We start from the raw sequence: 63,015 nt of genomic DNA, 5'->3' as shown, positions 1-63,015 counted from the left end.
TGGTGGTATGAATTGGGCGATTGGGGTTGACATGTATACAGTGATGTGTATAAAATTGATGACTAATAAGAATCTGCAGTATAAAACAAATAAACAAACAAAACAACTAATACTAAATTTTCTTTGGGTTATTTGTATGGAAATATGTTAATATAAATGTTTCAGACATTACATGAAATTTCTAAAAATCTTATATGTTCTGGTATAATGTTATAAGTCATAATTCTAGTTATTACTTTCAAATGTATATCTCAGAAATAACAACAAAAGAATAAAATGCAGCATTTTAAGAGACTGTGTGATGAAATAGTCATTCCAATTCTTACATTTTTATTCAGTTGGATAAGTATTAAAAATTGAAACCCAAATATAGAACAGTTCCCATTTGGAGCTAGGAAAGTCAAAAGCTGACATAATCCAATCTTGATTATTCATGAGGCAGATAATTCTTTCATCTCTTTTGTTCCTTACTTTGTTCCTGTTTTTCTGATTTTTGTTTCCTAACATTTGAGAAAATAAGGCAATGATTTTAATAAGTCAGCAGATGGAGATGTTGAGCTGTCCTTGTTAATGTGACAAATCAAATTAGTGGTTCCATACTTTAGTTGGTATGGGAATAACCTGGAGAATGAATTTAAAATGCAGATTCCCAGTCTCCGCCCACAGTTAATTTGGTAGGCCCTGGATTGGGCCAGGGAATCTGAATTTTAACACTCGTTTCTCCCACTCCGCCACATGCCCCACTTCACCCTCTGCAAGCGATCCTGGTACAGGCTGGCCCATGAACCACACTTTGCAAAACTGATATTTGAAGCCATAGGTACATATGAAAACATTTAGAGAAAGAGCGCAAACCGAGAAAAGAAAAAAACAAGTAAAATCAATTCCTGGGGAACTCCAGCATCTAAAGGTCCATTAGAGGAGGAAGAGCTGGCAAAGTACTGAGAAGCTGCCACGGTAAGAGGAAGAGAATATGTAGCTGTGGAAGAAGCCCAAGGAAGACAGAATGAGGGAAGAAAGAGTGGGCGATAGTTTTGACTGTTGCTGAGAGTCAAGTGAGGTGAGGACCAGAGGACGTCCATTCAATTCAGCAACACGGAGATAACTGGTCACTTCAGAGCGATCACCATTTTGAATTAGTGGGAGGGGCCAAAGTTGTTTTAAAGTGGCTTAAAGCACACATGGGAGGAGAAGAAATTGAGGCAACAAACTTAGATAATTCTTTCTAGAACTTTGGCTGCTAAGAGGAAGAGATAGGACAGTAGCAGTTTGTTTGGAAATAAGGCTCAGGAATTAAGCTGAGAGAGTATTTGTTAATGTTAATGGGAGGGATTGAGCAGAGAAAGAGAGAAATAATGGATAATATAAGAATCTTGGAAGACAAGAGGCCATAGAAGTTAGATCACAGGAGGAGGGACATCTTCCTTAGTCTAAGAGGAAGAGAGGATGGACACAGATGCAGGTAGGTTGTAGGTTGGATGGCAGGAGTTTTGGGGGTTTCAGTCTCAACATTTCCTCAGAAAAAAATAGGAAGAGGAACAAATACTAAGCATGAAGGGAGGTGGTAGGGTTAAAGGTTGAATAGAGTAGAAAAGGCTTACTGGAGAGAATGAATTGGCTAGAGGGAAATGGGAAATTGGGGCAATGTTGAGGGCCCAAATGAAGCCAGAACTCATAAATTTAAATGTTACACATTTGCCCCATTGGGTAATTTTCTTCAGAGGCACCAGAGCTGGGGTAGGCATAAGAAAGACAGTTGGATTTTTGCAGGAGTAACACTTTGCCAGACAAATGCAGTGGAAGCACAGGTTGTTATTTGCAAGAGACTGAGTGAAATGATGGAATCTGAGTCTAAGACAACAAGAGTGGGGCTCATGGAGAGAGGAAAACTATATAAAAAGGTAAAGAATTGGAAGTTCTTATGAGCCTGGCAAATGGTTATAGTGGGAACAGATGAGACTGAGCTAGAAAGGTAGGAAGAATTGGTTTGAGGGTAGGATTTCTGAAAGAGGAATTCTGAAGGTGGAACAGCTCCAGGTATGGCCACAGGAGTTGGAGGACATTGCATGGAGTGCAGGGGCAGGTCACTTAGACAAGAATCTTAAGGAACGGAGAGGCCAAAGGACGAGGGCAGCAGGAGTCAACATGAGAAGATTGTGGCAGATGCCATAGTGCTCAGTGAGTGAACAGGAGTGACCAAGAGGTTCATATCAAGGCTGCTTGGGACGTCTGCCTAGAAGATTAACTTTCCAAATTAAGCTTTCTTTTTAACTATGATTGCAAAAATATCAATACTTACATATAATCTTGTCCTTTTCAGACCTTCTTAGGAGGCTCCTTTGTTTTGGTGAATGGAGTAATAGAGGGGATGCAACAAAAGCATGAGAAAGTTATCTTGTTTACAAAAGAAAATGATAGAAGAACACAAAAGGGAAGATCCAGGGTAACAGGAAAAAGGAAAAATAAAGGTGTAGTGGGGAGGCGAGCAAGTAGGAGACAGTGGGAGGGAACTGGCAGCTGCCATGAAGCTTTCCTACAGGGTCTTGGAGGGAAAGGGCTCCCTGGTTAAAGGGATGTCTAGGAAGTTGTTCTCTTTGATGTGCAAAGTGTCAGTTCACTAAACTTAATAAAAATCAATATAATTTGCCAATTATAGGCAGAATTGGATGGGGTAAGGAATGAGACTGGCCTTAAGATTGTGAAAGCACTGACTACCATAGGGTCCTTCTAAACCAGTCTATGCAAACAGTTTTCCTTTTGATTAAATAGCTGTCAACTTCTTAGATGCTTTTTTTTTTTTTGGCTGCACTGCACAGCATGCCGGACCTCGGTTCCCTGCCCAGGGATTGAACCTGTGCCCCCTGCAGTGGAAGTGTGAAGTCTTAACCACTGGACCACCAGGGAAGTCCCCTTAGATCTTCTCTTGAAAATACTTCCTTAAAGACTCAGATGCTTTCTACATAACCTAAGTAACTATTCTATTTGAAAGAACTGTTGGGCTTCCCTGGCGGCGCAGTGGTTGAGAGTCTGCCTGCCAATGCAGGGGACACGAGTTTGTGCCCCGGTCCGGGAAGATCCCACAGCCGCGGAGCGGCTGGGCCCGTGAGCCATGGCCGCTGAGCCTGCGCGTCCGGAGCGTGTGCTCCACAACGGGAGAGGCCACGACAGTGAGAGGCCCGTGTACCGCAAAAAAAAAAAAAAAAAAAAAAAAGGAACTGTTATTTTCCATCTAAAAATCTACACTTGTTGATAAAATATTACTTCTAATTTTTAATATAAAATTTTTATTTTTTATGTTAAATATGTCTGGTGTTGGTAGGCATTCATATGTTTGATATTCAGGAAATACTACACCAGTGACTCAACAAGTACCCATTATAATATTATCAATGTCGATAGCTTATATCTACTGAGTCCTTGGCTATATGCTGTTGAGTACCTAACTAAGAGTTTTTACGCATTTATTTCACTTTTCTAAAAGAAAAAATTCTGAGGTAAATGCTATTATTATGGCCATTATGTTAGTGAAGAAAGTGGAGGCTTAGAGAACTCAAGTCATTTGACCAAGTTCTCACAGTTAATAAGTGGCAGAGCCCAATTTAATTTTGTCCTAGATTTTCATGTCACGTTTTTTTTTTTTTTTTCCCGTATGCGGGCCTCTCACTGTTGTGGCCTCTCCCGTTGCGGAGCACAGGCTCCGGACGCGCAGGCTCAGCGGCCATGGCTCACGGGCCCAGCCGCTCCGCTGCATGTGGGATCTTCCCGGACCGGGGCACGAACCCGTGTCCCCTGCATCGGCAGGTGAACACTCGACCACTGTGCCACCAGGGAAGCCCCCATGTCACATTTTAAACCATTTGAATGAGTTTCTCCTTGGGTAATATTATACTTAACTTCTAAGATTCTTTTTGGAATTCTTCTTGGTCGGAAGCAGTGATTGCTAGCTACTCACCTAGCTCCTCGTTCTTCTCTTCCTGGGCCCTCAGCTTGGCAACATTTGCCAGTCTTCCTGACTGTTAGGTGTGACCAGGTGACTAAGTTCTAACCAATAAAATGTGAGCAGAAATGATGTGTCAACTGCTTACATCTTCCAAGCCTAGCCCATAAAAACCTCCATCCCCACCAGCTAGAAGGGGAAAAGAGTACGGAGACCACCTCTAGGGCAAACTTGGAAGTCACATGTTGAAGACAGCAGTTTCTATCAGCTTGGGTCCCTGACTGACCACATGGATGAAAACTGGCCCAAGGACCTATTCACTTGCCCAGCACTGTTACAGAAGTAATAAAAATTTTGAGTCATTATATATGCTTGGATTTCTCCCAGTAAGAGTCCATTTTAGCTAATGCAAACTAGGTAAAATAATGAATTTCAGTTATTACCTCTATATTGTTCAGAATTGCATTTGGCTGCATTTCACATAGTGACTAACCAAAAATACACACATCTCAGCAGAGATACAGGGAGGTGCAAAATATGAAAGAGATTTGTTTTGGCTTTCTTTTTTTTTTTGGCTGCACTGTGTGGCTTGTAGGGTCTTAGTTCTCCAACCAGGGACTGAACCCGGACCCTCAGCAGTGAAAGCACGGAGTCCTAACCACTGGACCACCAGGGAATTCCCATGAAAGAGATTTGTAATAGCTTATTTGTAAAGATGGCCACAATAATCCCTCCTGTCCCTGTATGCACAGACTTTTGCACTGTGACTAAGCTGTTCCTCCCACCAATTTACTGGAATTTATTTCTCCACTCTTTAAAGCTGGCTTTGCTATTTGAATAGCTTTGGCACATGGAACACATCACATGCAGAGGCTTAAAAACTGTTTGTACTTTGGGCTTGCCCTCTTTGGGCTTCAGTTGGAAACTTGAAACCTTAATGTGAATGGGCCTGAGCCAGCCTCTTGGAGAGCCCACTTAGAGGAGAACTGAAGCACCGTAGCCAACAGCCTGCATATCCCCAAACGTGTAAGCAAAGACATATTAGATCATCCAGTCCCCATAGACCTGCCAGATGACTGCTGTCACATGAGTTACAGGTGAGATCAGCCCAAAGCGATGACCCATAAAATTGCAAACAAATAAAATGGTGTTTGCTTTTAGCAACTAAGCTTTAGGGTGGTTTACTATGTGGTAACAGCTAATTGACAGAGGTTTACAGATATCATGGATGTAATAAGATCTAATATAATTTAATTAGAGTCCGAGATAGAATGAAGAGAGAATAGCTAAGAATTTTCCATAAAATTTGTTTCTATGAAACAATTGAATCTACAGACATATGAAGAACCAAAGGGGACAAATAGAAAGAATCCACACCTAGACTCATTGTAATGAAACTACAGAACCCTAAAAAACATAGTAGCAAGACAGAATATTCAGATCATATAAAAATGAACTACAAGTTAATAAACTGCCTATGAAGCAACAATAAGCAGGCTTCCTAACAGCATCAGTGGAGGCATATATTTGAACTGCTGAGAAAAAATATCAAAACAGAAAATGATATTTTAAGATAAAAGGCAAATAAGGACAATTTCTGATAAGTGAAATAGAGTTTACTACCAAAAGAACTTTTAAGGGCTGTTATTTCAGGAAGAAGGAAAAGGATGCCAGAAGGATGGTCTGAGATCCAAAAAGGAGTATTTTCTGAGTGCAGAAATTGGCAAATACATAAGTAAATTATCAACTGTCTGTATATATTATTACAATAATAATAGTGTCTAACTTCAGGGATTAAAGCCAGAAATAATGGATAACAATAGCATATATATGTATACACTGGAATGTATATATATCATGACTGGAAAGGGATGACTGGAATCAAAGTGTTCAAAGGAAAGCTGTACAAAATGAAACTGAGGACTTCCCTGGTGGCACAGTGGTTAAGAATCCGCCTGTCAATGCAGGGGACATGGGTTCGATCCCCAGTCTGGGAAGATCCCACATGCCATGGAACAACTAAGCCCGTGTGCCACAACTGCTCAGCCTGTGCTCTAGAGTCTGCGAGCCACAACTACTGAGCCTGCATGCCACAACTACTGAAGCCCATGCTCTGCAACAAGAGAATCCACCACAATGAAAAGCCCGTGTGCTGCAACGAAGAGTAGCCCCCACTCACTGCAACTAGAGAAAGCCTGCACGCGGCAATGAAGACCCAATGCAGCCAAAAATAAATTAATTTTAAAAAATTCTATAAAGAAAATGAAATTGAATAATTATAGATTTTAAGTGTGAATGGTAAACTACAAGAGTTAGAAATTGAAAATATAATTTCTGAATGAGTAGAGGTGGGTAAAATGTGAGATTAAAACAGAAACAAAAACACTCCATTCAACACAAAGCACACAAGAGAAAAAGAAAAGGTAAGGAAAAAAAAATACTACATGGTAGGAAGAAGCTCAGAAGTGTGAGTTAGTCACAGAAACTGTTAATGGACAGAACTTACCAGTTAAAAGATAGACTATTACATTGTATCATAAAACAAAACCACTATTATATTGTATCATAAAACAAAACCACATATGCACTATGGGATACACATGAATGTAAAAGGATATGGAAAGTTTGAGAGTAAATGGATGGGAAAAGATGTCCTAGGTAAATATTAAACAAAACAAAAAAACATAGAGAAGTTTTATTAATATCACACAAAATAGAATTTTAATACAAAAAGCATTATTAGGATCACTACGTAATGATTAAAGGTTCAACTGGCAGGGCCCGGCCCATGCAGCTAAGGTGTCAGCGCAGCCATTTCTCACTAGGCACTCTGATCTGAAGTGCCGGGTGCGAGGCCTCTACATGAAGCATCCTGTGAACAAGGGAAACTAGACGAAGCACAAAGGAAAAGAAAAAAAAAAGCAAGGTGCAAACCCTCTGAAAAAAATGCCTCTACACCTCTAGTTCTTGCAGAGGTTGGTGTCTTCAGTGGAGTCTCCTATTGCAGGGGAACCTTCAAGATGGTGGAGGAGTAAGATGTAAAGATCACCTTCCTCCCCACAAATACATCAAAAATACATCTACATGTGGAACAACTCCTACAGAACACCTACTGAACGATGGCAGAAGAACTCAGTCTTCCAAAAGGCAAGAACTCCCCACATACCTGGCCATGTGGCTGACAGAGTCTTGGTGCTCCAGTTGGGTGTCAGGCCTGAGCCTCTGAGGTGGGAGAGCCGAGTTCAGGACATTGGTCCACCAGAGACCTCCTGGCCCCATGTAATATCAATCAGCAAGAGCTCTCCCAGAGATTGCTGTCTCGACACTAAGACCCATCTCCACCCAACGGCCAGCAAGCTCCAGTGCTGGACGCCCCATGCCCAATAACTAACAAGACAGGAACATCACCCCACCCATTAGCAGAGAGGCTGCCTAAAATCATACTAAGTTCACAGACACCCCAAAACACACTGCTGGATGCAGCCCTGCCCATCATAAGGACAAGACCCAGCCCCACCCACCAGAACACAGGCACCAGTCCCCTCCACCAGGGAACCTACACAAGCCACTGAACCAACCTCACCCACTGGGGGCAGACACCAAAACCAACAGGAACTATGAACGTGCAGCCTGCAAAAAGGAGACCCCAAACACAGTAAGATAAGCAAAATGAGAAGACAGAGAAATATGCAGCAAATAAAGGAGCAAGGTAAAAAAACACCACCAGACCAAACAAATGAAGAGGAAATAGGCAGTCTACCTGAAAAACAATTCAGAGTAATGACAGTAAAGATGATCCAAAATCTTGGAAATAGAATGGAGAAAATACAAGAAACATTTAACAAGGGCTTAGAAGAATGAAAGAGCAAAGAAACAATGATGAACAACACAATAAATGAAATTTAAAATTCTCTAGAAGGAACCAATAGCAGAATAACTATGGCAGAAAAACAGATAAGTGACCTGGAAGATAAAATAGTGGAAATAACTACTGCAGAGCAGAATAAAGAAAAAACAATGAAAAGAATTGAGGACAGCCTCAGAGACCTCTGGGACAACATTAAATGCACCAACATTCGAATCATAGGGGTCCCAAAAGAAGAAGAGAAAAAGAAAGGGCCGAAGAAAATATTTGAAGATATTGTAGTTGAAAACTTCCCTAAAATGGGAAAGGAAATAGTCAATGAAGTTCAGGAAGTGTAGAGAGTACCATACAGGATAAATCCAAGGAGAAACATGCCAAGACACATATTAATCAAACTATCAAAAATTAAATACGAAGAAAAAAATATTAAAAGCATCAAGGGAAAGGCAACAAATAACATACAAGGGAATTCTCATAAGGTTAACCGCTGATCTTTCAGCAGAAACTCTGCAAGCCAGAAGGGAGTGGCAGGACAAACTTAAAGTGATGAAAGGAAAAACCTATAACCAAGATTACTCTACCCAGCAAGGATCTCATTCAGATTCGACAGAGAAATTAAAACCTTTACAGACAAGCAAAAGTTAAGAGAGTTCAGCAACACCAAACCAGCTTTACAACAAGTGCTAAAGGAACTTTTCTAGGCAGGAAACACAAGAGAAGGAAAAGACCTACAATAACAAACCCAAAACAATTAAGAAAATGGTAAAGGGACATACATATTGATAATTACCTTAAATGTAAATGGATTAAATGCTCCAACCAAAAGACACAGACTGGCTGAATGGATACAAAAACAAGACCCGTATATATGCTGTCTACAAGAAACCCACTTCAGACCTAGGGACACATACAGACTGCAAGTGAGGGGATGGAAAAAGATATTCCATGCAAATGGAAATCAAAAGAAAGCTGGAGTAGCAGTACTCATATCAGATAAAATAGATTTTAAAATAAAGAATGTTAAAAGAGACAAGGAAGGACACTACATAATGATCAAGGGATCAATCCAAGAAGAAGATATAACAATTGGAAATATATATGCACCCAACATAGGAGCACCTCAATACATAAGGCAAATGCTAACAGCCATAAAAGGGGAAATCGACAGTAACGCAATCATAGTAGGGGACTGTAACCCCCCACTTTCACCAATGGACAGAGCATCCAAAATGAAAATAAATAAGGAAACACAAGCTTTAAATGACACAACAGACCAGATAGATTTAATTGATATTTATAGGACATTCCATCCCAAAACAGCAGAATACACTTCCTTCTCAAGTGCTCACGGAACATTCCCCAGGATAGATCATATCTTGGGTCACAAATCAAGCCTTGGTAAATTTAAGAAAACTGAAATCATCTCAAGCATCTTTTCCAACCACAATGCTATGAGACTAGCTATCAATTACAGGAAAAAAACTGTAAAAAATACAAACACAGGGAGGCTAAACAATATGCTACTAAATAACCAAGAGATCACTGAAGAAATCAAAGAGGAAATCAAAAAATGCCTAGAAACAAATTACAATGAAAACACGACGACCCAAAACCTATGGGATGCAGCAAAAGAAGTTCAAAGAGGGACGTTTACAGCAATACAATCCTACCTCAGGAAACAAGAAAAATCTCAAATAAACAACCTAACATTAAACCTAAAGCAATTAGAGAAAGAAGAACAATAAAAAAAAAACCCCAAAGTTAGCAGAAGGAAAGAAATAATAAAGATCAGATCAGAAATAGACGAAAAAGAAATGAATGAAACAATAGCAAAGATCAATAAAACTAAAAGCTGTTTCTTTGAGAAGATAAGCAAAATTGATAAGCCATTACACAGACTCATCAAGAAAAAAAGGGAGAAGACTCAAATCAACAGAATTAGAAATGAAAAAGAAGTAACAACTGACACTGCAGAAATACAAAGGATCATGAGAGATTACTACAAGCAATTATGTGCCAATAAAATGGACAACCTGGAAGAAATGGACAAATACTAGAAAAGCACAACCTTCCAAAGACTGAACCAGGAAGAAATAGAAAATATAAACAGACCAATCACAAGCACTGAAATTGAAACTGTGATTAAAAATCTTCCAACAAACTAAAGTCCAGCACCACATGGCTTCACAGGAGAATTCTATCAAACATTTAGAGAAGAGCTAACACCTATCCTTTTCAAACTCTTCCAAAATATAACAGAGGGAGGAACACTCCCAAATTAATTCTATGAGGCCACCATCACCTTGATTCCCAAACCAGACAAGGTTGTCACAAAGAAAGAAAACTACAGGCCAATATCACTGATGAACATAGATGCAAAAATCCTCAACAAAATACTAGCAAACAGAATCCAACAGCACATTAAAAGGATTATACACCATGATCAAGTGGGGTTTACCCCAGGAATGCAAGGATTCTTCAATATATGCAAATCAATCAATGTGATAAACCATATTAACAAATTGAAGGATAAAAACCATATGATCATCTCAATAGATGCAGAAAAAGCTTTTGACAAAATTCAACACCCATTTATGATAAAAAACCCTCCAGAAAATAGGCATAGAGGGAACTTATCTCAACATAATAAAGGCCATATATGACAAACCAACAGCCAACATTGTCCTCAATGGTGAAAAACTGAAACCATTTCCACAAAGATCAGGAACAAGACAATGTTGCCCACTCTTACCACTATAATTCAACATAGTTTTAGAAGTTTTAGCCACAATAATCAGAGAAGAAAAAGAAATAAAAGGAATCCAAATTGGAAAAGAAGAAGTAAAGCTGCCACTGTTTGCAGATGACATGATACTATACATAGAGAATCCTAAAAATGCCACCAGAAAACTACTAGAGCTAATCAATGAATTTGGTAAAGTAGCAGGATACAAAATTAATGCACAGAAATCTCTTGCATTCCTATACACTAAGGATGAAAAATCTGAAAGAGAAATTAAGGAAACACTCCCATTTACCAGTGCAACAAAAAGAATAAAATACCTAGGAATAAACCTACCTAAGGAGACAAAAGACCTGTATGCAGAAAACTATAAGACACTGATGAAAGAAATTAAAGATGATACAAATAGATGGAGAGATATACCATGTTCTTGGACTGGAGGAATCAATATTGTGAAAAGGACTATACTACCCAAAGCAACCTACAGATTCAATGCAATCCCTATCAAATTGCCAATGGCATTTTTCACAGAACTAGAAAAAAAAAATTCACAATTTGTATAGAAACACAAAAGACCTCAAATAGCCAAAGCAATCTTGAGAAAGAAAAACGCAGTTAGAGGAATCAGGCTCCCTGAATTTCGACTATACTACAAAGCTACAGTAATCAAGATGGTATGGTACTGGCACAAAAAAGAAATATAGATCAATGGAACAGGATAGAAAGCCCAGAGTTAAACCCATGCACTTATGGTCACCTTATTTTTGATAAAGGAAGCAAGAATATACAATGGAGAAAAGACAGCCCCTTCAATAAGTGGTGCTGAAAATATTGGATAGCTACATGGAAAAGAATGAAATTAGAACACTCCCTCACACCATACACAAAAATAAACTCAAAATGGATTAAAGACCTAAATCTAAGGCCAGACGCTATAAAACTCTTAGAGGAAAACATAAGCAGAACACTCTACGACATAAATCACAGCCAGATCCTTTTTGACCCACCTCCTAGAGAAGTGGAAATAAAAACAAATTAAACAAATGGGACCTAATGAAACTTAAAAGCTTTTGCACAGCAAAGGAAACCATAAACAAGACCAAAACACAATCCTCAGAATGGGAGAAAATATTTGCAAACAAAGCAACTGACAAAGCATTAATCTCCAAAATATACAAGTAGCTCATGCAGCTCAATATCAAAAATACAAACAACCCTATTCAAAAATGGGCAGAAGACCTAAATGGACATTTCTCCAAAGAAGATATACAGATTGCCAACAAACACATGAAAGGATGCTCAACATCACTAATCATTAAAGAAATGCAAAGCAAAACTACAATGAGGTATCACCTCACACCAGCCAGAATGGCCATCATCAAAAAATCTACAAACAGTAAATGCTCGAGAGGGTGTGGAGAAAAGGGAACCCTCTGGCACTGTTGGTGGGAATGTAAGCTGATACAGCCACTATGGAGAACAGTATGGAGGTTCCTTAAAAAACTAAAAATAGAACTACCATATGACCCAGCAATCGCACTGCTGGGCATATACCCTTAGAAAACCATAATTCAAAAAGAGTCATGTACCACAATGTTCACTGCAGCACAACTATCCAGGACATGGAAAAACCTACGTATCCACAGACGGATGAATGGATAAAGAAGATGTGGCACATATATACCACAGAATATTACTCAGCCATAAAAAGAAAATTGAACTATTTGTAGTGAGGTGGATGGGCCTAGAGTCTGTCATACAGAGTGAAGTAAGTCAGAAACAGGAAAACAAATACCGTATGCTAACACATATATGGAATCTAAAAAAAAAATGGTTCTAATGAATCTAGGGGTAGGTCAGGAATAAAGATGCAGACGTAGAGAATCTATTTCAGGACATGGGGAGGGGGAAGGGTAAGCTGGAACGAAGTGAGAGAGTGGCATGGACATATATACACTACCAAATATAAAACAGATAGTTAGTGGAAAGCAGCAGCATAGCACAGGGAGATCAGCTCGGTGCTTTGTGACCACCTAGGGGGGTGGGATAGGGAGGGTGGGAGGGAGACACAAGAGGGAGGGATATGGGGATATATGTATACATATAGCTGATTCACTTTGTTATACAGCAGAAACTAACACAACATTGTAAAGCAATTAAACTCCAGTAAAGACATTTTTTAAAAAAAAGTTCAACTGACAGATGTATGCATTCTAAACTTGTATTCACCTAATTAAATAGGTTCAAAATACAAAAATGAAGTTGATAGAACTATAAGGAAAAATTTATAAATCCGCACTTCCCTGGTGGTGCAGTGGTTAAGAATCTGCCTGCCAGTGCAGGGGACACGGGTTCGAGCCTTGGTCAGGGAAGATTCCACATGCCGTGGAGCAACTAAGCCCATGTGACACAACTACTGAGCCTGGGTGCCTACAGCCCATGCTCCACAACTACTGAGCCCGCGTGCCACAACTACTGAAGCCCGTGCGCCTAGAGCCCATGCTCCACAACTAAGGTAAGCCGCCGCAATAAGAAGCCCGTGCACTGCAAGCAAGAGTAGCTCCTGCTCTCCACAACTAGAGAAAAGCCCGCATGCAGCAATGAAGACCCAATGCAGCCAAAAATAAATAAATTAATTTAAAAAAATTTATAAATCCACTATCAGAGTATATTTTAACACATATCCAGTCATTCCTCAATTATTCCTAGACCAAGGAGACAAAGATATCAGCAAAGACAGAAAAGATTTGAATGACACAATTAAAAAGTTTGATATATCTTGGATATATCTAGAACCCAGCACCTCCAAATTAGAGCATACCCATTCTTATCAAGCGTGGATAAAATATTTTTTTAAGATGGACCTTGTGTTAGTTAACACATTTCAAATCATAGGTATAGATCTATAATCTATAATCAAATCATAGATTATAGGGGTATCCAGTTAGAATAGCCCAACAATAAATTTTAAGAACCAAATTTGTTTGAAAGCCTAAAAACACATATTAAGCAACTCATGAATCAAGGAAGAACTTATAGTGGAAACTTAAAAATACTTAGAACTGGATGGGAATGAAAATATTGCCTATCACAACTTGTGGGGTTCAGCTAAATGATACATAGAGGGAAATTTATCATCTTAAATGAGCATCTTGGAAAAGGAGGGAGGCCGGAAATGAACAACCTAATGGTCTAACATAAAAAGTTACAAAAAGAACAAAAAGGAAAGTAGGGAGGTAATAAAGGTAAGAGCAGAAATTAATGAAATAGAAAAGTAAGACTTCACACATAACCCACGCCTTCCACGTTATCAGGAGACCAAAAATACAATGAACTTCTCCTAGTAGAGAAGTAGACAACAAATACTAACAGAGCTCTTGCTGTCAGCCTGTGGGAACAGCATGAGCCTGTAGGAGGGGAAGCTTAAGAGACTATATGCAAAAGAGTGCTGGGGAGCAGAAGACCTAGATTAAGTAAAGATAAAATAACTCCTAGAACGACAAAATGTAATACTACTAAGAATCAAAACAAGGAAGACAGGCCAAAGACTTGGTAGTTTACAGTACTGGCTGGGTTTTGAAAGAAAGCAGGACCAATAGTGGTGGCAGCCTTAAAGAAACATTGCTTCTGGTGATAAGAGGTGGCACCTGGGACTTTCCTGGTGGTCCAGTGGGTAAGACTCTGTGCTCCCAATACAGGGGGCCGGGGTTCGATCCCTGGTTGGAGAACTAGATCCCACATGCATGCCACAACTAAGAGTTTGCATGCTGCAACTAAGAAGCCCTCATGCCGCAACTAAGAAGCCCGCATGCTGCAAGGAAGATCCTTCCTGCTGCAACTAAGACCTGCAGCAACCAAAATAAACACATAAATATAAATAAATAATATAAATATTAGGAAAAAAAAGAAGTGGTGCGTCTTGGAGCTATGAGAAAGAAAGACAAGAGAGGAAAAATTAAAGGTCCTGCAAAAACAAAAGTGAAACAAGACACATCAACTTATCCTCTTCACCCCAACTCCATTACTGCTTAAAAAAAACTGCACTTCATTATACTGACAGAAGAAGGTGCTCTTGAACTAGAAACCCTGTCCACAAAATGCTTAGAAATTGGGGGGTGAAGGGGGAGAATCAATCTAACTCCGAAGGAAGGAAGGAAGGAAAGAAGAGACAGGCATAGGGGAAATACCTATTAATGCAGAATTTAAAAAATCAAAGGAGACTACTGTATACATCTCTATGCAGGTAAGTTTATAAAACTAAATGAAATAGAGAATTCCTTAGAAAAAACAGTTTACTATAGTTGACCCCAATAGAGACAAATGCTTAAAAAGACCAATTTCTACAGAAGAAAGTTAAAAATCAAGAACACTATCAAGAGAACTACTATACCGGGCTTCCCTGGTGGCGCAGTGGTTGAGAGTCCACCTGCTGATGCAGGGGACGCGGGTTCGTGCCCCGGTCCGTGAGGATCCCACATGCAGCGGAGCGGCTGGGCCCGTGAGCCATGGCCGCTGGGCCTGCGCGTCCGGAGCCTGTGCTCCGCAATGGGAGAGGCCACAACAGTGAGAGGCCCGCATACCACAAAAAAAAAAAAGAGAACTACTATACAACCCAGCAATCCCATTACTGGGCATATACCCAGAGAAAACCATAATTCAAAAAGACACATGCACCGCAATGTTCACTGCAGCACTATTTACAACAGCCAGGACATGGAAGAAACCTACATGTCCATCAACAGATGAATGGATAAAGAAGATGTGGTACATATATACAATGGAATATTACTCAGCCATAAAAAGAAACGAAACAGTTATTGTGTTATGCTAACACATATATGGAATCTGAAAAAAAAAGGTTCTGAAGAACCTAGGGGCAGGACAGGAATAAAGACACAAACATAGAGAATGGACTTGAAGACACGGGGAGGGGGAAGGGTAAAATGGGACAAAGTGAGAGAGTGGCATGGACATATATACACTACCAAATGTAAAATAGATAGCTAGTGGGAAACAGCCACATAGCACAGGGAGATCAGCTCAGTGCTTTGTGACCACGTAGAGGGGTGGGATAGGGAGGGTGGGAGAGAGGCACAAGAGGGAGGGGATATGGGGATATATGTATATGTATAGCTGATTCACTTTGTTATAAAGCAGAAACTAACACATCATTGTAAAGCAATTATACTCCAATAAAGATGTTAAAAAAATAAAGATAAAAAAGAAAACTTTCAAGGAACTACTCCAATGATGTCACTAGGTTCAGATAGTTTCACAAAAGAATTTCAAACATTTGGGGTTAAGTAAATGATCAAATTACATACAACAGAAAGCAGTAAGTGGTAGGAAAAAGGTAGCTGGGGAAGGAGACTAGGGAAAGAAGAGAAATAAAGGTGCTGAGTTTACAATTACAATATCTAAAAATGGAGGCACAGAAGGCCTCATTGAGATGAACAGTGACACTTGAGCAAAGACTTGAAGAGGGAGCAAGCCATGTGCATAGCCTTGATTACAAACCAGATAAGGACAGTAGGCTAAGGGAAAATTACAAGCCAATCTCAGTCATGAAAATGGACACAAAAAGCTGAACAACCCAAACACAGCAATGTGCTTAAAAACTTAGTACATCATGATCAACTTGGGTTTGTCACAGGAATGTAGATTTGGTTTAACATTAGGAGATGATATACATTTTTTTCACTACATTAACAAATTTAAAAGATCGTTTCAATAGATACAGAAAAGAATTTAATAAAATGCAACACTTATTCATGATTTAAAAAAAATAAAACAAACAAGCAAACAAAAAAACTCTTAGAAAACTAAAAATAGAAGTTAAGCTTTCAAAAAGGGCAACTACCAAAATCACACACATGGTATATGTTACCGAACCAGGTTTGTCTCGCCTGACGCCCAGCAAGATGAAACACTGAGATGCCGAGGTTTCCAGCAAAAAGGGTATTTATTCAGAAGACAGCCAAGCGAGGAGACAGGAGAACCAATCTGAGCTCTGCCTCCCAAGGCAAGGGGCTCGGGGTATTTATGGGATAAAGAATAAAGAAGAAGGGCGGTCCAAGGCATGGGGAGTGCGGGGAAAGGTGATTGGAAAAAGGTGTGGTAACTGACATTCTGAGCAGGTTTAACTAGGCTCCAGGCCTCTGCATGTTCTGAGGGTAGAGTTTTTAGCCCTTTGATGTCAAAGGATCACCAAGCAGACACTCTGGAATGCCCAGCTGAAGGGTGGGTGGTCCTATCCAGACTTACCCAGCTCAGCTCAAACTATAGCAGCTGACTCCAAGTTCCTGGAAAACAACTTGGGCAAACACCTTATTGTCTAGGCTAAGTGCAGCTTGGAGGTCAGGCAAATCTTAAAACGACCTTGATTAGTGACGGCAGGTGAAATGGATTTAACCCACGGTTTCAGTATCATCACTGTTTATAGAAACTTTAGAAACATGCCCTTTAAAATTAGGAAAAATGCCTAGTATCCATGCTTTTATTCATCTTCGTACTAAAAATCCTAATCAGTGCAGGCAGAAAATGAAAAAAAGCCTACGAACTACGAAGACACGAGAATGTCATTATTTACAGATGATATTATTATAAGATCCCAGACTCTACAAATTATTGGAAGTAATAAAAGTGTTTAGCAAGTTGCTGGAGAGAAGAAGACCCAGGTCCCTGCTTCCGGGTCCATCCTCCCAACACACTTTACGGGGAAGTCCTCCTCACTGCTGACTCACCGTGACCCCCCCATCCAGCAGAGTTCTTCCACCGAGGTGGAGGCCGCCGTCAGCCGGCTGATCAACCTGCACCTCGGGCCTCGTCCACTTACCTCTCTCTGAGCTTCTACTTCGAAGGCGTGGGGCGTGGGCCGCTTCTTCCGGGAGCTGTCTATGGAGAAGCGCAAGGGCGCCCAGCGCTGTCCCCGGAGGAGTGGGGCGCCAGCGTGGGCGCCACGGAGGCCGCCACGGCCCTGGAGAGGAGCCTGGACCGGGCGCTCTTGGATCTGCAGGCCCTGGGTTCTGCGAGCGCAGGCGCCCAGCTCTGCGAGCTCCTGGAGAGCCACTTCCTGAGGGAGGAGCTCATCAAGAAGCTCCTCAAGAAGAAGGGCGTGCACCTGACAGACCTGCGCAGTCTGGCCGGGCCCCCAGGCCGAACTGGGCGAGTATCTCTTCGAAAGGCTCTCCTGTCAGCGCAACTAGGAGCCTCCAGAGCCCGGCGGCCTCTGCGAGACCCCCCTGCCTTCCCCCGCCTCGAGATCTCTGCCCGAGCCCCTTCCTCCAGCCAGGAGGCAACCTTTTTTAACTACCCTGAACCTTCACCCAAGCCGTGGTACCACATGGAAATAAAAAAGTTCTTTTTGCAGAGGAAAAATAAGCTAGGCTATAACATAAGTGTCTGAATTCAGACACATAAGTGTCTGAATAGCATGAATGATTTGTAGTCTAATTCTGTAGATTTTCTAAAGAAATGGTTCCTAATTTATGTGTATCACCTGGGTACGCTGAGTGCAGTGTATCTGATAAACTATGTTTTCTCTGGCAAGAAGAATAAAGGCACCTATTCAGACAATGTTGCATAGAATTTTAAGGGTTTCAGGACTTCTCCGGAGACATTCTGGGTACTGGATTCAACTCTGTTGTTCCAAAATGTATCTTTGGTTTTGTTGAGCAGAGCAAAGAGCTGAGTACCTTGACCATATCATATTGTGTTCCCCCCATCAACCCCCAAACTCATGATAAAATTGCTTTTCCTGATTTTCAAGTTGATGTGATGCCATCTGCCTGTATTGAAGAAAGAGCCCTGTGAAATTCATCTTTGTGTCTCCCATTAGGTTGCTACTGAGAACACTGATTATTAATTACATCATACACTGACCTCTTTATGAAGCCTCTCAAGAGAAATTTCTTTCTGGTCTTAATATTAGGAATAACAGTGCTTCGCTTGGGTAACTGGTTTGGTTTTGCTTTATGAACACTGTAAATGATGTAATTAAGTTTCCTTTTCTGACTGCCTGCTGAAAACTTAGAGCCAAATTTGTGGTGCACCCAGAGTAAACGAGTAGGATTATATAAGCATTTTGCATACGTTTCATTCCTGGTTCTTCTATTACTAATTCCTTGGTATATTTTATGGAGTCTTTTAAGCCACCTTAAACCCTTTCTGGAACAATGTTGTGTGTAAGCAGATAAATAAACTTTTAAAATGTGGATTTAAAAAGAAATAAGACCCATATCGAAATCAATTGGATATTTATATACCAATTAGAACAAAATTATATAACAATTTGAAAAAAATAGAGACAAAATATAAGTTATTTATAAATAAATCTAATAAAAGTGCAAACTCTACACAGAGAAAAAAACGAACTTTATTGAATTATATTAAAGAAGTTCTAAATAAATGGAAAATATGCTACGTTCAAGAATCGGAAGACTCAGTTCTCTCCAAATTGATGTATAGATTTATTGCCATTCCAATTAAAATCCAGTAGGTTGTTTTGTTTTTTTTCCTGGAACTTGGAAAAGTGATTCTAAAATTTACTAGAAAAGCAAAAGTTCAAGAATACACAGGATACTCCTGAAGAAAAAATAAGGTGTGACTTGCCCTCTTAGATGCCAAACCTTTAATAAAGCTGGAATGATGAAAACTGACTTTGCCACAGGAATAGGCAAACTGACCAGTGGAACAGGCTAGGGAAGCAGACTCAAGAACATACAGAAACATGACAGATGACGTAGCTGTTAAAGGGAAAGCATGCACTATTCAATAAACTGGTTTCCACAGTGAGGGGCGGGGGCGGGGAGTAATTGGACCCTACCTGTCACCAGGCACAAAAATAAATTCTAGATGAACAAAGGCTTAAAAATGAAAACTAAAGCCTTAAAACTTTTGTAGGGCTTCCCTGGTGGCACAGTGGTTGAGAGTCCGCCTGCCGATGCAGGGGACACGGGTTCGTGCCCCGGTCCGGGAAGATCCCACATGCCGCGGAGCAGCTGGGCCCGTGAGCCATGGCCACTGAGCCTGCGCATCCGGAGCCTGTGCTCCGCAACGGGAGAGGCCACAACAGTGAGAGGCCCGCGTACCACAAAAAAAAGAAAAAAAAAAAAAAGAAAAAAAAAATTTTGTATTTTTATGACTTCAGGATAAAAATAAATTCATTTAAAAAGATACAGAAAGCAGTCATAAATATTAACACCACTCCCATATATAAAGAGCTACAAATCAATAAGAAACACATAACCCAACTGAAAAATGAGCCAGAAACCCAAATAGATATTTTAAGGAAAAGGAAATGCAAATGGCCAATAAGCATAACAAGAGCTTAATCTTATGAGCGATTGGAGAAATACAAAAGCAGACCCTAAAGAAATATCATTTTACACCCACTAGAATGGCAAAATTAAGAAATCTGACTATACCAAGTGATGATGAGTGCATTGAACAATGGGAACTCACTGTTGGTGGGAGTATAAATTTGAAACCAATTTGGCTTTTACATCATTTAGCCTATGACTGAGAAACTTCACACCCAGATACTCTGTAAAAACTTTAGCATATATGCAGGAGATTAGAATATTCATAGGATCATTGTTTATACAGGCTGTAATCTGAAAATAACCCACATGTCCACAGACAAGAAAATAAATGAATAAATGGTGGAATAGAGGCACAATGGGATATTTTGCAGCAGTGAAAATGAAAGAACTATGGCTACATGTAATCTAGATTCTCTTAGTGACATAATGTTGTTTAAAAAGCGAATGACAGAATACTACATAGAATATGGTACAACTTTCTATACTACCCAAACACAAACAGAACTAAGCAGAGTTGTTTCAGGGCACATACATGCGGTAACAAAACTTAGAAAATGGGAGGGTCCAATGATTAACACAAAATTCAAGATAATTAAAAAAAAAAATCTCTGAGTAGGGAATGAGGGGATGGGAGGGAAAGGACTCCCTGAGGAGATGCAACAGGCTCTGGTAAAACTGTACTTCACAAATTAAGTTGTGTGTTCTTTATATTCTTTTGCAACATTATTATTAAAATATTGTGAAAAGTTTAAACTTAAATTACAAAAAGAAACTGGAAAGTGCCCCGTTTCCGGTGTACTAGCCATAGATGCCGCCCGCAAGGTGCTCTGGGTCAACACTCTCGTTGGGCGTGGCGTGCGAGGGAGCGGAGCCCCCAGGGTCGCTGCACGCATGTGCCCTCCTGCCAGCCAATCAGAGACGCTCCCGGACGAGGCGAGGTCGGCTTTTCTTCCGCGAGAATTCTGACCTGCTTCGGAATAGCTTCGAGGCTGTGAAGAGGTTAAGTCTGAGGGGTTGGGGCAGGGGAGGCGGGAGCGGCGGGGACTCCTGTTCTGAGGCGTAAAACTGTGGTCGTCGGCCATAGGGGTGTTTTTCAGGTGTGAGGAGGGGAGCGTTTGTCCCGCGCGGGAATGTGAGCCAGGGGTTATTCTTGACCTGTGAGGTAAATCTTACCCGCTGGGTCTCCCTGGGGCGCCTGACAGGAATTTGAAGGCAGTACAGCTCCCTGCGGGCAGGGCCGTGAGTGGGCGGAAAGGCGCTAGCTGCGCTGCCTCGGGACTGGACGCGACGCTGGGCGGGTGGACAGGTTGACAGCAGGCGAGGAGGGTGGGCCCTCGTCAGCGGGCCCACACCCCGCAGAAACCATTTAGATGGAGCCAGGTCTCCCCTTCACAGGTCCTCGAGGCCTGGGTCGTGGAAATCTTACGGGACGTTATTTTCTGCGGCCCAGGACGCAGAACGTTTTATGTTGTATTTCTGTTGCTGGCAACTTCTTTGGGGCGGGCTCGTGATCCATCCTGTCAGTAATTACGATTTTCACATTGTGACCGAAATCAGCTGGATCTAGATTTGCCCCGATTTAGCCAGAACCTGGCCGGGCTAGGATTCCGCCGCCCTCCCGGTCCTCAGAGGCGAACCACCGCCGGCGCCAGGGGCGGCGCAGTCATTATCTTCTGTTAACTTTTGGTCCAAAAGAATAAATGAAGAGACTCCTAAAGTGGTATTCGACTAAAATCATCTTTATTTGATATCTCTCATTTTGAAATTTGCCAGTTCATTTAAATGGTGTCTTTGGATTCAGCAGGTTTGATTTTTTTTTTTTTTTTAATCAGAAAACATCGAAAAATGGTGCCCTCAGGAAGAAAACATACCGGGAAATCTGGGAGGACATTCATGGAGGATCAGGTTATAAGAGCCTGTGACTTTGAGAAAGTAGATAAAAAACATCTGATTGGTTCAGAGGATGTCATCGAAGGTACCGTATAGCTAATGTTGGGCAGTGACCATGTCCTGCATTTATTTTCATGTACTTCATGTTTCTTATTTGGACTTAGTGAAGCTCCTATAGCATCTTTCGCCTGATGTCTGATAAACAGTACATAGATTATTATGACATTAACACAGGAAGACTTGCAAAATTGTTCCCGTAAAATGGTCTTGGATCCTGATTTAATTCCATCTAACCTGCAGAGAAAGTAGTGCATTTATATGTCTGTTTTAAAAACTTGTCTTGGCACAAAGCCTCAAAAAACCTCGAAATTAAGATATTACTCCATTTAAAAATTACCAAAATAGCATACTTAATTTCAACTTTTTCTTTTTTTATTGTCAATTCAGGGAAGACTCCAGTACTTGATAAACATGGGAAGAAAAGGACTTCTGCAGGAAAAGTTGAAGACGTGGGGTAATATGCTTAAACAATTTTCACCTCTTAGACTTTAAGAAAAGTCTATTTGGTTGTCCAATGAGTATTGCACGTAAAATACTGGGCATGTGATATTTCTTCCAAAACAAGAATGATATTTTATGGATCCTTAATTAAAAGTTTTTTGATGTATTTTTTTTTCACAGGGGTGAAGTGCAGAATATGCTGGAAAGATTTGGAGGTATGTTTTAGGAGATATTTGTATTCAAAATTGTTTTAAACCATATAATTTGTATAATAGTAAGTAATAATCAGTGGAATATAAGACTGTTATTTAATGCTTTGTTCTCATATGTAAGATTTTGCACAAGTATATGTGGTTCGGCTTCATAGATTTCCTTACTAACTTTTTCCAGTTGTTGACGTGAAAAGAGATGGTGCTAACGATGGTGAGTTAAGAATGGTCCTGTTACTTTATAGGTGTGTGAGTTTAATGGGCTATGAAATTTTAGAGCAAAAATGGATGGGAAAAGTGTCTATCCCTCTGTTTGGCCTTTCACGGACTAAGTGATACAAACACACGCACATACCTGTATATGTCAGTTTTTCATTTTCTCAATTTAGTTATTTTCTATGGCATTCCTGTGTTCTTTAGGAAGGGCAGTGTAAATTAAAGCCTTTAAAGTAACTTTATTTTTATGTTTACATTATTAAACTATGTAGTTGAGAATTAAAGACCACCTTGCTAGTAAGCAAGAGATCAGATAAAAAGTTCATAAACTTTAAATTGTATGTCAAATATCAGTTACGTTAACTGTGTTAGGGGATAGTATTCTTATAAAAGAGTCAATATTTGGCTCCTCTCTAGTATTATTCATATAATCAAGTCTTTTTTGAAAGCTTTGCCCTATTTGGTAGTAACAAAATGCTTGTTTTACAATCTGTCTTATAAGTTTATTATTATAGATGGATATTGGAAATACAAAATATTTATGTAATAGTGTAGGTCACCTCATCATGATTACTGAAAAGTAACTATTGATGGTAGATCCCTATGCACGTGCCTAGCAAAGGATTACCTGAAGTATTAAAAAGTTTATGAAACGCAGTACTTATATTATTGGTAAAATGTCCCATAAGAATGTATTTAAAAGGGTTCTTTTTTCTTTTTCTTTTTTTTCTTTTTGGCTGTGTTGGGTCCTCGTTGCAGTGCGCGGGCTTCTCATTGCGGTGGCCTCTCCCGCCGCGGAGCACGGGCTCCGGGCGCATGGGCTTAGCAGCTGTGGCTCGCGGGGCTCCAGAGAGCAGGCTCAGGAGTTGTGGTGCACTGGCCCAGGTGCTCCACGGCATGTGGGATCCCCCCAGACCAGGGCTCGAACCCGTGTCCCCCGCACCGGCAGGGAAGCCCTAAAAGGATTCTTGAATGAATTTATTTAGATATTTACTTAAAATAAGATTTTCCTATGCTTGGTTGGTCTTTGTCTCTTTTAGTAAAAATATTTTTTAAAGTATCACTGACTATATTTTAAAAAAGTATTTTCTTTAACTATTTTTATTCTTTTTAGACTCTTAAAGTAGTTTTGCGTTTCATATAGTGAGTTCTAAATTTAGCCTTTATTAGTGTTTTCTTATGAAGAAATTAAAGTCTGTCCTTCAGACCCTTTCTTTCAGTTATTAGCTCTTTTTAATCACCTCTAAATTAAAAAATTATCTCTAGTTAGGAAAATCAGAATTGGGATACCAATAACTAAAAGTTTTCTCAGAAAAAAAAAAGCAAGGAAATAATCTTGCTTTTTGATATTATGTGTTTTTTTAAAGATCTTTTCAAAACTCTTGAACCAGCTTTATCCATGTTTATTTGAATACGTGGGAACACAGTAACTTTCTTCCACATTAAATTTAATGAGTATTTATTTTCAATATAGCTGATATTAACAAGGCTCTTCTTGCCAAGAGAAAAAGACTAGAAATGTATACCAAGGCTTCTCTCAAAACCAGTAACCAGAAAATTGAAAACATTTGGAAAACCCAACAAGAGCAAAGGTAGGATGTTGTTTTTTTCACTGCCACAACATTTGCATCATTTCTTAGTATTCATCGGTGCAAATTATGAGAAGTACTATCATCTTCTACTTATTGGGATCTCTAGTAAAAAAGTATATTTGGCTTGATTTTCCTCTAAGTCCTTTAGTCCTATAACTTCATTCCTTCACAGACTTGAGATATATTTCCTAGAAATCAATAAAGATGTCCTTTTTCCCCTTTTAAATAATGTTTGAGGGTTTTTTTTTAACAATAAAGGTAATTTATATTCATTCTAAAAATACACTAGCTGAATAAAAAGTAAATGTCATATAAACCATTAGTCTTATGATAGTTAACTGTTTAACAGTGTAGAAAAAGATCAACCTTATGTATTATAAATAATTTGTATATTTTAGCTGAATTAACTATTCTTTTGTACAAAATCATTGTACCAAAATGAGGAAAAATTAAGTGAAATATTTCTATTTTGGAAATGTTATATGATAAATATAATAACTTCAGTGAATCTATTTATCATATCACAACCTATATTCAGTAGGAGAAAATGAAAAATAAATTGCTTGGAGATAAAATGGACTTTTCTGGAAAATGTATATGTACAATAAAACTCCCTTAGTTTTCAAGAGCTTAAAGTACATGAGAGGGTTTTTCTGTTAGTTGGTTAGGAAAATAAATACTTCTGAATCATCATAAATCATAACTTTACTTCTTGGCTTCACATCTGAAAATTTGATACTATTTTCTTTTTTATTATAGTATAATTAGTCAAATCAGTTTTGTCTTGAAAGTCTTTCCATATTGATGTGAAATATGACAATATTCATTATGTTTTACAGGCAGAAGCTTAACCAAGAATATTCTCAGCAGTTTCTGACTTTGTTCCAGCAGTGGGATATAGATGTGCAGAAAGCTGATGAACAAGAAGAAAAACTAACTGTTAGTATTATGCTTAGCTTTATAGCTTTATAATTAATCTACTATTACCAAGTGTCAAGTAGGAAGGGAGAGGCCGGCCTTGCAGTACATCCATGGACCTTAGCCAGGTTCCATTGCCCATTGCTGGCTATATGAGTTTGGTTCTGCTGAATGCAGAAGTACAGGCACATACCGTACTCATAAAAGCTGTTGGTCTTTGCTTCGTAACATATTGTTAATATCAAGTTTGCTATTATTAATACTATGCAGAGGTTATAGTTTTTGGTAATGACAAAATCTAGGGTATGCATATGTAAGTGGATGGCTAAAGTAGGGTGAAGAACAAAAATCATTGGTGGAAAACAGGCCAAGAAACTGAAAGACCAGCAATATTGTAAGGATCATCTGTGTTGACATTGAAAGCACCAAGAATTAAAATATGTTTTGAGTACTGTTGAGATTTCCTACTCAATGACCGGTAGGGTTATTGTATTATTGTATATAAGTGGCGAACACAAATTATGTAAACTCAGTCATAGTAAATGCTAAAATCTTAAAAATATTGATTTAAAAACTATTCCTTTTAAGTGTAATGTAGAATTAATTTTTGCTAAATTTTACCCAAATTGTTATTTCATAATTTTTTCTTTTACATTTGTAGAATATGTTTCGACAGCAACAGAAAGTTTTTCAACAGTCTAGAATTGTTCAGAACCAGAGACTGAAAACAATTAAACAATTATATGAGCAGTTCATAAAGGTTTGTTGTATTTGGTAACATAATACATTCTTATAAAATATAATTCATTTGTGGAAGTAGAAGATAAATTTTTTCTCAGTTTAAGGGAAGAACATTTTGCTTATACATTTTAAATTCTTAACAGTTTTCCATTTTGAATGCATTGTTTTCGATTTAATTTAAGTGCTAAATGCTATCACTAAGTATTACCACTTGGTGTAGGAACTTTAGTACTATATTTGACTCCTCCATCTCTCTTATTCTTCACATCCACTGCTACTGCCCTAGTTCAGAACCTCATTATTCTTTGCTTATACTATGAAAACTCTTAACTGATTTCTGTTTTCCAACCCATCCTTCGTGGGTCTCCCATATTATCTTTCTATAACATTACCTTTTCCCTCCTGAAAAACTGTCAGTAGCTTCTCATGCTAAATTCTTAGGTATTCAAGATTCACCCCCAAAAAATACGATTCTTTTTTTAATGCTCCAATTACTACATTCATCCATTACTTCCACCCCCTCCACATAATGGCTTTCTCTGAACTCAGTCACTTTGCACTTTCATGCTTTTGTTTATGCTCTTGCCCTAGAATACTTTTAACCCCTTTTCCTAACCTTCCTTTCAGTCTTATTCTTTTGCCAACTAAATTGGAATTAAGTCCCCATTTTCTACTATATAGCTACGGGAAGTTGTGCTTCTATTCCTTTTATAAAATTTTGTGTGATTTTTGTTTGTTTCTTCCAGTGAGAAGGTACACTACTATTGTACCTCCTTTAATAATATTTGATTTATGTCTGACATTTTCTATTCCTTCAGTGGATATTTTGGTTTTCATGTATTAGAATATTTTTGAGATAAATAATGTGCATTGATGAATATTAAAAAGTTCCTGCTTTTGAAAATTAATTGTATAAGTTTTGAACCTGAGATGAAAAGTGGTGGTTTGTAACTGAACTAGCCTTTTGTGTTTTAGAGTATGGAGGACTTGGAGAAGAATCACGATTATCTACTTACTGGTGCACAAAACGAACTTAGAAAAGAAATGGCTATGTTGCAAAAAAAAATTATGATGGAAACGGTAAGTTATTATATTTAAAATTGAAAAAATAAGGATTATTGTAAGCATTGAAATATTTTATTCGCTGAAATATGTATAACACTTATCTAAAAATTAAACAAATGTTTAATATCTCCTTTCATTTGACAGCAGCAGCAAGAGATGGCAAATGTTCGAAAGTCTCTTCAGTCCATGTTATTCTGATGACTCTTTGAAGGAATAACTTGAACCTAAGTAATACGATACAATTATAACATTAGCTAAGAGGCATGTAAGTTTTTAGAGTGGTTGAAAATTCTGGTTTAAAATATTACATCATATTAATCATTAGCTTAAGTGCAAGACCCTTCTTCTTCACCTCCAAATAAAATAATGAAGTTATGTGAGTAGCAGCAATTCCTAAATTATATGTACCACTGTGCTTTCAGCTCTTTAATACTAATAGTGATTTTTTTCTAACATTTGTCAGTTAACTCTTAGCAATAAATATGATTTAATTTCAAGTTTTGGCTTCAGTGTATTTGTATCACTTCCAAAAGGTAGAAAGCACAGGTATAGATGGTTAATTAATTTTGTTCTTAAGGAAAAAAAACCCACAAAATCTGTTTTATACGTACACCCTTTCATGCATATTCATTAAGTTACACTACCAATTCTAATGAAAATAAGATTTCAAAAGAAAATACATTCTATTGACTTACAAAATTTATTAAACGCAACTTAAGTTTCCGTTCTGGAATAAATTAAACTGCTAAAAACCATTAACACAACCGAACAAGATATATAAATAATCCATTTTAAGACATGGATTTGTGAATGTCATTTCCACAACATCAAAATGCCATTTAATTTGGCTCAGTCCACAATTAAATGACACATGCCCTTAGTAATGACAAATTGCATCCTGCAATCTGTCTTTAACTATAAATTACACAGAATGTCTTTAACCATCTGTCTTTAACTATAAATTACACAGAATGTCTTATTTTTCAGTTTTAATATTCAGTAAATATATGGATGTTTTTACATTCATTTCCAAATTTGAACAGTTAATTCCTACATCCTGTATTTTAAAATGTGCATTTTTTAACATAGAAAAACATATGAAACTCTTGATTTAATAAATATTAAATTGTTTCAGCATTTGTTTGAAATATTTGAGTTAAACTTACTATTTTTTGCTGAAACTACTTTCACTGAATCATTCAAAAACAAAAAATATGCCCAAAAGATAGAGAAAGGAGTGACTTTGTCCTGTTTTTCCATATTTTAAATTCTAATTTTTGCTGCATAACCCACGCTTATCTTAGTTTTAGGTTTTCCAAGTTTTTAAAAATGAATCCATACTGATTCTCTTTTTCTAACTGTGCTAACTTATGTAGGAAGAAATTAGTCCTCCACCATTAACAAATATCTGACATTAAGGGGACAGTTTACTTCCTAAATTTTTGCATTTTGTAAAGCCTTTTAAGCCAAAGTACATGCTGGAATGTAAATTTTAAGTATTATAAAATTTAAGTTTTAAGTACTATTCAAATTAAGAAGGTCCTTATTGAATTTACCAGTTGTTTCAGAGGCAAAATAAGTCCTCCAGAGTATTTTCTGTGTACTTAATTCACATAAGTATATATTTTTTCCTTTTTTTAAAAAAAAATATTTATTTGTCTGCACCAGGTCTCAGTTGTAGCATGTGGGATCTAGTTCCCTGACCAAGGATCGAACCCGGGCCCCCCACATTGGGAGCATGTAGTTGTAGCCACTAGACCACCAGGGAAGTCCCTATTTTTTCCTTTTAAGGAATATCAACTTTCACTCTTTTTCAATATGCCTTTTTCTTGCATATTAAGATATAGTACATGTTCATTACTCCTTTTTTAAAAAAAAATATTTCACCATATGGCTTATGGTCTACAGAACTGTTGGATAAAATTACAAACAGGTAAGATGGGAGTCCGAGGATTTGGATCACCAAAGACCCATGTGATAGTTCTATTATTCATAATGAGCAAGGTAAACACTTTTAAGTGAGAGTGGAAAGATGAGAATCAGTACATAATGTAGTTAGTTGTTGAATAACAGATACTTATTTTATCCCCATTTTACCTCAAATGAGTAAAAGTGTACTTGAAGTAGCTTTAGCTGATATTCTAAAGGGAAGATAGTTTTGCTATGTTTTCATAAATTACTAATTTTCTTACATGTCAATTGCGCTTTAGCTATTGTTTTGTTTTTCACAAAGGGAAATGTTTAATGTCTCCTTTTTTTGTGACAATGAAGTTTAAACTCAGAATATGAAGGAACAAGTTGCCCTCACTGTAAAGATTCATTTGTTTTTCTGAACTGGTAAGATAAATTCCTCTTACTGACTACAAATTACAGAAGTTGGTACACTAAAGCAAGTATTTCATTTTATACAATAGTAATTAATGTACCTTTTTTGAAAATGGCTAATAAAAAATACCTATAACATCATTTGACTCAATAATTACACTATTACAATTCATGCACTTATGCAATATTATGAACGCACTTGTCAATTTTTAGCGAAGTAAGCATCACCCTCAAGATGGATAAAATCCTTTAAGTCCTGAATTTTTATGTAATCCTTTGGCAGAGAAAACCCCAATTGTCTGATAAGGATTTCTGAGACAAAGAGATTGCTCTTTAGAACTATAGTGGTTCACTTTCTCATACTCAGAAAATTGAAATTTCTTTCTTCGGTCTTGTTTCCAATTAATTTACAGATTGTATTACTCTGATAATACCTTGATAAAAAATGTTGCTACACAACGAGGGCTTTGCCACTGAAACAGACATAATGGAATCTACAGGACTTAATGTTTATATTAAAATATAACCTTATTTGATAGTATACTAGCCTCCTGAAAAAGGGGATTCCCTTCACTCCTAGGTTCCCCTAACTGCTTCTCCTCTTTTCCTTGGGCTATTAGTCAATATGCTTGTGAACCTGTTCAGGTGCTTGATGACATGAAGTCTTGAAGATACTTAGATGAAGGTGTCTTGAAATTTGCAGGCACAAAGCACTAAAGTACCTCATCATATCAAATGAAGAAATGACCTTTAGAAGCAAAAAAGAAAATATAAAATGGATTATGGTCTATCTTTTCTAAAGCAGCAGCTATTTTTCTGTCCCCTCACCCCCTAAACTCAAACCTTAACCAAAAATTCTTCACCGAAAATATTACATTTTATAGTTCATATTTGGACCTCACTGTAGTCCTCTAGAATATGCAGGGCATTTCACAGTTACAGAAACTGAGGCTCAGAGTGGTAAAAGGTATAAATTACAAAAGCTGGAAAACAACAGAACTCAAGTCTTCTGACTCCATATCCTTTCAATTTTCTACTGTACAACAAAGCCTCAAATTTTCTACTAGAAGGGGCTATCAGTCATTATAATGAAATCATTTCACCATATACTTTTCTTATTCCTTTGAGAGTAGCTGTAAGAAAGTAAAGGCCTGGAAGAGACATCATAGTTGAGGGAAGGCATATACAAAATTGTGTTCTTTACAAAATTAAGCGGGAGGCACACTATTTAAGAACTTTCCCAGAGGCTGGGGGGAAATGCTTCCTTTTAGAAAAAGGAGCCTCACAGCTCTGCCGGTGGAGAGGGAATTCTCACCAATGGGGGGAAAAAATCTCCTTATCAGTTACTTGAAAAACTCCGTCTGACTCTTTTCTCTCTGAAGCAAGAACCTTTTCCCTAAGGATGCCAAAGGGCACAATACGCTTATTTTGGTACACATAGTGGTTTTTTGTTTGTTTTTAATTGTGGTCCACAAAGTGTTTTAAAGAAAAATTGAATTCGACTTTCTCACCACAATCTCCACCACTGATGTAAAACCAGGCCAACTCACTCATTACAAATGAGGTGCTCAAATTTTTAACACCTGATATTTTAATTCTGTTAATTCCATTTGGTAATACTTAACGTTCACTAAAAGAAACCCTACATTGAATTTTCAGATATTTTGAAAAATCACCACCTATTTCTTACATTTAGATTGTTTTGGAGCCCTAATAATATTTATAGTGGATAGCAAATTAAAAGAAATTATTCTGATTTTCAGATATTTTTTAGAATATTGCCTGAGAAACTTTCAAGGACTATGATTTACATCTCACCACTATTTGAAGAATGGAAGACTTCTGAATGGATATTAAGTTATTAACTTACTCTAAAAAAAAGTATAATACTATAGAACCTAGTATAAAGGATGATCAGATGTACCCCAGGGGTCCATGCACAGAACAGACAGGCTTTGTTTTAATACCTCTATCTAACAAATAGTGTGAGATCATCTAAATTATCAAAAGGTTAAGTGTTTCTTTTAGCTCACTTTAATATTAGTTTTTGTATATCACTAACAATTTGGTGAAGTCCAGTGAGGTCTGGAGGTAGCAAAATTGTCCAGAACTACCATTAATTGAAGACCAACCATAAAGATAATGTCTTAGTAAAATACAAAATTTAGTAATGCCTCCTTTATCCACTTGTGTGATTAAAATGTTACCAACAATGATTTTCTTTTCCTCAGATGGCTAAAGCTTCTCTCTTATGCACCATAATTCTATTTTATAATCATTTTGAACAGAAATTAATATATGTATTATCCAAATCACTTTTTAAGCAGGATGCAATTAATGAGAATTTAATTTGCTTGATAAGAGGCATCATTATTAATATAAATTTTGCACTATCCTCAAGGGCCATACAGATACATAGCATTGCTTACTTCTAGCATAAAATGGTCCCAGAACCTTGTACTGGGTAGTACTGTCTGTTCTGTTTTGTTTCCTCAGTATTAGCTGACAGTTCTTGATACAATAGTGCCCACCTCTGCTAACACCAACTACATTTAATTTACCTGTTATCTGCTATAAGCTCATAATAATTCTAACAAGCTGGATTAAATAGGTCAGACACTAATACATGTCTGTAGTCCTTTGCCAGAGAGTTGAAGTGATTTTTGACATCTTAGTACTGTTTTTTTGGTACTATTTTTTTAAGGTACACAGTTGTGTTTTTAAGGATTTAGGTTGTTGGAACCCTGATCTCCAGATATGTGGGCCGTTTTCGAACACAATATAAAGCAAGCTTTAAAGAAGTAATTTTAAATGTTCAGAAACAGTTACTATATAGATTAGAAAGTAAGGCTACCTGATATCTCACTGAAATGACTCATTTAAGCATAGTATTATCTGATATTTGTTAAAAATAAATAAAAATCTTACCAAAAAAGCACTTACCATTGCTATCCATAGAACAACATATTCGTCTACAAAATTATTAAAGTACTGGTCTAAAAATAAAAGACCTGGGCCAAGAAAGACAGTGTCTTGAAGATACAGTTCACTTTTGGTCATGTGAGCTATCTATAAAAAAGTAAACAAAATAATTTCACCATTAAATTTTAAATGTTTTAGCTTTTAGTTTCAGGATAGAATTACCTAGAACTTCAATTTACTATTAAGACAAATAAGGATAAAGAGACCATTTATTTAATCTCCCATTTGATATGGGAATACCGAACCTAAAATTTCTCAAATTCATGACTGGGTAGCTTATTAAAGTTTCTAATATTTAAATTCCTTGATATCAGAAAGTTATAATTGATAATCATTGCTAAACAAATAATTAAAAGAACTTACTATACTAAGGAGTCTGTCTCTGAATCTAACATTCATTTACAGTATTACTTGGAGCACAAAGAGCTAACTATTTATTGTGATGATGACACCATAAAAAACCTACCCATTGTATGAAATAGTTTCCAGCTTTGTGTTTGAGGAACAAGTACATATTTATACCATGAATCATAAATTAAAAGAAGTTCTTACCACCAATTTCTGTGAGATTTTAGCAAAGACACATCCAAACATTAGGGTATAAAGACAAGGATGCTTTTCAAACAAATTAGTTGCTGACTTTTTATAGATCATTATTGCCAGTAAAATAATTATTCCTATGTGGAGTCCAGGTGACAAGACACTGGTACCCTAATGGATAAAGCAGAAAATCAGCACCAAATTTTAACAATGCATTTATTACAATGCAAATATTTTCTAAGCATCTATTTTGTGTTAGGAACTAGAGACCTAGAGAAGAGTATGATAATGTATGGCCTAAAGGAGTATACAGACCTTAGCCATGCTTTTCAAACTTCCACAGAAACCTAGGGTTACACAGAGGTAATACAGTGCTTAGATGTTTGGTTCCAATTTTATATGAACACACATTTTAAACTAATAACCACTAAAAAAATAACATGATTTATTCCATACCAAATTTTACCATGCTGAAGGCCATCAACACTCCAATTGCCAAGTTAACATATTTTTGTGCAGATATTGAAATAAAGCTTAACCTGCCACTTTTTCACAATCTTAATCACTGATTAGGAGGAGTTTAATTCTGCCCTGGTCTCTCTCTATACCAATATCCCACCCCTGCCCCTGCCTTTTGCATTTAGACTACAAATGCCCTCTTACGGAACATTGTACAACCCGACCCATTACATTTTTATCTATGCGAATCAGGATGCTCTCAGCACTGCTTATCCTAAACAAAATATTGAAATAAATTTGATTTTAAGGCTTACTAAATATATAACCACCAATTTAAATGTATCCATTAAAGCAGGCTTATTCTTGTTTATTAAGTCTATATGTTATAAATTAGAACTTACTATAAAATTAACATGAATAATATTATAAATATTACAAAATCATATCTTAATAAAACACTATACTATATAGTAATGTTATAAATATTTAGATTATTAAAACAGTGCTTTAACCTGTACTTTGGTTCTGTAAATTTTATTCAAGGAAATCTGCTGCTAAAAAAGTTGGAAAACCACCAGTTTAAGAGTTTGAAATCAACCACTCCTTAGACATAGTGTTTGATTTCTTGTCTTCCTTCAAACATTTAATGAATTATGTCTTAGTAAAATATTCTAAAGTGGACACTGATCATCACTAGATCTCATCATCTTTAGTGGAGCTCATGTTCCTGCAAGTATTCTATTTTATCATCCATGGTCAAGCAAAAAGTATTCTTAAGCATCTTATGCAGAATACTTCAACATTTCTAAAGCAATTCTGAGGTTAACTGACAAAACACCTCAAAACACAACAAATTAAAATTTCCAAATATATCAGAACTTATATATCTAAGTGAGTTTTATACTTTGCCTTTGAATTATGTATATAAAATATATTCATAAAGATAATTTATGAATTATGTGGATTCCTTTGAAATAGCCTTAAGAGCCAATTTATAAGTCATTTAAGAGAATGAGTCTTTTTTAAAACTAAAAATGCTATATTTCATGTTTTTACTCCTCTTATTTATTAGACCTAGCTTCAAATGACTTTTTCTCAAAATCAAACCCACCCTTAAAAGATAGAAATTTTGAACTACAGCACTGAAGAAACTGGAGAGAATTAACTATAGCTTAAAGGCATTCCAAGAAGGTTTTGACAGAAGATGGCATCACTGGAATAAGTACTTATCTTCTTGTGATCAACTACCTTGAAGATGACAATATGTTTTTTTAAACACACGGATATTATGTTATATTTGTTAAAAACCAGGCAGAATTCCTTTCTGCCTCTTTCCTGTGTAAAAGTATTGAAGAAGTTTTAAAAAACAAATATGAATAAATACAAAAGAATTATAGATGAGCAAAGTGTAAAGAACACAAATACAAGTTGTACCGACTCCAGAACTGAGGATAAAATTTTTACCTTTTAAAATATTGGGATAGTTTTAAAAATACATTTCAGTGAAATTTCAATAAAATTTACATCATGACTAATAAATTGCCCCATATGTGAAACCATGACCTTTGGCAGCTTTCCTGACATTCAACCAGGAACTCATTCCCTCCTCCTCCTCCTCTCCTATATCAGGGCCAGGCACAACGAGCAAGAAGACAAATGGCAACTCTTGATTATGTACAGTAATGAAACAGCAGATGATTAAATCGAATGTCACAAAAGTCTACTCTGAGAAAGGCTGTAGAAAGAGGAAAAATTCTTTAACATCAGTCTAAACTGTTTTAAAAATGCTTTTGTGTTATGTGCCTAAAAAGAATTCTTTTAAGATATTTAGTTTCCTTCCCTATTCTTGAACTTTGTCATATTTTTAGTATCTCTGTAGCTGGGTGAAAAGAAAATTGATCATAAAATTAATACTGAATGATGATGAAATTAATGTCTTACTGCTATAGTGGATCCATTCTTGCCAACACCACCGTGGAGGATAACATGGAAATAATTTGAACAGGAAAATATTGCTCCACCTACTACTCCGAGAACTGGTAAGATCTTCAATTTTATTTCTAGGACAGGTATCTTTAGGGGTAGAGGAAAGAAACACATCATTAAGAAAACAGAATTTCTTTTCCTATTAAAAAGTAAAGAAACATTATGGTACAGCCCTGTACAATAAGCTATTCTTTTTCTTATAATCAAACCTTAACTTCTGGAATGTAACCTGAAGTGGTAACTTTTCTTTTAATGGTTTTATCTCTTAAAGTGAAAAATCCAGCTAAGTCTATTTAAATAAGTGGGATGAAGTATTTCATCTCACAAGCCTTCATCTGACTTAAAGAAACATGAAAAAGGATAGTTCACTTGACTTTAGTACGTCTAAAAGGCAGCATCACAGGACAGTCAGACACCAGGGTCTGCATCATGAATGTGACAAACGTGTATGCATGCAAAAGTTTTGTGTAGTTAATATCCAGGATTAAATCTCTAGCAATATATATTTACCTGTTGGTCAATTGCTGTTCAAGAAAACTTCCAAAGGCAGCAAAGGATTTAAAAGACAGTAACAATGAATTGCCAAAAGCTGTAGGCTATTGTGTACTGAAAATATACTTTGAAATACTGCACCAAAATTTGTGGAAACTACAGATCAACAATTAAATTTAGAAGATCTATATCTAAATTAAGTATTCTTATTGATGAGAATAAGTAGGTATGCTTTCTTCCTATGGTATTGCCAAAACACTGAATGAAATGATTTTAAGATTAAATTCTTCCCCAGTATAACCAAATCAGAATTCCAAATTTAAAACACCACATCTGACAATGACCAGAGTTGCCTAACTGCCTCTAAGTCCACATGCCCCTTCTAATGGGTACTGGCTGAACAGGTACCATGAAAGACACATCACATCCCTCTAGCATATTTTAGAGGCCTATGTATCCTTGATTCTATTATTTATTCTTACATGATAAGAAGGAATATGAGTATCTCAGGGAATGTTCCTCTACTTAAAAATATGCTCAAAGTCTATTTCTGAGCCTAGTGATATGAACTGTGATTGGCAATTCTGAAACTAAATGCCACAGGGAAATCTCTTACAATTTTTCAAAAACAGACTTAATTTTTAAAGCAATTTTAGGTTCACAGCAAAACTGTACGGAAAGTACACAGAGTTCCCATATACTCCCTGAACTCATACACACATGCTTCCCCACCTATCAACATCCTCCACCAGAGTGATACAATCCATGCGTTACAATCCATGAACCTACACTGACACATCATTATCACCTAACGTCCATAGTATATATTAGGGTTCACTCTTGGTGTTGTACGTTCTATGACAATGCATAATGCATAAATGACAAATGCATAATGACAGGTGGACAGGTACCCACCATTATAGTATCACACAGAATAGTTTCACTGCCCTAAAAATCCCCTGGACTTTGTCCATTTATCCCTCCTTAACCCCATAACTTCTGGCAATAGCAGGTCTTTTCACTGTCTCCATCATTTTGCCTTTTCCAGAATATCATATGATTGGAATCATACAATATGGAGGCTTTGCAGAGTGGCTTCTTTCACTAAATAACATGCATTTACATTTCCTCCATGTCTTTTCATGGCTTGATAGCTCTTTGTTTTTAACACTGAATACAATTCCATTGCCTGGATGTACCATATCCATTCACCCACTGGAGGACATCTACTGAAGGACTTGCTTCCAAGTTCTGGCAATTATGAATAAAGCTGCTATAAATACCTGTATTCAGGTTTTTGCAAAGATATAATTTTTTTTTTTTTGGCTGTGTCATGCAGCTTGTGGGATTTTAGTTCCCTGACCAGGGATTGAACCTGGGCCCACGGCAGTGAAAGCACAGAGTCCTAACTGCTGGACTGCCAGGGAATTCCCTGCATAGACATAATTTTTAACTTATTTGGGTAAATACCAAGAAGCATAGTCGCTGGATCCTATGGTAAGAGTATGTTTAGTTTTGTATCTCTTACTATTTTTACCAGGGTTATATAGCTTAGTGACTAAAAACAGAGTCTGGAATCAGCTCCAGTACTTACTTACTAGCTATGTGTCATTGGACAAATTACTTAATCATTCTAAGACTTATTTATAAAACACAAAAATGACAGTATCTATTTCACAGGGTTGTTCTGAGGGTCAGATGAAAACAGTGATAGTAAAATATTTAGGAACATAGTAAATGTTGAGTAAGTATTAGTTGTTTACTATTGATATTATCCTTATTACTCTTCTTAACTCTCTGGGCATGAAGTGTTAGTCAGCCAATACTGTAAACTTAGGTTGTAGAGACAGAATAGTTTCTTCATAAATTTTCTGCCTATACAAAGCATGAATTTATAACAGTGGCCTCCTGAGAGTCAGATTTTATCAAAATACTGAGGTCTCCAACCACGCAGAAAATAAAAACACTCCTTAACATGGGAAACTTCACTATAGTAGGTTATAAAAAAATGCAAATTAGCAACTTTTCTTTCCTAATATTGAGGGACAAGTTTCAAGCATAAAATATTTTACTGAATTTATGTTTTATGTATCTATTTTATGAAATAAATTTTGGCCTGAAAAGGTAGTTCAACTAGTCTAATTTTATATTAGGGAAATGGGGTCGTTTTCTTTTATGTGGTAGTACATTCATGCATAGGGTAGTATATTTATGCTGTAATAAGGTATATAGCATAGTAAAATTATAAAATGAAAAAAAAGGTTAAGAAATGGAATGACTATTAAATACAACTCCAAGGATTTCTGAAGAAAATTAACAATGCAATATTTTTCCTAAATATTTTTAAAGTACTTAAATATAAATTTAAATCCTCAGATTTACCGTATAGTCCCACATTGTTGCTCCTCCAAATGTAGACAACACAAAGACGATCACTAAAGCTACCTGAATTTCAGTTACATCCACTCTAAAGAGGAAAGATAAAGAACAGATGTTTGTAAATCAAATTCCTAAATACGAAGCTTAATTAACCTTATATTAAAATCAAAAGATGTAAAAATCTCTATAAGCTTAGTTTATTTTTACCTTTAGTTTCATCACTGAATTATCAATTAACTACACTGTTAAGTGAAAAAGCCTACAGAACAATGCACTTACATATAGGTAAAAAACTTGTATATCATATATAAAATTGCTAATAACAGTTATCACGGAGATTACAGAAGGCTTTTATCTTCTACTGTACATACTTCTGCAAAGTTTGAATTTTTTAATAACAATCATGTATTACTCTTGTAATCAGGAAAAATTATGAAAATATAAAAACCACCAGATGATTTAAGGCAAATTCTTAAACACTCTCAAGTCAATTTCTTTTAAAAAGTAGGGAAAATTCCAACAGTTTTTCTCATTATGTTACTAATAGTCATTATAGTTTTTTGGTTTCCACAGACATTTTCCCCCTATATATAAACAAACTTCTTTCAAAAACCCACTAAACCAACATCAGTCTCTAATCTGCATCCCCTGCAGCTATCAACTCCTCTCTCCTTTGCTCCAAAAACAGGCTGAGAAGTAGTCCACATTTGTAATTTCCTCCTCTCTTCATATTTGCTGCTTAATCCATTATAGTCCAGTTTTTGGCCCCATTCTATTAAAACTGTTTAAGGTAAACAGTGACTTTCAATTTGTTGAATGCAAGGGATACATTTCAGTTACTATCTCGCATAACTCCTCTCAATATTTAAAATGCTGATCACTCCCTTTTTCTTGAAATGCTTTGCTATGTTTTTATTGCCATGTTCTCTCGTGATTCTCCTAGCTTGCTGGAAGCTCTTCCCAGGCTCCTTCCTCCACATCTTAAATGCTGTTTCCAGAATTCCTCTTTTCTCTTTTTAGATTCTCTGAGTATCACATGTATACCTAAGACTACCATCTATATGCTAATGACCTCTAAATCCGTTTCTCCTAATCCACATCTTTTTTTTCCAAGCTCCAAATTTTTATATCTGTCTACCTACTTTGCATCTCCATTCGGATGCCCTGGAGTTTTTAGATGCTAGAGGAATACTTATTGTTCTGCAAATATAAGAAATGTAGGGAACAGATCCAGATATAGAAGAAAAGACTTCTCAACTGAGTTATTTTGGGGGCATTTAGAAGGAGAAGGTGAATGGAACATTAATGCATAAATAAAAGGAAAATAATAACATCCAGGATTTGTAAGATCAGTGCTGGGCAAACCAAGGCCTCCAGGCTGCATGGAGAAATAGTCAAGTTAGTTGAAAAAGGTAAATGTAATAATATAATGTACGGTATTTTGTGGAGAAAAAGGAGGAAAAGTAATAACATTTACTAAGATCAGTTATGAGTCTTATGAACTATAAATTATGCCTGTTTTTTGGGAAGGGGAAATTGAAATGATTTTTCATGCCTGTATTGAAACAGGGGATATTACTATAGGATATTACTATACTCCAGAGCCAACATTCTTGCTACTACACCTGTGATTTATTATTAGAATTGTGCACTCTTTTTCCAGTAACAGTGGTAGAATTACATTAAGTTGATCCATAATTTTTCCAGGATATGATTAGTGACCAGAAGCAACTAGAAAAGCTGACAGAAATTATAGAACAAACTTTCTCTGAACTAAATGACACATACAGGGATTGAGCTAGGAACCTTGGTTTCACATATGCATCATTCACACCACAGATTTTAAATTAAACTGAAAGCTTCATTCTTCCTCTCTGCCTTTTAAGGATAAACTAAATAAATGACAATTTTTTTGGGAAATTTTTTATTGTTTATTTTTTCTCAGTAATTTTTTTCTTTACAATGAAGAATGTTGGTGTTCATGCATGTATGTTAAATGACAATTCTTGAGTCTGGAAAAAAGAAAGCTGAAAGGATATGGTAAAAAGGGTGGAATCACTAACAAAATCCTTAAATATCTGAAATATGAAGAGCCAGTTGAAGCTTGAAAGATATATTAGACAAGGAAAAGAATAATCTGTATAACAATTTACAAACTTAGAGAACTCATTAGGGGGTCCAAGATTTTAAAAAGTAAATCCAAAGACATAAAAAATCCAAGAAAGACGGATACTGGGGATATGGTGCAGGTACATTCTCAAACTATTATAGAGAACAATCTACAACAGTGCTCTTCAAAGTGTGGTCTAGGGTTTGTTACAGTCCGCAATAAGTATAGAAATTGAGAGTAAGCATTTAGAAACTTTCATCATAGTTTGATAGAGTAATTTTGTATCTCTTGAATTGAATGAAATATTGGGGACTGCATTTTGTAAGTCTGTTTTTTAATTTTTTAATTGCATGTTATCTCTCCATGATGGATTTGGGGGGCGGGCGGGGTAGAAATTAGTTCTTTACCACAAATATGTGGAAAAATGGACATAATACCATATGGAAATTCTAAGGATTTTGAAAGAAGAGAAAATTAACACCGAGTCTAAATATTCACATGTAAATAACAAAGTACCACATAATACAAGTCAACATTGGACTTGGTTTAGATTTTTTAATTAAACTTTAAGTATTGTTTGCTGTGTTGAATTGCATGGAAGCAGACCCTTGATACACGGGAGCAAATATGCTATAAATAAGATATGCCTTATCTCACATGGCAAGTATTAATATAGGGACAGATTTTAACTGTTATCCTGTAAGTTATTTCACTAACTATACTAAGGAAAATACTAATATATCACTGATTAACTTTTAAAAATCCTTAATTAAAAGTTGAAAATTATAGTTTGAGATAGTTATTAATGTTTTGTCATTTAAATTATCTTATTCAAGATAACAAATTCATATTTGTACTAAAATCTACATATTTTCAGGAGATAAAACATACAACAAAATATCTACAAGTAAAATAGAATAGTATTTCTTTTTCTGTTCTATGAAACAGTATAAAACAGTATTTTTATGTTCATAAGAAAAACAGAATAGTATTTCGTAACTCTCTTCCTTCTCTGTTTAATTTTTCTTCATACAATTAGGAGAGGCACTCTGCCATGGACCCTGAGCATCCCTGCACGTTCCTGTGGGGTGTGCAAGGAATCCAAGATCCTGAGCACCCTTTACCCGGGCCATTTCTCAGGGCTGTGTATGCAGTGAGCAACCTTGAAGGATGAGGTTACATCTCCCCGCAAAGAGCAGGCTTGCTTCCACTTACTATAAAAGCAACAGATCCCTCAGTGTTCCTCTCCCATAATGCCACCCACCACATGTGCAGGCATTCATCCAGTCCCACCGCATGACCCCATGGGGCTCGGGAGTGGAGCAAGGGAACCTGGCATGAACCTGAACCTCAGGCTACTGCTTTTGCCCTGAGTTATAAAGTTGTCCTCTGCCTCTGACCCAGGAGTTTTGTGTCTTCTCTCAGCATTCATGAAACATTAACCGGCTAACTCGGTAGCTTGTAAGGGTAAAATCCCAGACGCTTCACAGTTCATGACACAGAGCACTTACCACTCACTAGCTAATGTGTTATGTGCAGTATTTACTTGTTTGGCTTGCTTTATTGTCTGTCTCCCATATTAGAACATAAACTCCAAGGGGGGCAGGGATTTTTGTCTGTTTTGTTTACTCATATTTTGTTTACTCATGTTACCCTAGAACCTAGAACAAGGCCTGGCATATATACCAGATGCTTAATAAATATTTGTATGAATACTGCAAAAATATTTATTAAAATTCATTGTAAAAATATTACATCAGTATTCAATAAAATCACTCAAATTATATTGACCTTCTATCCTCAAATTTATTTTAACTCAGTTTCTTCTGTATGCTTATTTCCTTATGAAATTAGTTCCTTATCAGTAACTTACTGATTAATACATGATATCTGATTTTCTTTTAGTAAGAGTTACTTTTCAATGTCACTCAAAGTAAACATACAAAAGAAACTGAATTAAATTAAAGGATATGTCATGATAATGCTAACCTTATTACTGAGTACTTCTGTCCTCCAGATTCTGTACTAAGTCCTTTATATACATTATTATTTAATCTTTACAATAACCTTTTAAACACAATTATGATTATTCTCATTTTACAGATGAAGAAACTGAAGAAAATGAGGTTAAATAATTTATTTGTGGTCAAACAACTGGTATCTTGGAGACAGAATTTGATTCTACCCAATCTGATTCTAGAGCCTATGCTTTTCACTAGTAAACTTAAAACAGGAGCAATAGTAATAAATAACTTAAAGGTCTTTGAAAATTGGAAAAAAATTAAACAGCAAAATGTAGTAAGTTTTTTTAGTCCAATTAAGCTCTCATTTGGCATATTTTTCTTCAGTCTTTCAGAACAAGGGAAACCACGTTAAGTAGGCTTAAACCAAGAATACATTCATAAAACGAATTTCCACAGTAGATTCTGAGATTGTTTAGCCTGGTTTCATATATCTGTATTCTAACAACATAAACACCATAAAAATTAAACTTCTCAAAAATTGACAGATTTTCAGGAAATACGTCCTAGTCAACAATTGATACTGACTGAGTTTGTAAGCATTTCCAGAGGCTTGGTTGATGTCCTACATACAGATCCTTCTTATAGTGTTAAGCTGGAACCAATGTATCCTACTCAATGCTCAATGGCATCTTTACTTTGGTAAAGTGAAAAAATACACAGACTAGGATCTGTGCCATACAGAGTAAGTATTTTACATGGTTGACCCCTGGGCACTGCAGGATCTCCTCCAGTCCCTGACATGCATGGTGCTCAACCATAACAGCCATTCCCCGAATGTTCTGAGTACTTCCTTTCCTCATGCTCCTGCCTAGAATGCTTTTACCCCAATCTGTCTGGCATATTCCATCGGCAAGTGACTCATCTTTGTATGTGCAGTTCTAGGCACACGTTAGGCTCTCAGTCAATAGCAAATGAGTATAAAATATACAACTGGGCCAGGAATGTGAACTGATTCATTTCAGAAAGATTTTGAATGAAGTTATAAGCCAGAAAGGTAAAGTCTAAGTCATTAAATAACAACAACAATTAACCAGAACATTGCATTTGTCATTAAATAACAATTAACCAGAACATTGCATTGTTATATGACTCCAGTTTACCATAGCAAGTTCACCATATTAACTAAAATGCATTAGACTTTGCAAAGCTATGTTTCTGTTTTAGCCTATTTTAATCTATACATAGGTACAGATTCTTAATTTTACATTGTTGCCTTGAATTTTTAGCCTGGCTTTTTTGTTTTTTGGCTGCTCGACTTGCAGGATCTTAGGTCTCTGACCAGGGATTGAACACAGGCCCCAGCGGTGAAAGCGCCAAGCCCTAACCACTGGACCGCCAGGGAATTCCCTAGCCTGGGAATTTGATCCTTGGGTTCTTGACCAGTGGGTAAAGAATCAGCTGAAGACTCACATTTTCCATAAAAGCTTTCCTAAACGAACTCAGCCTACAGCCAGCTTCTCCTTACTTAGGATTTCTTCAGTGCTATGGAAACCTAAAGCAGGTCATTTTCCACATGGTTATGGACTGTATTAGCAGTGTCACAGAAGTATTATCCTATCCCTTTATTACAGTATACTATATAGTTCCTAAAACGGATTTTTTAAAAATGCATTTTGTATCCTTCCACAGTACCTAATACATTGATAATCCCACAGTACTGAGCAGCAGTCGTTAAGAGTGTGGGAGACTTGAGTTTTAACCCTGGCTCTACACTTTTTAGCAGTATAAGGAAGTTACAGAACCTCTCTGCCTCATTGGTACAGTGGCGGTAATACCCTTACAGGATTAATGTGAGGAATAAATGAGATAGGGCATGTAAAGCGCTGAGTACAATGCCAGAACCATGCAAGTGCTCAGAGGTGATAGCTGTGAGTATTCCCTAATTTAGAGTCAATGTGGAAAATTGCCAAAGGCCATCACTCTACTAACGATCCGTAGTTTTGAGCTTCTTTCATTTATCATCATCAGAGATTTTTTTCAGAGCTACTGTTTTTCCCATGCAGCAATAAAGTGTGGCTAAAAAGAATCAGTAGACGGGGAAGCCAAAGCAGAGAATGAGCCAATGGCAGACAGCTATTAAAGGACCAGGCAGAAAGGGAGCTGATGGAAAGAGGGATAGAGAACAGAGTTCCTGCCTTGTGCACTATTTCCTGGTGTCTAAGAATGAGGCATCGGGGCAAATATTACAATGTTATTACATCATCTCATCAACTGTCTACCACAGCTGAGAGTCTCATGATTACTGTTGTTGGTGACTGCTGTAAAGGGATTACCCTTTCTGGACACACAAAAATTTGACCAAAAAGGACCTTTAGATTCCATATCTCATTATTTTATCACATAAGCCAAATGCTTTTTTTTCTTTTTAACATCTTTATTGGAGTATAATTGCTTTACAATGTTGTGTTAGTTTTTGCTATATAACAAAGTGAATCAGTTGTACGTATACTTATATCCCCATATCCCCTCCCCCTTGCATCTCCCTAGCACCCTCCCTATCCCACCCCTCTAGGTGGTCACAAAGCACAGAGCTGATCTCCCTGTGCTATGCAGCTGCTTCCCACTAGCTATCTATTTTGCGTTTGGTAGCGTATATATGTCAATGCCACTCTCTCACTTTGTCCCAGCTTACCCTTCCCCCTCCCCATGTCCTTAAGTTCATTCCCTATATCTGTGTCTTTATTCCTTTCCTGGCCCTAGGTTTGCCAGTACCATTTTTTCTTTTTTTAGATTCCATATATATGTGTTAGCATATGGTATTTGTTTTTCTCTTTCTGACTTACTTCACTCTGTACAGCAGATTCTAGGTCCATCCACCTCACTACAGATAACTCAATTTTGTTTCTTTCTATGGCTGAGTAATATTCCATTGTATATATGTGCCACATCTTCTTTATCCATTCATCCGATGATGGACACTTAGGTTGTTTCCATCTCTGGACTATTGTAAATAGAGCTGCAATGAACATTTTGGTACATGACTCTTTTTGAATTATGGTTTTCTCAGGGTATATGCCCAGTAGTGGGATTGCTGGGTCATATGGTAGTTCTATTCGTAGTTTTTTAAGGAACCTCCATACTGTTCTCCACAGTGGTTGTATCAATTTACATTTCCACCAACAGTGCAAGAGGGTTCCCTTTTCTCCACACCCTCTCCAGCATTTACTGTTTCTAGATTTTTTTATGATGGCCATTCTGACCGCTGTGAGATGATATCTCATTGTAGTTTTGATTTGCATTTCTCTAATGATTAATGATGTTGAGCATTCTTCCATGTGTTTGTTGGCAGTCTGCATATCTTCTTTGGAGAAATGTCTATTTAGGTCTTCTGCCCATTTTTGGATTGCATTGTTTGTTTTTTTGATATTGAGCTGCATGAGCTGCTTGTATATTTTGGAGATTAATCCTTTGTCAGTTGCTTCATTTGCAAATATTTTCTTCCATTCTGAGGGTTGTCTTTTCGTCTTGTTTATTCTTTCCTTTGCTGCAAATGCTACTTTTTTAAGTACTGCATATCCTTTTTCTATATTATTCAGGTCCCTTATTTTTCTCTTTCTCCTGTCTAATGTAAACTTGGGTTAGTAAGTTGGAGAAGAGGGAAAAAAATACAATTATCATCAAATATGTAACTATAACATGAAGAATACCTGAAAGATTAAAATTAAGGTGTAGCATTTATGGATGCTTCAATAAGTTAAAAGGTAACTTGAATTCCTGATTGACACTTTGTCCCCCTTACTATGGATAAATGAAGTATGACAGATAGTGAAAATGAATTTGATTATATTTTTAAATGTACAACTTAAAATACATACTTACTTTCCAAACCTCAACACGCCTGAAACATAAGTCTGCCAGTGAGCACAATAAAACATGAACATCCCAATAAAACAGCAGAAAAACAACCAGTCAGGATACGTTCCTAAGCGAACAGCAATTGAAGCTCCAACTGCCATAAAAACTGAAAGAAACAAGAACCATTAAGAATTTAAAATAATTAATTAAATGATTGCCACTGACTGTTTAGAAATACAGAATTTTAAGGTGCATAATCTTGGCATGAAAATAAGGCACACTAAGCAAAATAAATTCCTGAACAGACTTTCAAAACGCACTGTGCAAAACTGCTTCCAACTGTAAACCAAAACAAACCAAACAGCTCAGTTTTTAAGCGATCATTAAAAGACCAACAAACAAAAAAAAACAACTATAGGAAAAAAACCTCCACTAAAACCTTACCTGTGGAAAGAGAGTCACAGCCATGGTCAAAAAGTTCCCCTAAAGGAGAACAAGAATTTGTTCTTCTGGCTTGTTTCCCATCAATAGCATCCAGTGACTGGTAGATAAAGAGTCCTAATGCACATAAAAGGTATGTCCAGTACGGTGCCTGAAAAGAAATGTAGACAATGAAGACTGGTGAGTGACAATAAGCCAGCTTCTGCTTGAAAATAGCTCAACCCAAGCCAAGTGACACATTTTCTTATGTTCGCACTTTGTATCACCTCAGTGTGTTACAAGGAACATTTATAACCCTCCTTCTACAGGTGAGAATTAAATTGAGAAGTGAATTGCTCTAGGTCATCTGCGTAGAGTGTCACAAAAGTCCGTACTGTGAGAAGCCGAAAGTTAAATGACCAAGCAAGGATTAGGACCCTGATTTTGATTCTTAGTCCACAGCTCTTTTAATATAATACTATTCATATATGGCACGGACTTGAAATTATTCAGTAAGTCTCTGCTATGAAAGAAGATCTTATAGACAAACCACAGACCCCAGCTTCCTTTCATGATGGAGTATCAGGGGCTGGATTTACTCTCCCATCTTGTATAACTAGAAAAGCAATAAAATAAATAAAACAACCATTTTCAGACACTGCAGGCAGTGCAGCACTGTGATCCCTGACCGAAGGGAAACAAATGACCGGAGCCCTGTGACTGCTCCAGCTTAGTGCCTATAGGCAGTCTCCAGGCCACAGTACAGGAGTGGGGAACCGGAACAGAGGCCAGCAATCCTGCTGTGCTGAGAAGAAACGCAGCAGAGGTCAGGAAGGTCAAGGCAGCTAGAATCCTGTGTGGCAGAGCACTGGAGAGGAGAGAGGCACAAACTGTGGAGATCTGGAGTCTTTGGCTGAGAAGTGACCTGTGCCTAATGAGACAAAACTACTAACCAAGGCCAGGGAAAAAACCACTGGACAAACAATTCTTGAAGCCCACACAAAGCTGGGAATGGTTTATGTTCCCACCAGGCACAGCATGTAAGACCATGTAATACTTAGGGCACTGGGTAGAGTTCTCAAAAGTGTATTCCCTTAGCAGTGGGCATTAATTAGCCCTAGACCAAAGGCCCTAACAGATGTAAAATCTAGCCTCAGAAGGATCTGACTGATTCCAGGTAACTTAACTAAAGCCAACACAAAGTACAACAGCTTAAAGGAATACCCCACCAAACCTAGTACCCCAAAATGTAAAATTCACAATGTTTGGCATCCAATAAAAATTACTAGTCATTCAAAGAAGCGGGGAAGTATGCTCTACAACTAGGAGTAACATCAATCAATAGAACCAGACCCAGGAATGACAGAGATAATGAAATCTGCAGATGAGGACATTAAAAGTTCTTATAAATATGCCTCATGTGTTCAAGAAGGTGGAAGAAAACATGGAAGACTACAGTGTAACTTCTAGAAATGGAGAGTATAATATTTCAATGTAAAATATACTAGATGAGATTAACAGCGTATTAGACAGTGCAGAAGAAAAGATCAGTGAACTTGCAGAGTACCGACAGAAACTACCCAAAATCATGCACAGAAATAAAAAGACTAAAAATAATTGAACTGGGCATCAGTGACCTGTGAGACAACAGTAGTCTAACATATATGTAATTGAAATCTCAGAAGGAGAGAAGAAAGAGGGTTGGACATGAAACATATAAGAAAAAATGATGGCTGGAAACTTCCAAATTTGATAAAAATCTATAAACTTACATATCCAAGAAGCTCAACAAACCCCAAGCAGAATAAGTTTTTTTTTTTTTAAAAAACCCACCAAGGCACATCATAATCAAATCACTGAAGACCAGTGATAAAGAGAAAATCATTAAAGAAGCCAGAGGAAAAAGACACATTACATACAGAAGCATAGATAATAATGGCAGACGAAAGAGTAAACTTGAAGGTAGATCAATAGAAATGATGCAATTTAAACAAGAGAGAGAAAGAAGATTTAAAAATGACCATTCTCTTCTTTCAGCACTTTATAAATGTACTCCACTTCCTCAGGGACCTGTGTGATGATAGCAATGGTCAACCCAGAATTCTATGTCTCAGAGAGGAAGTACAGCAAAATTGTTGACTAGGGTTTTAAAGTTAGATCTGTGTTTGAGTTCTTGGCTCTGTTATTTAATAGCCAAGTGACCCTGGGAAAGTCATTTAAACTCTCTAAACTTTGGTTATCTCATTTGTAAGATGTGAATAATACTTGCAGTTGTATCTGATGAAAAATATTCTTATATGGCTCTTTACACAGAGCCTGGCACATAGTAAGTGCTCAATAAGGTTAGCTATTGTAGGGAGTTCCCTGGTGGCCTAGTGGTTAGGATTTTGGGCTTTCACTGCTGTGGCCCGGGTTCAATCCCTAGTAGGGGAACTGAGATCCTGTAAGCACACAGTGGCCAAAAAAAAGTTAGCTATTGTCATTAAATTGTGTTTTGCATATTTTTAGTGGCAAATATAGTTTTTAAAATATCAATGTATGTATGGTCTATGTGGTAATTCTGCAAATACCAATCAACCTGCTACCTCATTCTTCAATCTAAGTAAGTAGAAGTTTACTTTGAACTTCAATAAACATTTCATCATTTGTTAATATTACATGCCCAGTATTAATGACTACACTATTAATTGCTTTAAAAGACTTATGAAAGGCTTCCCTGGTGGCACAGTAGTTAAGCATCTGCCTGCCAAAGCAGGGGACACGCAGCCAAAAATAAATAAATAAATAATATATTTTAAAAATGCATTATTGTATTTGATACAGCAATCCACAGAGACAAGGCGGACAAGGCATTATCATGTTCTTTGCATTACAGATAAAAGAGAAACTTAGGGAGGGGTGATAAAGTTCCATTGAGAAGAGCAGCTAGACTGGGTCTAGGCATCAAACCCAGGTTTTCTGACCCGCCCTATGGTAGATCCATCAGATTGGTCATGCTGCAGGCTACACAGACTGGATGCAGCTTCCCACCTGGACTCTTACCTATTCTTTCAAACCTGCTGAGAAGCACTTTCCTGCCCCCACAATACAATTCCAGGCGCAGTGAACCAGACGGGTGGGAAAGCGCTGCAGCTGAGAGAGACTTCTTTCCTCTTAAGCCCAGAAAGGCATACCAGTCCACCAGCTGCTCGTTCGCTACCTTTCCAGTCTTCCCAAGGCCACAGGAGCTGGACCTATCTTCTCTTTACTCTGTTGTCATTACCTCCATTCCCACCTGGGAGCTATGAAACAGTCTGCAAATTTTCAACTTCTTTTCTCACCTGTTATCTCTGCAAAACAGGCCCCAGCCGGGAGATCCACTTGCCGGGAGCAGCATGCCCCTTCCTTCCAGGCGCCTGCTTAACGTGGGTGTCACTACAGAAGACACTCTGGGTGGAAGCAGGATCTACAGGGCCACCCCAACTCAATTCTAGTTTTCATGTTAACTTATTTTTAAAAATTTTAAATGTAAGCATGGGAAAGTCAGGTGTGGATTACAAAGTCTTAAGCAATATATCAGAATACTTCTGCAGAAGGAGACTATATAAAAAGTGGAACTTCTCCAGATCATATTAGATTCTTAATATTTAAAGTTCTTAATTATATAATTTTTATAATATCTACTGTATCCTTTAAGATCGGAATTTTATACTACATCATAGAAACCTTTCCAGGTCAAGCTTAAAGATCTACATCATTCTTTTACATGACTGCATGGTATTCAATTATGTGGCTATATCATAATTTAAGTAATAACTCACTAATGATGAATCTTACATGACTGTGTGAAAGACTATTATATAAGTTTATTCTAGAAAACAAAATAATTACTAAGAATCAATCATAAGCCCTAGTTAGTCATTAAAAAAAAAACACTAATACATTTAAATTGCTTTTCAGTTACATCACTGAAAAAGAACTGTATACAACTAGCTATTTGGGATATTTTACTTTTTCCAGTTACTTGAAATAAAGGATTAGAGAAACCAGAGATTTGAACCAGACCGTATGGCAACTGTTCTCGTTCAAAATAACTGGATCAGAGAGAACACTCATATATAGATCAATTATTTATCCTGGGTATTATACCCCTTTTTATATGTGTTTGAATGAGCACACACATCAGGAAAAGGACGAAAAGATTTAGAAAGTGATCAATGAACACATTTCTTTTTTTTTATTAATGAATTTATTTATATTCTTTTGGCTGTGTTGGGTCTTCATTGCTGCACGCGGGCTTTCTCTAGTTGCGGCGAGTGGGGGCTACTCTTTGTTGCGGTGCGCGGGCTTCTCATTGCGGTGGCTTCTCGTTGCGGAGCACGGGCTCTAGGCACCCAGGCTTCAGTAGTTGTGGCTTGTGGGCTCTCGAGCGCAGCCTCAGTAGTTGTGGCGCACGGGCTTAGCTGCTCCGTGGCATGTGGGATCTTCCTGGACCAGGGCTCGAACCTGTGTCCCCTGCATTGGCAGGTGGGTACTTAACCACTGTGCCACCAGGGAAGTCCCAGTGAACACATTTCTGCTCACTGGACAAATTTTACTTACAGCTCAGAACTTAGAATACTGGATTTTGGGGAATACATTCTTAGGTTTTCTGTAAATGAAGATGCTAGACTAGGTAGTCTCTAAGGCCCCATCTTTAATATGGAACTAGAATCCTCTCAAGAGTAGGAGGTATGTTCTCTGTTTTTAAAATCTGCTGTTTATACCATGAGAGCTAAATAACTAGATGATTAAAATCAACTGATCAGGTTAACAGGTTACCTGGTAACCTATCAGGTAAAATGGTTTCCAAAAGGAATAATACATGTCCTGGGTTTTTCTTGCAGAGTGGTTAGGAGTATAGACTCTGCATTCCACCTGCAGCTGATCCTTGAGTGAGCTGGATGAGCTACTTAACCTCTCAGTGCCTTAGTTTCCCTTTATGAAAAATGGGAGTAATCACTGTTCCTATCTCACTGTGAGAATTAAATGAATTATTACATGTCAAGGGCTTAGAAAAGTGCCTGGCATATGGGAAGAGCTCAGTATATTTTAGTTATTATTTCTGATACTATATAAGATAATTTTAGGTGATTCATAGATAAATTTTCATTTTAATACTTATATCTTTATTTAATGTATTTTGGAAAATATTAATTTAAAAATTATCTAGCATAGCTATCAAATCTATGATTGTAGATATTAAGGCTTCAAGTGTAAGTCTTTAAAAAGGAGTAGATTTAAAGTTGATGTAAAGAAAAACAGTAAATAAAAAATAGCACAGGTAATACACAAAAGCAAAAATCTTCCTTAATTAAAATTTAGGAAATACTGAAACTATACAATGCCTATTTATATGAATTTTCATACTTAAAAAGTGTCTCTTTGCTTTAAATAGCTTTGGATATAAGTTGATACAGATGCAAAAGGTATTACATAATCAGTAACGACTGGGTCACCTTGTAACAGGGAGATTTCAATTATCCAAACATCAATTGACTTCTCTCTCCATAAAAAATAGAAACTGCATTTATAAGAGGTAGGAAGAAAGAAAATCAGAAGACAGGTCAGGCATATGTGAAAAAATGTAACGCTGGTGTGGCGTTAGAGGTGGACTTTGTACCCAGTCAAGTGATTCTAGTGATTTCTAAGCTAAACTCGTGGAATTTTAATAGGCTGCTAATCTGACAGGACTCTAACTCGTATTATGTGCCTGTGACACAGCTGAACCTGTGGCCAGGGGCACTTCCTTGTTTACAGAAGGAGGGTTCCCGTTGGAACCGAGGCTGGGGAGGCTCCAAAGACTTGGTGGTCACAAAGGGTAGGGTCATTCTCAGTCCTGCCCAGCAGGAAGACCCTAGCCGCTTACTGCTTCACCATGAGCTTTGGCTTCAGCTCGGGTGCAGGCCAGCATTTGAGAGGAGCACACCCACCTTCAGGAAATGAGGCGGGTTACAAGCTGGGGGGCTGGGCACGAACACCAGGCAACCAGCATCTCAGGGCCGGAGGGGCTTTCTCAGGACATTAGAAATCTTTACTTTGAAAGGCATTCTTCTTTCTTTGTAAATTTCCTGTGAATAGTTGTATTCTTTTTAAAAACCTCTTTTAGTACTTACTAGAATCCTTGTTGAAAATGCCAGCCTCTCACTGGGCCAAGGGAAACAGGCAGGGAGAGGGGAATGAAGAGAATCCCCTGGGCAGATCTATCATCATCAACTGTGCTGGGTGCTTTCACATCTGTTCTGCTCTTTAACTTCACAGAAACCAAGTGGTCGGACCCTCATCCAGGTCAAACTAACCAGGAGTGGGATTTAAAGCTCCTTCTATACACCACAATGCCATGTTTTATCCACACTTGAACCAGAATTCTAAAGGAGAAACAGCTTGTTTCTTGGGAATCAAGTATAGGAAAGCCACAGGAATCAAAGGGACGATCCCCAAAGCAAAGCTACTTCTACATTACCTGCAGAAGCTCCTTCTAGACAGGGCTGGATTTAGGGTGAGGCAAGCAAGGCACCGTGGCTGCAGAATTTCAGATGGCATTTACTACTCTCAGGGTCGTGCACATGCCTGCTTGCCTCACTCTACTCTGTGCCCTGCTTCTAGAACGTTCACCTCCTGCAAGTTATTTTGCTTTAGTAAGAGAGGCCACTCTCTTACAAGAGTCCTGCCTTAATAAGCGATGCTTGTTAAGTTATTGAACTGGTTAAAAAAAAAATAGAGGGAGATAGGTGATTTTTAAAAAAGAGGAAATATTCTAGATTTCAAAGAAACCAAACCTATAAAAGAATTTGACTAGGTTATTGCCTTTTCTTATTATTCCCCCAACAAATAACTCTTTACTTTATAGTCCAAAATCCAATCGAATCTGAATTATTTAGACAGGGAATAAACCATTTCTTAAGGTCATTCTAATTTCCACAGAAACAGTTGCTTTTCGATTCAACTTTCTATAATCATGAAGGAAAGAAATTATTCAATACCCTTTGACCCACCCTAGGCTGGGCACCTATCTCCTACAAACACTCTCTTAACAGACACTGACATGGATTTATATACATAGATCAAGAGGGCAGAGCAACAATTAGAGAAAGAAGAACAAAAACACCCCAAGTTAACAGAAGGAAAGAAATCATAAAGATCAGAGGAGAAATAAATGAAAAAGAAAGGAAGGAAACAATAGCAAAGATCAATAAAACTAAAAGCTGGTTCTTTGAGAAGATAAACAAAATTGATAAACCATTAGCCAGACTCATCAAGAAAAAAAGGGAGAAGACTCAAATCAACAGAATTAGAATGAAAACGGAGAAGTAACAGCTGACACTGCAGAAATACAAAAGATCATGAGAGATTACTACAAGCACCTATATGCCAATAAAACAGACAACCTGGAAGAAATGGACAAATTCTTGGGAAAGCACAACCTTCCGAGAATGAACCAAGAAGAAATAGAAAATATAAACAGACCAGGGCTTCCCTGGCGGGGCAGTGGTTGAGAGTCCACCTGCCGATTCAGGGGATGCGGGTTTGTGCCCCGGTCCGGGAAGATCCCACGTGCCGCAGAGAGGCTGGACCCGTGAGCCATGGCCACTGAGCCTGCACGTCCGGAGCCTGCGCTCCACAATGGGAGAGTCCACAACAGTGAGAGGCCCGTGTACTGCCAAATAAATAAATAAACAAACAAACAAAAAGACTAATCACAAGCACTGAAATTGAAACTGTGATTAAAAATCTTCCAACAAACAAAAGCTCAGGACCAGATGGCTTCACAGGCAAATTCTATCAAACATTTAGAGAAGAGCTAACACCTGTCCTTCTCAAATTCTTCCAAAATATAGCAGAGGAAGGAACACTCCCAAACTCATTCTACGAGTCCACCATCACCCTGATACCAAAACCAGACAAAGATGTCACAAAAAAAGAAAACTACAGGCCAGTATCACTGATGAACATAGATGCAAAAATCCTCAACAAAATACTAGCAAACAGAATCCAACAGCACATTAAAAGGATCATACACCATGATCAAGTGGGGTTTATCCCAGGAATGCAAGGATTCTTCAATACATGCAAATATCAATGTGATACACATTAAGCAACTGAAGGATAAAAACCAGATGATAAACTCAATAGATGCAGAAAAAGCTTTAGACAAAATTCAACACCCATTTATGATAAAAATTCCCCAGAAAGTAGGCATAGAGGGAACTTACCTCAACATAATAAAGGCCATATATGACAAACCCACAGCCAACATTGTTCTCAATGGTGAAAAACTGAAACCATTTCCACTGAGATCAGGAACAAGAAAAGGTTGCCCAGTCTCACCACTATTATTCAACATAGTTTTGGAAGTTTTAGCCACAGCAATCAGAGAAGAAAAAGAAATAAAAGGAATCCAAACTGGAAAAGAAGAAGTAAAACTGTCACTGTTTGCAGATGACATGATACTATACACAGAGAATCCTAAAGATGCTACCAGAAAACTACTAGAGCTAATCAATGAATTTGGTAAAGTAGCAGGATACAAAATTAATGCACAGATACCTCTTGCATTCCTATACACTAACGACGAAAAATCTGAAAGAGAAATTAAGGAAACACTCCCATTCACCACTGCAACAAAAAGAATAAAATATCTAGGAATAAACCTACGTAAGGAGACAAAAGACCTGTATGCAGAAAACTATAAGACACTGATGAAAGAAATTAAAGATGATACAAACAGATGGAGAGATATATCATGTTCTTGGATCGGAAGAATCAACATTGTGAAAATGACTATAGTACTGAAAGCAATCTACAGAGTCAATTCAACTACCACTGGCATTTTTCACAACTAGAACAAAAAATTTCACAATTTGTATGGAAACACAAAAGACGCTGAATAGCCAAAGCAATCTTGAGGGAAAAAAATGGAGTTGGAGGAATCAGGCTCCCTGAGTTCAGACTATACTACAAAGCTACGGTAATCAGACAGTATGGTACTGGCACAAAAACAGAAATATAGATCAATGGAACAGGACAGAAAGCCCAGAGATAAACCCACACACATATGGTCACCCTTTCTTTGATAAAGGAGGCAAGAATATACAATGGAGAAAAGAAGCCTCTTCAATAAGTGGTACTGGGAAAACTGGAGAGCTACGTGTGAAAGAATGAAAATTAGAACACTCCCTAACACCATACACAAAAATAAACTCAAAATGGATTAGAGACCTAATGTAAGAGAGACACTATAAAACTCTTAGAGGAAAACATAAGCAAAACACTCTATGACATAAATCACAGCCAGATCCTTTTTGACCCACCTCCTAGAGAAATGGAAATAAAAACAAAAATAAACAAATGGGACCTAATGAAACTTAAAAGCTTTTGCACAGCAAAGGAAACCATAAACAAGACCAAAACACAACCCTCAGAATGGGAGAAAATATTTGCAAATGAAGCAAATGACAAAGGATTAATTTCCAAAATATACAAGCAGCTCATGCAGCTCAATATCAAAAAAAACAAACAACCCAATCCAAAATGGGCAGAAGACCTAAATAGACATTTCCCCAAGGAAGATATACAGGTTGCCAACAAACATATGAAAGGATGCTCAACATCACTAATCATTAGAGAGATGCAAATCAAAACTACAATCACCTCACAACAGTCAGAATGGCCATCATCAAAAAATCTACGAACAATAAATGCTGGAGAGGGTGTGGAGAAATGGGAACCCTCTTGCACTGTTGGTGGGAATGTAAATTGATACAACCACTACGGAGAATAGTATGGAGGTTCCTTAAAAAACTAAAAACAGAACAGAAAAAACAGAAGTATGAGCCAGCAATCCCACTACTGGGCAGGTACCCTGAGAAAACCATAATTCAAAAAGTGTCATGTACCACGATGTTCATTGCAGCTCTATTTACAATAGCAGGACATGGAAGCAACCTAAGTGTCCATCAACAGATGAATGGATAAAGAAGATGTGGCACATATAAACAATGGAATATTATTCAGCCATAAAAGGAAACAAAGTTGAGTTATTTGTAGTGAGGTGGATGGACCTAGAATCTGTCATACAGAGTGAAGTAAGTCAGAAAGAGAAAAACAAATACCATATGCTAACACATATATATGGAATCTAAAAAAAAAAAATCTTTCCAAAGAACCTAGGGACAGGACAGGAATAAAAATGCAGATGTAGAGGGGCGTCCCTGGTGGCGCAGTGGTTGAGAGTCCTCCTGCCGATGCAGGGGACACGGGTTCGTGCCCTGCTCAGGGAAGATCCCACATGTCGCGGAGCAGCTGGGCCCGTGAGCCATGGCCGCTGAGCCTACGCGTCCGGAGCCTGTGCTCCGCAATGGGAGAGGCCACAATAGTGAGAGGCCCGCGTACTGCAAAAAAAAAAAAAAAAGATGCAGACGTAGAGAATGGACTTAAGGACATGGGGAGGGGCAAAGGTAAGCTGGGATGAAGTGAGAGAGTGGCATGGACATATATACACTACCAAATGTAAAACAGATAGCTAGTGAGAAGCAGCCGCATAGCACAGGGAGATCAGCTCAGTGCTTTGTGACCACCTAGAGAGTGGGATAGGGAGGGTGGGAGGGAGACACAAGAGGGAGGGAATATGGGGATATAAGTATACGTACAGCTGATTCACTTTGTTATACAGGAGAAACTAACACAACAATGTAAAGCAATTATACTCTAATAAAGATGTTAAAAGAAAAAAAAGAGGGCAGAGCAAAAATATTTACTCAAATAAGCTGAAAAGGGAATGGAGCCACAGTTTATTCCAGCCAGAAACAAGCATATGAGTGTTCTGTGGTAGAGAATGCTACTAAGCTGAAGCCAGAAGAACCAGATTCGAATCACCAAGTTTTCTCATCTACAAATGTAGGAATTGTATTAAAGAGGCTCTCAGGTCCTTCAAGCAGTCAGAGTCTGTGATTCTATTTTAGGATTAAGGAGCCAAGGAATGGGGGCCAAGGACTATATACAGAGCAGCATTCAGACAGAACTGCTTCATCAAGGTGAGGGGGATGCAATTCAGTTCTTGTTTTCTGTTTGCCCCAACTTTTGCTTACTCGTGTTAAAATTCCCCCGGGCCAAATTGATTAAGTATTTAATCTAAGACCAGCTAAAACTGAATAACGGTGGAAAAACATCATCTCCCAAGATTACAATTTGTTATTTCATGCATGCAGGCAATAATTTAGCAAATATTTACCAAGTACCTGCTTTACGCAAGGCACTATGCTGTGGAGAACGTGCAAATGGGCAACTGCTATCTGAACTTAAAATATGGTAGACTGTCTTGCTCAGTAAGGACATACATAACCAAAATCACATCACACACATAATCAAAACAAAATGGAGACGTTCCACAAGACAGCTACAAAGACCTGTGGTGGAAGTATAGCTTTCTGGCTTGGAATCCTGGTATCAGCTTAAAGAGGTTAATTTATTTCCCTTCAGTTTCTTCATCTATGATATGGGGATAATAATAATACCTAAAGTTGTTCAGAAGATTAAATGAGATAATAGACAAAAGCAGCTTAAATTAATGCCTGGTACATAAGTAAAACCCGGTAAATGTTAGTAATCATTGTCATTATTATGGGAGCTTATAGGATTAAGTGGTTGATTTGACTCCAGAGAAGAAAAAAAAATTTCCTAAGGATGTAGCATTAGGACTGGACACTGAGAGATGAAGTTGGACAGGAAAAAGGAAGAGGAAGAAGAAAAGAGAGGGAAAAGAAGGAGAGAAATCTTTGCCATAAGAAGTAGTTCAGAGCTTCCCTGGTAGCGCAGTGGTTAAGAATTCGCCTGCCAACGCAGGGGACACGGGTTCGAGCCCTGGTCGGGGAAGATCCCACATGCCCTGGAGCAACTAAGCCTGCGCACCACAACTACTGAGCCTGCGCTCTAGAGCCTGCGAGCCACAACTACTGAAGCCTGCGCGCCTAGAGCCTGTGCTCTGCAACAAGAGAAGCCACCGCAATGAGAAGCCGGTGCATCGCAACGAAGAGTAGCCCCGGCTCACCACAACTAGAGAAAGCCTGCACGCAGCAAGGAAGACCCAACACAGTCAAAAAAAAAAAAAACAAACAAAAAAAGAAGTAGTTCAATTTGGCTGGAGCGGAAAGTTCCTTAACGAAATAATGGTATGAAATACAGTTCAGAACACCACTGTAGAAGTTTAATATAAATCATTTAACTTTTTTCCTATTAATTTCCCTTCATCCCGTCATGTCCTAGAAATATCAACAGTTAAAAAATAGATCAAATGTTATTATTAACATAGATATGTAGTCAGCATTACGTCCTCAATGGGTAGATAAATCCAAGCATCAGAGTCCAAAAACCATATGGGTTTTCCCTGACCCTTTCTGGAAGCAATTTGTCAAGTCTGTAAAAGCACTAAGAATTCTTAAGTCTAAGAATCAGAAAACAAGTTTCAGGCCAAGTTAAAGTCACTTAACTCTCCAGGCCTCAATTTCCTCAATAAAAATCTATACTACTATTACTTCAGGATGGATGGATAGAAGAAATACTAAAATGGTGGGATGGCCATTCTAGGAAGGGAAAAAACTTGCCAGCCTCCTTGAGTTGATATAAGACACAAATGCAATAATGGATGTGAACGTACGTTACATACCTAATAAGCATTACATAGAACCCAAGGTATTTTTCCTACACATCACACAGAAAGGCAAGAACTGCAGATGAGATGGTGGTGGTATGTGGTAAAAAAGAATCCGGCTTTGTAGTCAGACCAACTTGGGTCTGAACCCTACCAGGTCCTGTCATTTACTAGCTCTGCGGCCTGAAAGCAAAATAGCCTGAACTGCCATGCTTCTTTTGTACTATTGCTGGGATTTTATCAGACAGGCAATGTGAATCCTGTAATGGTGCTTCCCCTCACTGCTTCAGCCACCTGGAAGCAGTGCAGGATCTAATTACATTTCAGAAACTCTTCTCAGTTTCATTTTATTATTTCAACCCTTACTTCCCATTTTTGGATCATTGCGATATATTTTTTTTTTGAAAAGTGCCTCAGATTCTTCCCACCTGCACCTTTTTTTTTTTAAATGAAGCATAGCCTAAAAATTAATTTAATCATCATTTTACCTTTTCCATCAGCCCCCCACCCGCACCCCGACATCCCTAAACAGATTCTCTTGGACTTCTTGGTATGCCCTGCTTTTTGGAAGTGCTCAACAAATGGTTCTTAAATTAATAATAACATTGAAAAGTTCACAATTTAACTGGCAAATATCAGAAATATCCAAATGCTGTTAGACAAATCTAGGCCCAGTAAAAACTAAATTTTATTATGGGTTTTCAGGACATTTTTAATACCAGTAATATTTTTAACATGCTGAACAAATTCTAATTTTCTACATTTATCTGCATGTAAGATATCATGTAGTCCTCACTGCATTCTTGTGAAGTTGGTTTGGCAGGTATTATTTCTATTTTACACAGGGAAAGCAAGACCCACATGTCACTCCATGTTGTGGCAGGGCCACATTAGAACCAAGCCTTCACTTCTAACCCAGCGCACTTTTCATTCTGGCGCACTGCCTCTGGGGAATTCTGCAAACAGGCTGCAACTTACTTTTTTAAAAACAACATGTAAATGAATTAACAACGGGAACGTCTGCTGAAAAATCATATATAATAACATATCCATCAATCAGCAAGATATTCAATACGTTTAAAATGTAGGTTTCATCAAATACTTTAAAAAATGGATCCATGTACGGAGGGCATGAAATATTTCCACTGTATTCCTGCTATCCAACCTCATCTCGAATTAGTTCTCCACAGGACCTATCCTAAAATATGATTATAAACGGAGTTCTCTATTTGAGGGAAAAGAAAGCAATGTCACAAAACGTGCAATGTAATATTGATCCCATGTACTCTAAAAAGCTATATATGGGAGTAGCTCCCTCTGCCTCCTGTCCCCCATCACACTCAGCCCAAGGGATGTTCCTGATTACCAAGTATAGGAAGCCCACATTATTTACTCGTCTTATTTTGGACATAGGTCAAATAGTCATTGCTAATAAAATCCGATGGCTTTTACGATCCCTGGGTCGTGAAGATAAGGATTAACACCTTGCTAATACTTTTGTTTTCCACGAGAAAGTCAACGAAGCAACGAGGAAGTAACCTCTTAAAAGTAACTTTGATCAGTGCTACCAGTAATTACAGGATCACTAGCGCAACCTTTGAGAAACGGACAGCTGAGTATAAAAGTGTTCAATGGGCATCTCGGGCTTGGCCAACCCAACCACAATCCCCGGAGCCAGGCGGGACGGAGCTGGGGGTGTTCAGTGCCCAGTGCGCCAAGGAACCGACTGCTTGTCCACCCCCCAACTTGGCGCGGGATGGGGCGGCGGCCAGGCAGGCAGGCGCTCCCCGCTCCCAGTGGCCGAGACCGCCCGTCCGCCGCCCGAAGGAGAGTGGGGGTGGACACGGGACTGGGCAGTGACCTTGTCAGCCCCTCCGCCGTCCGGGGGAGGCTCGGGGTGGACAAGGGACCGGGTAGCGGCGTGACAGCCTCCGGGCGGGCCGGGGAACGCTCGGGGCGACTGCGGCGCTGGGGCAGAGGCGGCGTTAGCCCCTCCGCGGCCCCGAGAGGCTCGGCCGTGCGGGTGGCTCTCCGGGCGCCTCCAGAGGCGCACCCGGGGCGGGGCGAGCTCGGCTCGGGCCGCGGACGCGGGGCTCCGGGGGAGAGCAGTTGGGGGTCCGCGGGCGGGCGGCTGGCCCTACCTCCTCGGTGACCGTGGGGCAGTAAGAGATGAGCAGGAGCGTGGTAAGCAGGTTGATGGCGAGGCCCAGGAGGGTGATGGAGTTGGGGGCCATCCACAGCGGGATCCACTGGAGCAGCCAGGTCCAGTAGAGCTGCAGCGGCGGCTCAAGCAACGAGACGCCCGCGACGCTGTAGCGGTGTTCCTCCAGCCGCCGCAGCTGCGCCGCGCTCAGCGGCTCGCCCAGCGCCTTCAGCCAGCGCGGCGCCGGCCTGGCCCAGGCGCCCGCCGCCATGGCCGCCTGCGGGCCCCGCCGCTGCGAGCGAGCGCAGCCCGAGCCGGGCGCCCGGGCGGGGACAGGTGGAGGGAGGGGCTCGCGGGCCCGGGCCTGCGGCGGCCCGGTGGGACTCGCCGGTCGGGCCCGCGGCGGAGGTCGAGGTCAGGCCAGGCCGCCCCTGGTGCCGGGGCCCCGCCCCCAGAGCCGCCGGCCGCGGGGGGCGGGGCCTCGGGGAGGGCTCCGGGAGAGGGGGAGGGGCCGCCTCCGCCCCGCGAGGTGTCGGGGCAGGTGGGACAGGCCCACACTGGCCACCGGGTCACCGTAGTGGCTCCGCCGATCGTCACTTTCTAATTGGCGCGAAAAGGGCCCAGATTTCCCCAAGAGCCTGATGCACCTGCTTCTAAGTCCCGATTCTTCTCCGGGGACGGCTGGTGACGCTCCCCAGAGGGAAGTCTCGACGGCTGGACAGTTAGAAGCGGGTTGCTCTAACTCATGCGGTGCGCACAGCTCAGATCTCCTAGTGTGCGAACGCCCTGGCCTTTAGCCGCAGCCTGCAGAGCCGGGGGTGGGGAGCGAAGTATTGTGTGAGAACATGATTTTCGCACGTCTTGGGTCACCGGCATGAGGTCTCCATCCGTCGGCCCAAAGAGAGGTCCTGCCTGATAAACACACAGGCACAGTTCTTTCTTCCAACCCCGAGGACTGGGGCCCTGGCTGTGTATTAGCTCTAGAGAACCCTCACTTGCAGGTTCAGGGATCAATGTTCAGGGTTCAGATTCCAAGGTATACGACCTACCACTCAGGACTTAGAAACACCGTCTAACAAGGGGACTGAATGGTTGAAAGCCAAATAAATGCCTATTTCTCAGAGCATCTGATACCAATAATAATGGATATTTTTACACACACCCTTCCTCCCAAAGACAGGGATCCAGGTGGTATCTTCCACTGGCCTGGGAGCAAGTATGCTTGCCACACAATGGCAGTTCACTTACCTCACAGCTCCTTACCTCACAATGCACCCATTTAGACAGGGGATAGCCTGTCATAAACATGTCATTTTGCACAACCTTTGCCACTTGCCTTTTTCTTCACTTCCTGGTTCTTATCATTATGCACTTCTCTAAGGCACAGAACAAGCTCAGAAACTGCTTTCGTGATAGTTCAGTAGGGCAGCGGCTATCGGCAGGTGCAGTTTGTCCCACAGATTCCACCACAACACATTGGAGACGGGCCAACAAACTACTACCCAGCCCACCACCTGCTTCCATACAGCCCATAAGCTGAGTACAGCTTTTTAGACTTTCTTTTTGGCTGCCATTGGGTCTTCTTTGCTGTGTGTGGGCTTTCCTCTAGTTGCAGCGAGCGGGGCCTACTCTTCGTTGCAGTGCGCGGGCTTCTCACTGCTGTGGCTTCTCTTGCTGCAGAGCATGGGCTCTAGGT

General features: G+C 38.5%; 2 protein-coding genes across 9 annotated transcripts; one reads left to right on the top strand and one right to left on the bottom strand.

The window, feature by feature from the left end:
* The first annotated feature begins 20,739 nt into the window (after window positions 1-20,739).
* SYCP3 (synaptonemal complex protein 3) lies at window positions 20,740-27,595 on the top strand. 3 transcript variants are annotated; one of them, XM_033427632.2, is made up of 9 exons: window positions 20,740-20,867; window positions 21,701-21,843; window positions 22,206-22,272; window positions 22,440-22,474; window positions 24,159-24,276; window positions 25,116-25,215; window positions 25,856-25,954; window positions 26,911-27,015; window positions 27,145-27,595. In XM_033427632.2, the coding sequence occupies exons 2-9, from the start codon at window positions 21,714-21,716 to the stop codon at window positions 27,196-27,198; spliced, it is 708 nt and encodes a 235-aa protein (XP_033283523.1). In that variant the 5' UTR covers window positions 20,740-20,867; window positions 21,701-21,713; the 3' UTR covers window positions 27,199-27,595. The 3 variants fall into 3 exon arrangements, with proteins under 3 accessions (XP_033283523.1, XP_033283522.1, XP_049550696.1); XM_033427631.2 differs by lacking the exon at window positions 20,740-20,867 and adding an exon at window positions 20,907-21,030; XM_049694739.1 differs by lacking the exon at window positions 20,740-20,867 and adding an exon at window positions 21,500-21,588.
* CHPT1 (choline phosphotransferase 1) lies at window positions 27,057-61,800 on the bottom strand. 6 transcript variants are annotated; one of them, XR_004483107.2, is made up of 9 exons: window positions 61,318-61,792; window positions 46,537-46,684; window positions 46,117-46,258; window positions 38,167-38,251; window positions 35,248-35,379; window positions 32,860-33,018; window positions 32,269-32,394; window positions 29,874-30,073; window positions 27,057-27,224 (listed from the first exon to the last, which is right to left on the bottom strand). XR_004483107.2 is itself a non-coding variant. In XM_004269463.3 (9 exons), exons 1-9 carry the CDS (start codon window positions 61,588-61,590, stop codon window positions 27,180-27,182), a joined length of 1,221 nt encoding a protein of 406 aa, XP_004269511.1. In that variant the 5' UTR covers window positions 61,591-61,800; the 3' UTR covers window positions 27,057-27,179. The 6 variants fall into 6 exon arrangements, 5 of the variants coding, with proteins under 5 accessions (XP_004269511.1, XP_049550684.1, XP_033283518.1 ...); XM_004269463.3 differs by having other exon boundaries at window positions 29,963-30,073; window positions 61,318-61,800; XM_049694727.1 differs by lacking the exon at window positions 35,248-35,379 and having other exon boundaries at window positions 29,963-30,073; window positions 61,318-61,796.
* Window positions 61,801-63,015: the final 1,215 nt, after the last annotated feature.

Source organism: Orcinus orca, chromosome 11, assembly GCF_937001465.1.
Source record: "Orcinus orca chromosome 11, mOrcOrc1.1, whole genome shotgun sequence".
In the NCBI taxonomy this organism is placed as follows: Eukaryota; Metazoa; Chordata; class Mammalia; order Artiodactyla; family Delphinidae; genus Orcinus; species Orcinus orca.
This window is presented reverse-complemented; position numbering and strand designations above follow the sequence as displayed.

Bases quoted from the DNA above. Each gene is read 5' to 3' on its own strand.
- CHPT1 (XM_004269463.3), bottom strand. From the start codon at position 61,590: ATGGCGGCGGGCGCCTGGGCCAGGCCGGCGCCGCGCTGGCTGAAGGCG. The intron at 32,395-32,859 runs GTAAGAACTTCT...ACTTTTTTATAG, and splicing joins AAATCTCACAGAAATTGGTG to ATAGCTCACATGACCAAAAG. The intron at 27,225-29,962 runs GTTCACAAGCAT...CGTATTACTTAG, and splicing joins GTCATCAAGCACCTGAACAG to GTTCAAGTTATTCCTTCAAA.
- SYCP3 (XM_033427632.2), top strand. From the start codon at position 21,714: ATGGTGCCCTCAGGAAGAAAACATACCGGGAAATCTGGGAGGACATTC. The intron at 25,216-25,855 runs GTTAGTATTATG...TTACATTTGTAG, and splicing joins AACAAGAAGAAAAACTAACT to AATATGTTTCGACAGCAACA. The intron at 25,955-26,910 runs GTTTGTTGTATT...TTTGTGTTTTAG, and splicing joins TATATGAGCAGTTCATAAAG to AGTATGGAGGACTTGGAGAA.